The sequence below is a fragment of the Acipenser ruthenus genome, chromosome 4 (genome assembly GCF_902713425.1).
Source record: "Acipenser ruthenus chromosome 4, fAciRut3.2 maternal haplotype, whole genome shotgun sequence".
Taxonomy (NCBI): domain Eukaryota; kingdom Metazoa; phylum Chordata; class Actinopteri; order Acipenseriformes; family Acipenseridae; genus Acipenser; species Acipenser ruthenus.
Genome location: NC_081192.1, coordinates 79,478,326 through 79,538,728, shown reverse-complemented (window position 1 = coordinate 79,538,728; position 60,403 = coordinate 79,478,326). Strand labels below are relative to the sequence as shown.

General features: G+C 39.9%; 1 protein-coding gene across 1 annotated transcript; it reads right to left on the bottom strand.

Moving 5' to 3' along the window:
• Nucleotides 1–3,811: 3,811 nt before the first annotated feature.
• On the bottom strand, nucleotides 3,812–47,376 carry LOC117400383 (TGF-beta receptor type-2-like). The gene is made up of 7 exons (XM_034000259.3): nucleotides 46,934–47,376; nucleotides 29,631–29,784; nucleotides 28,783–28,976; nucleotides 20,675–21,465; nucleotides 13,003–13,144; nucleotides 5,385–5,512; nucleotides 3,812–4,866 (listed from the first exon to the last, which is right to left on the bottom strand). Exons 1-7 carry the CDS (start codon nucleotides 47,007–47,009, stop codon nucleotides 4,687–4,689), a joined length of 1,665 nt encoding a protein of 554 aa, XP_033856150.1. The 5' UTR covers nucleotides 47,010–47,376; the 3' UTR covers nucleotides 3,812–4,686.
• Nucleotides 47,377–60,403: the final 13,027 nt, after the last annotated feature.

Here is a 60,403-nt window from a genome sequence, read left to right as displayed (position 1 = left end):
TTCTTAAACTTTGCACACTGAGTATACTGTATGTTAAAGAACAACTTGGTTCGGGTGTACAATGTCATCACATCCTGGTGACATTGTAAACTATTCATTTAAATCACCCCTGTTCTTGGCCTCAGTACTCAATACCTCTCAAACACGTCTTCGTGTACAGCTAGTATACCAGAAATACGTCAGTAATAAATACCACATAGAGCGAATATGCTACTGCTTACATCCGCTGTCGTTTGTGGGGGTGGGGGTTTCAGTTTAATACTCAGTTACACTCTGGTGTACCAGCCTTTGCTGGAGAATTGACAAGTTTTAGAGCTATATTGAGACCATAGGTTTGGGGTGCACAACATACGGCCCGGAGGTCAGATACAGCCCGCTGCCTCCTTTTACCAGCCCGTAATCATTTAAAAATAATGTATTAAAAGCTTATATTATTCATACCTGGGCCTCAATCAAACTTTGGACTGAATGCACAGATGGAAAATGTCCTATCTCGCTGCCATTCTACTGAACCACTGAACTCCCTTTCTGCTGCTCAAACATATTCTCCTGTGAATTCAGTAGCCCTGGCTCCGAGTGCTGTTTCTATAATAGAAAATAAAAAATGAAAGGCTTGCTTACAGAGTCAACGAAGTTTATTAGTGCACTGGTGAAAGCGGCTAATGATCGTTTCAACTGACTGGGGCAAAATAAATCTTTTGGCTGAGGGTCTGAGGTTGTACATGCTCTCAGATGCATGCTGGGCCATTTTCGACCACATTCAGAAGCAAATTTGAAATTGACTTTGTAGAAAAAGAAATTCAGAAATTACTTAACTTACAACTTGCCATTTTACCAGATGAATCGACCTGATAAATCACACATAAGGCTAGTTAACAAACATAGTTTTTGAAATGTTACTCATCAAACCTTTTAAATGTATGCCCAATTCACATAATATAAATTTTATAAAACCTCAGCTGCAAAAAATCACATACAATCTTTGCTTAACTTAATCAGATGTCGTAAATACAGGGTTCATACAGTTTATCTGATACAAATTTCAGGTACTTTTCAAGGAACTTCAAGGACCATTTTGACAGTTTTCAAAGATCTAATTTAAGGAGTTTGACATCATTTTCAATGTTAATAACCAACTGTAAAAATAATCCTTTGCATTAAGTTTATTTAACTGTATAATAATAAATCTAACTTATAACACTGAGTCAGTTTTGGTACCTATAAGTGTGTGTTTTATTCTAAAAGCAGTACAACAATTCAGTGTTTTAAACTATGTCAGAAGTAATAGTCCAATAATGTTGTGTCTCAATCATAGGCATCTAACTTTGTTAAAAAGTGGGGGCAAACTGAAGGACTAACTGCCGAGCATAGAGATGCAAATTATGATTTAATTGTTTTTACGATTAAGAAGATCTACGAAACCGAGCAAACCTTACTGTTGTGAAATTACGGCTTCAGTAATTGCAAACCGACAAAATTGGGCAGATTTTTACTGAAGCACCAAAGCCTGAAGCAACATATTATTATACACTAATAGACCTGCAAATATAAGTACTGTATCTCCAAAGTCTGCACTAGAATGACTGAATCTCACATTTCTGCCGATGTCAGCTGGAACACTTAAATTATGTTACCAGTTTATTCTGAAAAGCAGACAGACAGGATTGTTCTCGACCCCAAAACCCTTCTCATTTCCAACCTTTAAAATATAATGTAGTGAGAGATAGTACGTGGTTTCAAATACACAGAGCTGCCCTGAGGTTTCCTGATTTGTCTTCATTAACCTTTAACAAAACACCTTGTGGAAGATAATAACAACAACAAATTGTTTGGAAGTTTAAGGGCTTTGAAAAAATGAACTGAACACATGGATACATCAAACTCCAGGCTGCGAAACAAATAATCACAAGATAAATGCTCAGGACCTTGATATTTTAGTTGATGTTGAGATTGTAATTAGATACATCATCTCAGGATTTCCACAGTTCGATGTATGTTGAGATTATGAGATACATTATCTAAGGACAGATCAACTATCGGCATTTTGTTGTCGGAATCCTGATATAATTACAGTGGCTCTCAAAAGTATTCACCCCCCTTGGACTTTTCCACATTTTACTGTGTTACAACATGCAATCAAAATGGATTTAATTAGGAGTTTTTGCCACTGATCAACACAAAAAAAGTATTCACCCCCTTGAGTCAATATTTGGTAGAGGCACCTTTGGCAGCAATTACAGCCATGAGTCTATTTGGATAAGTCTCTACCAGCTTTGCACATCTGGACACTGCAATTTTTGCCCATTCTTCTTTGCAAAATTGCTCAAGCTCCGTCAAGTTGGATGGGGACCTTTGGTGAACAGCAATTTTCAACTCTTTCCACATATTCTCAATTGGATTGAGGTCCGGGCTTTGACTGGGCCACTCCAGGACATTGACCTTTTTGTTTTTAAGCCACTCCAGTGTGGCTCTGGCTGTATGTTTGGGGTCATTCATAGTCCCAGGTCTCTTGCAGACTTCAGCAGGTTTTCCTCCAGGATTTCTCTGTACTTTGCTGCATTCATTTTGCCCTCTATCTTCACAAGCTTTCCAGGCCCTGACGCAGAGAAGCATCCACATAGCATGATGCTGTCACCACCATGCTTCACGGTAGGGATGGTGTTCTCAGGATGATGTGCGGTGTTAGACTTGCGCCAAACATAGTGCTTAGCGTTGAGGCCATAAAGCTCTATTTTGGTCTCATCAGACCATAGAATCTTCTTCCACTTAGTCTCAGAGTCTCACACATGCCTTCTGACAAACTCTAGCTGAGATTTGATGTGTGTTTTTTTCAACAATGGCTTTTTTTTTGCCACTCTCCCATAAAGGCCAGTTTTGTGAAGCACCCAAGCTATTGTTGCCGTATGCAGTGTCTCCCAGCTCAGCCGTGGAAGACTGCTACTCCTTTAGAGTTGCCATAGGCCTCTTGGTGGCCTCCCTGACTAGTGCCCTTCTCGCCCGGATACTCAGTTTTTGAGGATGGCCTGTTCTAGACAGATTCACAGTTGTGCCATATTCTCTCCATTTCTTAATAATGAACTTTATTGTGCTCTGGCAATGCCTTGGAAATGGTCTTATGAACCTTGAAGAACCTTATTCCGGATTTGCTTTGAATGTTCCTTCGTCTTCATGATGTAGTTTTTGTTAGGAAATGTACTAACCAACTGTGGGACCTCCCAGAGACAGGTGTATTTAACCTGAAATCATGTGAAACACCTTAATTGCACACAGATGGACTCCATTCAACTAATTATGTGACTTCTAAAGACAGTTGGTTGCACCAGAGCTTATTTAGGTGTGTCATAGCAAAGGGGGTTAATACTTATGCAATCAATTATTTTCTGTTTTATATTTGTAATTAATTTAGAACAATTTGTAGATTTTATTTTTCACTTTGACATTATGGACCTTTATGTGTTGATCAGTGGCAAAAACTCCTAATTAAATCCATTTTGATTCCGTGTTGTAACACAATAAAATGTGGAAAAGTCCAAGGGGGGGTGAATACTTTTGAGAGCCACTGTACCTTGTGCTCTTTGTTTTATTTTGTCTTCTATCAGCCGTTCTTATTGGTGAATGGTGTTATCAGGGCTATAGGGGAAGAAGGTGCCTCCATAAACTGCACCTCAGACCCTATTAAAAACTGTTAAAGTTGGGGGTTCATTCCCAGGAATTTCTGGGAAAATCATGTTGCATGGCTTAGCACAGTCTGCAGTGAAATACACCTTTTATTAAGATTTAGAAAATAAACAAAATAGACCACTGGAAAATGTTTGGAGTAAATACTGAAAGCATTTATTACCAGTTCATTAGTAAAAAATAACATTTATCTTTATTGTAGACACACGATAATAAAAGAGGCAAGTGTTTTTTTTTTTTTTTTTCTTCTTTCTCAATGGCACATACAGAACAAAATGCAGACAGACGCTAACATGGACACATCCAGAGTGGAGACATGTGCCCTTATTCTGACCCAATCTGTGATACACTGCAGTAGATGACTCCCCGAGGTGAAATAACAGTGCGGTAACACAGAAGAGGGACACCTCTCCTCATTAGTCACTTTTCAGAACATGGCTTGTTTCTTATCTTCCACAGGATAGCATTTTCTGAATCTTAAAACATGTTCGGCTTATGTTTAAATGTAGACTAACCTTGAAGCATATCATTTAAAATGGCCAACCCCCATCCCTTTTTACACCCTAAAAAAAATAGGTATTTTTATTTTTAAATACCACCTTCTTAAAAATTTATGGATTGTGTCTGTCATCACAGTCTATATTTCCTTGTTATTTGCTGAGAAGGCAGAGTATAATTTTTTAGCATGAATACAAAATAATCTGATGCATATACTTATAAAGTGCAAATGTCAATGGTTACAACAAAAGCTTATTTCCTTTAGCCCTGCAGATTCCGCGTCTTCCTTTATGCTGAGGTTATGCATACAGAAACACAATTCCCCCATCCTGTGCTTCCCTCCTTTCCTTCCCCACAGAGTAACCGGAGAGGAAGAGGGTGGATTGTCCCAGGAAGAGATGCACAAAGTCCAAGCAGAGTTGCTAGAAGATCACCTCATTGTTTTTTTTTTCCGTTTCCTCAGTTTTTTTTGGTTTTGTTTGGCCCTCTGGCGTTTGTCAGCTTTGTTTCCTACTTGCCATCGCTCACAGAACAGTCCTCTGGGATCTTCTCCTCCGAACTGCTTTTCTCAGACAGCTTGTCCATCTGCTCCATCTCGTTGAAGCGCTCGGCTACACACTGGGCAGTCAGGCGGGCCTCGGGGTCGTGATCCCAGCACTCATCGATGATGGCACACACCAGCTGCAAGCCCTGCAGTGGAGAATATCAAACAGCTTGTTAAAGTGGTTGTAGCTAAAAAATTAGTTCCATATATATATATATATATATATATATATATATATATATAAAACCTGTTGTGCACTTTTATTTGTTACATACATGTTTGCTATAGCATGTGTTTCTTTCAAAACTGCACATTTGAAACCTGCATATAGTTGATGGAAGTGCACTGCACTGGAGAATGTCAAATGACTTGTTGTTATTAATAGATTTTAAAATCAAATATCTTTCATATTGTTATTCATTCAGGATCATAGAGGAGAGCAATCTATTTCATTTTGCTTCAGGAAATATCCAACCAATCACAATTTAGCATTTGTCAAAACCCCAGTACAGATGTTACCTCAGGCAGAACCCAAACTGCACAAGATGACATCTGTTACACCTGCAAATCAAGTGCTTACCACCACTCGTGTGCAAAAGGGTCCCTGAGTGATTGTCTCCATGAAATCTTGGACACTTGGTATTGATGGATTGAGTCTGCTTACCTGGTGATTAAGCCAGCTGCTGGGGATCTCGGGACGCCCTCTGTCTCTCAGGACATTGTCCTTCATACTTTCTATGCAGGGGTGCTCTCGTACTTTAGTGCCGAACGGAGGCTCATAGTCTTTCACATCTGTTAATAAGAAATAACATTTAGGATGTGTAATGATAAGCCTGCCATTACAGGCAACTACACATAATGTACAAAGAAAGGCAGAATAAAAAAGGACATTTCTAATTCAGAACAATTAAGGTGTTTTTTGAATAGATTTTTAAAAATTCAAATAAAATCCAACTCTATATTAAATCATAGTTATGCTTATTAATAACTTTGGCATTACTTTTGATGTTTCCTCCAACAAGATAATTAGTTTTTGTTGTAATACACTTTGAATTAGAGGTACAAATACTATACTTATATCATGGTAGTTATGTATACAGTACTTAATTTCCAGATTCAGGTAAATCCATTCAGTACCCATATTTAAAATATCTATAATTTTGTAACACGAAGTAAACAAACCGCTCTTTAACAGTTGCAAGCAACTGCAACTGAAATAATTAATTTCAATCATGTATAGCAGCCGACAGACTCCGACTGAGCAAGCTGTGGCTTCAGAAGATGGCTTTTTTACTAAAAGTAGAGCATGCCAGCAACTGTGGGACCCAGCAACAATATATAATTTCCTTTTTTTATTTTTACAACCACATTTCCTCTAACTGATAATCTTAAGCATTTTCAAGCATATTAAAACTACGAGAGAAATCTGAGCTGTGACAAAGCTGACGACAGAACAAAAATACTACATATAAAAGAAGATAATTAGCATAAGCGGAAAATTGTGACCCAACGGGCAAACCTCTAGTTATTTCTGGGTTGGAAGTATTAGAGTAGGCACTGTCCTCATGTAAAGAATGTTGCAGTTTCTCTGGGAACAGATGCACAATTCATTTTAGTTTGAGACTGACAGTATAGGTTCTCATAATCAAAGGGTAGATTAACTGTTTAGGTCGGTGGCTTGCTGTGAGTTTTATTTAAAGGAGAAGCTTCATGAGCCATCCAGTCTGAACCTACAACTTCCATGAATTGGAGACAGACTTAGGACAGAGTATTGGAGAAACTTCTTTATACAAATAGTGGTGAGGCTATGGAATGGTTCTTGATATTGATTCAATTGGATCTTTTTTGAGTAACTGGATTACTATACTTTATTTTTGTTCTTATGAATAAGTATACACAAGAAGATGTTGGCAGAATAGCAGAACCATGCCCATTGAGTATGTCTGTCTACTTGAACCCCCTCCCCCCCCTCCCCCCCAATGTCTCCACCCCCTCTGCTCACTGTGAGCCTGGAAAAACAAAGCCAACCGCTTCCGAGACCCAAGACTCTTCACTGCACCTCGGCCAGAGCCCAGTGAAAATAATCTGTTATCTGTTTTCGGCTTTGCTCCCAGATGCTTTTGGTTTTCCGAGAGAAAGCTGTCAAAAGAATTACACTTGTTTTGCACTATGTATTTGGCGTCACACAGATTGTTAAAGCTTTGATTGACAAACAGCTTTCATGCCAGGGCTCACATCTGAAGCGCAGCTGTCGAGAGCACTCAGTCAGTGAACTCTGAAACAGACTGGTGGTTAGGACAGTGAGAAGTTTTGCTGAAAGCCGGCAAGCCCGTTTCTAATTCGGGATGCCCTAAATTATATGGGATATGATTCACTGGTGGCGGAACCGCAGGGGCTAGGCGGAGGGGGCGGGGTGAAAACCCCAAATCTCTCTTTAAGGCATGTAACAGGTATATCTGTAGATGTTAAAAGTATCCAGCCTGTTGACTGTTACAGGGGAGTGAAATCGTTGTAAAAGGCATCTACAGCTCACACCCTGCTACATATACATACAGTTACCACAATGCAACCTTTTCAGCAAATGTCTGTAACCTACGAATGCAGCAGCAGCGGTAGAGACCTACCTATTGCATTAAGGATTTTGTTTTAAACCGGGTATGGTACTTTGCTTTCAATGCCTAAAAAATTTAAATAGTTTATCAGCGACTAGCTGTGGAGAAGGCGAATTAGATTTGCAAACAAATGCAAATACATTGTGCTTATATCATTGTAAAAACTACATTTCAGTCAGCCCATGTATTCAATATTACCCCAAAAGTGCACAAAATAACTTAATTTAGAAAGCAACAGTGTAGTCTTTGCTAGCAAAGCAGCCAGAAATCACACTCACCACTACACTGATGAGTGATCCTTACTGATGTGCCTCCCACTTTTGCAAAGGGCGGTTCAACAGCGAGCCAGAGTACACTGCTGCTTTTTAACACTAAATCCACCATGGGGGTCAATTTGACCCATTTTGGAATAAAATGTTACTCTTCCGTTGTAAATCTTATGTGTATGTCTGTTTTGACTTTTCCTAAATATATGAATTAAATATCATGACAGCGTCTGACAGCGTTTTAAAGTTATAAACAGTTCTACCTAGAACTGCCATGTGGATCAATTTGACCCAGGCATTACAATACATTTTTTTTTAAATCTTTTTTTTTCTAAATACAGCAAACAAGATACTCCCCCTCCTCAAGCCTTTCTTTGTTTGTAGACTGACTACGAGACTGCTATAAGAAGAACATAAGAACATAAGAAAGTGTACAAACGAGAGGAGGCCATTCGGCCCATCTACACGTAACGCATTTCTCTCAGAATTGTGGGATTGTGGGAGGGGCTTTCGAACTGAGAGCGGTGTGTTTTGAATAGTGCAGGTCTGTTTTTTACAGTCTTGGTCTTACTATTTTTACACGATTAATTTATTTTAAAAACTTTATCTACAGCCTTTTATATTTTGTTTTGTATATTTATTTATTTATTTATTTATTTATTTATTTATTGGCCTTGCCCATCGGGAGGCTAAGTTAGTGTGTGTAGTCCCGAGATGGGCTTGCACTCTGGCGGGATGGAGGGACTAACATGGAGATAAGGGTTCAGGTGTGTGCCTGACAGTGGAGTCTCCATGGAGGATGTTCTATTATTGGTCAGTAGGATCATTGGTTTTAATAACATTAAATCTGCTTCACGTATGAATAAGGCCATTGTTGTGCTTTTAAGTCAAAAAACCTTTTGTAAATAAGATTGTTTTCTGTCAATGGTGCTTTTATTGCTGCTTTACCTCTTTCAACTCCTCTAAGGAAAGTGGTTTTATCAAATGTTCCCCCTTTTATTCCGAATGTAGTGATCGAAAGAGAATTGGCAAGATACGGTAAAATAAAAGATGATTCCGTTAGGCTGTAAGAATCCCGAGGTGAAACATGTGTTGTCTTTTCATAGACAAGTCTTTGTATTGCTGCATAACCTCGGACACATTGAAATGCTTTCATTAAGGCGAGGAGGGGCACATGAAGAAAGCCTGCCCTAAGCTCAGATCGGTGGCTGTGGCGGAGGGCAGCCCCGAAGGGCCGGGGGCCAGTCAGGCTGAGGGTGTTCGGGGAGCACAGGTTTTTGTCTCTGAGTTTAGAGGAGTTTGACAGGAAAAAGAGGTTTTGTTTGAAAAAGTTTGTAAGCACTGCTTGAAAAATGGTTGAGCAATCAGAAGGTTTTTAATGGATCAATTCCATTTTAAAGCTTTTACCCTTGTTTATTGTATTTATTTATTGTCATTTTATCTTTCTTCCTCCATGGATAAGTTTCTATTGAGTTCTTTAAATGGTTGCCATCATGATTTTAAGACAGCCCAATTATTTAATTTTATTTTATTGCAGGAAACCTACTCTGACAGCAGTAATGAAGTGCACGGGCTATCAGAGTGGAAGGGGAAGGCGATTTTAAGTCACGGCTCTAATGTTAGTGCAGGGCTGGCAGTTTTATTCTTTCCGGGGCTGGGAGTAGGCGTGGTGTCTGTAGAGGAGGTTGTACAAGGGAGGTTTTTAAAATTTGAATTAAAATGAAATACTGTTTTTATTGATCTTTTTATCTATGCTCCTAATTTGGGCAAAGAATGAAGGATTTTATTTTTTAAAAAGCTCAGCCAGATTTTAGAGAAGTGCGATCCAGAGCATTTTATTTTGGTGGGAGGGGATTTTAACTGTACGCTGGATTTTAATCAAGACAGCAATCATGATGAACCCTGTTCCTAAATCTACGAGAGAGCTGGCTGGCGTGCTGACAAAATTTGTCTATAATGGTAATAATGGTCAATTCTCTGGAGCACGATTAGAGCATGGTTTTATACCCGAAAGCACCACCTTAATGGAATTATTAGTAGCAGTATTCATCCCACATCTCTATCCAATCATCACCTCATCACAGTTGTTTTGTGTTTACCCACTGAACAGTACTCCAAATCCTATTGGCACTTTAACATTAAATTATTACAAGACACACATTTTAAAGAAATCTTCAAACTATTTTGGAATAACTGGAGAAAAGAAAAGGGACGCTATTCTAATTTGAGACAGTGGTGGGATGTGGGGAAAATTCAACAGAATGCCACTAGTGAGTTGAATGCAGTGGCCAGCCAGCTAGGGAATGAGATTTTAGAGATTGAGAGAGAGCTGGGCACTCAGAGCACAGAGAGGGCTTATGACAGCCTGCTAGACAGGAAACAGCGCCTGGCAGCCTGCTGGAGGAGAAGGTCAAGGGGTCCCTGGTAAGAGCAAGATTTGTGGAATTAAGAGACATGGACGCCCCCACAACCTTCTTCTCGAGCTTGGAGAAGAAAGAAGCTGAAAGAAAACAAATGCTTACACTGAGGCTGCCCAGGGGAGAGAGGTCTCCAGCCCTGCGGAGCTTTGTCAGGCCACAGTATAACACACTTTTTAACCCTTTGCGGTCCTATGTCGGACGTGGTCCGACATTGCAATTTTCCCTTTCCGGTCCAATGTCAACATCATCAAAAAGACGTAAAAAACAGGTCTCTAGTAGTTTTTTCTCTGGAAAAAGCTGAGAAAACCATTCAATGGCCGAGTGAGACCGATAGGAGCCGAGAGAAGCCGAAAAAAAAAATGGGCGTATCTCATGAATACAGATAGCCCCGACACCACATAGATTACACGGGCATAAACAAACAAGATAGCTGCTTCTGCATCCAGCGCTCAGAGAATATCACAGACATTTGCAGAGCTTTTTTTAGATGTTATAGTAATAAAATAATGACTTGGATCGGATTATTGAGGAGTTTGGAGATAAAACGAGTGATCAGGAGATGACTTATCGGTATGTACTATTATTAAGACGTATGTGAAAAATATAGCAAACAAGGGGTGGGGCGGGACTGGAGATGCAGTACTGAGTGTCCTGTTGATATGCAGTGCCTTTTAAACCTGTTTTACTGTGAAAAAAATACTTTTAAACAGCGCGTCTCAAATAAACTGCGTGTGTGAAAATAAATTGGACCTGATGCGCCTGAGACGCGCTGAATAAACGAACCGCAAAGGGTTAAGGCATAAGGCATTTATTTCAAAAGAATCAACATTCTGTGCTCTTCCTCAGACAAGAGGAGGCCTGCCACATGACCGCAAGATGCACTGCTATCAAAACATGAGTGTGGGAAGGTTATTACTTCATATCAAAACACACAACTTCTACCAAGAAACAATACTTCCCTTTGTGGAGATGTTTCAGAACTGAATTTGCTTCTTTTAGTGGAGTTCACACTAGTGTTTGTTTGCAATAGCTAGCTAGCTAGATAGCTTTTTAAAATAGATATTTATATAAATATTTCATAAACTAATTTCTGGGTTTCTGAATTTAGTGATTAGTGATTGATATTGTTTTACAAAATGTGGCAAATACTGTAATTGCAATGTGTGTGGTCACTTTATTAGGAAAGTGTGTTGTTAGGAGGCCACACCCTAAGATTACTGTGCTTATCAAATAATACTTTTAAGATATCACATTCCCCTGCAGCCCTCATCTTCTCACATATGTTACCAGTAGCATCTGACCACATGCAAACCATGGACAGTGGCTGGAGTTAAAACACAAAAACACAAGTAAATATATGAATGAAAGGAGGTCATTTAACCCACCAGTGCTGGTCTGGTTCCCAGTTGCTGACTGATCTCAAAACTTTGTCACATTCTTTAAATATGCATGACAAACTGGTTTCCAAGTTGCAATCTGGGTAACACGACTACAGGTGCTACAGTATGACTATAGTCAGGTACTCACTATGATGCCCCCTTCAAACTCTGATACATCTTTGCTTCTGCTTATTTTATTGGCTTATACTGTAACTAACAGAAGACTGCTGTAGGCCTATTACACTGGCCTTATATACTCTACAGTGGCTCAAATGGCAACTCACGTCTCCTTGCCTAACTCTACCTCTCCTAACAAGTTCAAACCCTTGCTCAGCAAACACTTAATACCTGTCTATGTACACCCTGTAAATATCAATGGGTGCCTTGTTTAAAACCAGTCCAAATGCCTGGTCACGTCAAACCTCTAAGTATAGTACCTCCAGGACCAGACAGGAGAAGTGGTTCTAACACTGAGGGCTGTGTGAGCCCACAGATGGAGGAAGGGTATTGAAATTCCTAGCTTGTGGTTGTCTTGAGTAGGTACAGTCTGAAAACATGGCTAAATGCTCTCTCTTATTGTAAATAAATTTGATGGGCAGCTTTTAATTTTTTTTTTAACCTATCCAGTCTGAATGGGGGCTCAAATGTGTATTGCTGTGGAGCTATTTCATGAATCCTGCAGAAAAAAAGGAAACTAAGCTGCCAAAATCTGAAGGGTTGATACAGTACCGCACACTCAAAACAGCAGCTTGCCGAGAGATATCTCTCAGTTAACAGCTAGAAGTATTGTAAACTAAACAGGGGTGTTTTTGTGAACAAAAGCAAAACATTTCTGGGGCCAGGGTGTAAGGGGAATGTCACCTCTGATAGAATGGTTTGTAAGTACAATTGATATGTGGGAAAAAGCAGTGGTTATATGTATATAGAAGTACAGCATTTATCATTAACGATTTCTGAAATATGGCAAGTAGTTAAAACGGGTAATTTCTTAAAATAAGATAATGGCCTTTATGGAACTTCAAATCAACAGAATAATAGAATGTTGATGTGTACCAAATGCAAAGACATAGGGCCATACTAAAATAGTTGTGTCTCTATCAGGCAGACACCTGAAAAGTCACATGACCTTAATATGGCAACCGTATTGGGTCAGATGCTAATGTCAAGGTCACTGACACATTTATCTTGTGTAACCAGTGACCACACAAACTGAAAAAAGCAGGCTTGTTTATCTCAAACAGTCTCTGTACCTCAAATATGAGGCTTTGACAGTGTGCTATCAGCTGTTTTGCAAAATTGCTGCCAGAAAGGGTTACTATTTGGTGGCCTCATCATCCAGAACCACATGACCACAAGCTATATTGACAGCTATGATGGAAATGATGGAAATGTTTCTTGGTTGGTGTTTTTTTGTTTTACGTCAAAGGAAATAACTTATTATTTATTTAACTTCAGCCCAACTACCATCTTTTCACACTTTGGTGTACTCAATACAGTTACATACAGATTCTCATCACAAATGGTTCACATCTAATTAACAAAGTAAAGGTCCAAATCAAGAACACCTGTCATGACACAGATGATGGCATTAGTCTTGTAACCTACCTCCATGGGCACTGCAGCGCGAGGTCATTTCCCAAAGAACCAGGGCCATGGAGTAGACATCAGTCTGCTTAAACGACTCAGTGTTTTCTAAATTCATTCTGGATTCCAGAATTTCAGGGGCCATGTATCTGGCTGTGCCAACCTGCCACACAAACAGAAGAAGAACTTGTTAGTGTTTCCACTTTCTTTTTAAAGACCATCTGTGACAGAGACAGAAGGATTCTTGGTGATAAATCTCCCTCCTGACCTTTGAGGGCGCTGTGTAAAGGGAACAGAGTGCCCTGGACTGGATGGCCAGACAACTGATTCACAGGGTTAGGCGGAAGTCGGCCATCAAGAAAGGGGGCGGAGCTACAGTACACTAAATCATCGACCCGGAAGGGAAACGATGTCGCAGCCGCGGATTGGAGGAGCGGATGCAATCATTAACCAAGGGGGCGTGATTGACGGTACATAAGGGAACATAGTGAGGTGATCTGTTCCTTTGTTATGGTTAACACTAACCCGGAAGGAGAACTGTATTGTGTATCTTGAGAGTTTTGTTTGTTTTTGTCGTGTCTAATTATACTTATTTGTTGTTATTAGATGGCTAACACGATCCGAAGCTGTCGCTACAGGCCAGCACAAAACCCGGACAAAACTGCACTTGTTTCACGATAACTTGTATTTGCACCAAGAGCACTACAGCACTTTGGACTGGTGACCGTATATTGTATATTTGTATATTGTGGTTGTATTAACACTAGAAACCCTGCGGCAGTCATTTTGGTGGTTTTTGGTTTTAAAATGTAATTTTCTCCAGTCGTGTAATATGGGGCTGCGCGTTCATGTACCTCTCTGTCCGTATGTATTAAATATTCTCACAAAGCATGAAACGCGGAAGTGCAGAAATAAAGGAGATATATTACATTATACCTAAAAGCCCCGGGAGCAGTCACATTGACGGCCATACAGAAAACAATTGTATTGTGATTATACAAAACGGTATTCTACTTTATTATTTTTATTTACCAGTCCGCAATGTGTTTAGCTGTAATTAGATTAGTCTCTACTCTCTGCCAGAGTGAATGACTGATAGTCTATTGTTTTTCAATCAGCCTTTTCATAGGCTGGCGCCTGCTTGCCAGCTGTGCTGTTTTGGTCAGTCAATTAGCATCGGGACTAGTGATAATAAATACCAGAGACCGTGGAGTTTTACAATGCAAGAAAATATGGAGTTGATGTTTTGGATCAGATGGCACAGAAGTATTCCGTGAAAGCTGGCTCCTGACGGTGGTCTTTTCAGATGTTTTACAATGTACTGGACCTAGCAGCCATCAACTCCTGGGCACTTTACAAAGAATGCATGGAGAAGAACTTACCAAGGAGAGAATATATTTTACAGTTATCACAGGAACTTTGCAAGAACCATTTGGAACAGAAGGAGACTGTTAAGCGTGTACCCACAGCTGAAGCTGGCAACCCTGCTGAGAGCCGCAAGAGATGCCAATGCCAGGTTGGCAAGTGCAATAAAAATAAAACTTCGGACAGCTGTGCCCTGTGCAGAAAGGCGACGTGGAGAAGCACATTATCTGTATTGATTGTGAACAGCCTTAGACTCATGGTAAAGGAATAACATTTTGTCGAAAAAAAAGAAAAATATTTTTTTTATAACTTCTTGTGCTGTGCACTTCTGTAAAATGTTTTTTTCTAAGTTTATTTATCTACGTTGTTCAGTTGCTTTTGCTCATCTGATAAAAAAACGATTACTGTTGAAAAGTTAAAAATCTATTGCTATCGTTTCAGTTTTATAAATAGGTATGTTGCAAACTGATGTCTGTTCAGATGTTTATTTATTTACATGTTGTTGTTTTGATTTGTAAAATGTTATATATATATATATATATATATATATATATATATATATATATATATATATATATATATATATATATATATAACATGCTTCGGTCGGTCAGATGTTTATGTGACGTACTCAATAAAAAAAAACAAAAGCTAATTACATTTGACTGTTTCTCCTTTCGTTATACTATTTACAGTGTTTTGAATACAGCCGTCAGAAAGACTGCTGCGGGATTATTTACATTATCATATTTGTTTATGTATCCAACAATCCTCGCTCATCAATAAACCAGGGAACTGCACCCAAAGCAATTTCACAACCCATGCCTTCATATGCCTGTGTACTTCAGTGTTAATGCACATCAATCTAACACTAAGATGAAAGTTCATTGGTGGGGTTATGTAATTACTTTGTGATCAAACCCTGTAGTTGATTAATGACCTGTGGACCAAAAAAACAAAGAGATTACATAATACATTAATAATACATAATACATAGTATATCATTTTCTTTATTATCCTGGTTTAAGAAAATATCCTTGTACTGTGGTTACATATATATGTGAAACATGCCATTAGTTACCTTGGTGTCAGCATAATACCTACCAAACTGTAAAACATACCTTTAAATGCACATTTTACAGAAAGCAAAATATAAAATAAAATAAAAAGTTGTGAACTGTGTGTTTTCCAAGTGGGTACAACTGTCTATGTGTGATTAGCAGCTTGATCACAGAACCGTGGGCTGGCTTTGCTCAAGCACCTTTTCAAATAACAAATAAGTAGTGTCTGACGATGCAGACTTAGTGATGTCATGAGGTCTGAGTCAGCTTGTAAAGCAAAAGCAGTTTCACAGCACCTGATTTCAATCAGAAGAAAGAAGGGACCATCCCAACCAACAGAGCGCTTTCAGCGGTGACAGTGTTGTGTGAATGTGTGTGGGAGTAAAAGATCCTCCATGAGATACTGTGTTATACTTTAGTAAGTGAAAACAGCAATACCACCCTTTATAAACCTGTGCCATGGTATATAAGGTAATGTTGCAATTTCTCACACAAATCTAAGTTTTCATAATATAACAGGCACCCTTGTACTAATTTGTGTGTGTTATATATGGGTCATGTATATTTACAATACTCTCTGGTATACCAGCTGTAATTAGAGCTAAGACATATTTGTATAAGGCCACATGGGTGTTTTAAACGTTAGGTTATTATCATAACCCTGGTTTCCTGAAATAGGGATATTAACCATTACAAAATGGGTGTTCCCCTTTAAGACACCCAAACTGAAAACTCTATACCAAAGACACTCGTCAGAGGAGGGTGATGTAAGGCTGCTCTACCCTTGCAAATAAAAAGAAAAGGACCGCTGTCAGCCGCGGATCACGGCAAAGAAATAATAATAATAAAATAACCGTGTATTCTCAGTCTCTTACTTGCTCTCCACTTCACAGCGCTGTTTCAAAATGATTATGCCAGAGAATACGTTCTTGTGTGAGTATATATTTATATTAAACATGTTCCTTCATATAAAGCTACAGATTTTTTATTTTCTTTTTTCAAAATAGGCAGTGTTAATCACAGGTATGTCAAACTGTATAACAGAGCAAGTGTAGTAATAAAATAGGTCTTTAAAAAAATAGTCGTTAGTTTAGACTTGACTGTAGAAAGCGTTCAATAACTCCTAGTTATCGACAGCATTTTGCTGTCGTTCACTCTTATGAATAGCAGGTTGACGCTCAGGACCGATGAAAACTTGATGCTAATGAGTAATCGTTAACCTTTCTCTCAATTCATTAAAAACATGCCTTTGTAGACGAAAATCGTTGGGGCTTAACGACGCATCTGAATTATCTCTTATGAATCGCAACTGCAGTTAAATAGGCAGCTGTGGACGAAATCCATTTATGTACTCCTGTTTTCTCATTTCGACAGGCTTTAACCCTTTATGAATAGACCCCAAAATCCTTCACTGGTGGCCTAAGCCACCGGGTGCCTTTAAAAAATTGCCCCGCCAGGAAATGAGCTCCTGTGGAGACTGAATCAGTTTGTATATGGCACACTGAAATGGCTGACAAATAGACCTTTAGAGTAGAGGGAGATTTCCCCTCATCAAAAAGGTCCTGTAAAAATTGCAGTATAACTGCCAAAGGGCATGTAGTGGGTTTGAACCCACGAGCCAGACACCATGTCTGAAACACACCCCACTTGTAACCATACTGGGAACGGGGAGAGGCTGCCTGGAGTTTTGTAGGGTGTTAATCACTCTGTTTGATAACCCCAGACGGCTCAAATGCAGCCGTTCAGGGGCCAAACCAGAGCTGTAGGCTCGATGGGTTGGGGTGCCACAGGGTACCCTGCGCCTGATTGGGCAGGTCGCGGTGCATGGGCAGCTCCCATGGCTGGCTGCTCAGGAGCTGCATCAGAGGGGAAAACCAAACTCCTGGGCCAGAATGGAGCTATTAAGAGCACTCTGGCCCGGTCCTGTCTGACCTTCTCCAAATACAGTGGTAGCAGCACCAGTGGTTGGAAACGCATACAGTAGACACGCTGGCCACGGGTATGCCAGTGCTTCTATCCCTAGAGGTCCTCCTTCTCCTTTTATGGAGAACCACAGAGGACAATGTGTCGACTCCTGAGGCAAAAAGGTCTACCGCTCTCCCGAATCGCTCCCAAATGAGGCTCATGACCTCTGGATGAAGTCTCCACTCCATGCTGCTGGGGACGCCCCTCAAGAGGAGATCCGCAAGGCGCAGTTGGTCACTCCCGGCAGGTGAACTGCCCAAAGTGAGGGGAGGTTCACACCCTGTATGCCTCGGCCATTCCACACTCCGCCCCAACCCATTCTTGCTGGGGGGGTCTACTATGCAAATGGCCCATTTTTGCAGCAGAGCTACTATCTCCTGAGCCACCTGAGCGGCGTCTTGCGGGTCTGTGACAGTTGGAGGGGGTGGTGTTGGAACTGGAGAGAGTAACCAGTTTGCACTCTATTGAGCACCCAGGGATCTGTGGTGCACTGTTTCCAGTAGTCCAAATGGCTTCTGGAAAATGAGCTCTGGGCTTGTGGCAGCAATGTTCTAGGGCTGCTGCTTTGCCTGAGGTGCAGCCTGTGCTAGTTGCCTAGGCAATGGGCGCTTGAAAGGATGCTTGCCTCCGCGGAATGCGGTTGCAGGCTGCCTCATGGTGGTACCACCTGAGGTGGGAGCACCCTGTTGTACCGGGTTTCCTCTGAAACTGGGGCTTAGGATGCCACTGAGCTGCAGGTGGACTCCCTTGCATGGTGAGATTGCTGTAGCATCTCATCTACCGCTGGACCAAATGTATGGCCTGGTGTGACTGGAGCGTCCAGCAGTGCTGTCTTGTCTGCATCAAGCACACGTGCTTGGTAGAGCCAGAGCTGTCTGTGCGCAGCCACCAATGCTGCCAGGTTTCTGTCTATTGCTTGTCCGCTAAGCTTGGACAGCCGTAGCAGGTTCCTGGAAATTAGGCACAGCTCGTCCATTTGCTGAGACAAGGGCCTATGGTTCTCAGAGAGGGACCCTATAAGTTGCGTATGCTTTCTTTAAAATGACTTCCGTCACTCTGCACTGCTTATTCGGGCATGACATATCTTGGCTAGCAAAGACAGGGTGGTAGGCGAACAAGCACAGCAATGGGGGCCTCTACTGGTGGAAAGTTGGTAAGACCAAACTTGTCCTATTGTAAGTGACTCTGCATATAATGCACAGTTCACAGCCTACCTCTGTAAAGCACTTTGTGATGGTGGTCTATGAAAGGCGCTATATAAAAATAAAGATTAGATAATTAAAAAATAATATATTTTCAGTAATATTGTAAATATATACATTTCAGCTGAACAAGTTATGGACTTGGTGCGCTAAGATCGGGGGAGGGATGGCAGCAGAGACGCAGGTTTCCCACGGCACACAAGGCCGCAGTGGGACTTAACCGGCGCTAGCTGAAAACAGAATATACAGAAAATACACAAAAACACGCTACAAATAATAAAAATAATTATTATAGCGATTCCGTAATAAAAGCAATTGCTAAAAGGAGCATGTAATCAGGCAGATTTATTTCTCAACTCTCTGATGTTAACAGGTTAGGCTGAAAGGGAAAATGGCGACACTGTCAAGGTGACAGCATTTTGTAATGGTTAATATTCCCTACTTGAAAGGGAACCAGGATGTGATGACTGAAACAGAAAACAAAAGCAAATCTAAACAATAAGAACAATACATCACAGCTCTTTAACCCAATATACCGTATTCCTTCAAATTTAAGATGCCCTCGAATTTAAGACGTTGATTTTAATACACACATCACTATACTCGAATTTAAGACGCAGGCCATTTTTTAGAAGAAGAAAATTGGTTTAAAAAGTGCGTCTTGCATTCAAAGGAATACAGTATATAAAGTTTAATGTAAACCTGAACAAGATTGTGGGACACAGTAGCAACACCTAGTAAAATACATGCGTTACAATAAGGTCAGGAAAAACCTTCTAGACGTCAAATCTTTAATGCGTCACATGTTGGTAAATGACAGATCAGTACAAAACACCTAACAAAAAAAGTACAAAACAAAAAAAATAACCTACAGGTCAACTCCACTCCCCTCTGAATGAGGTATTCTGTATACCTAAGCTAAACAAAGCTAAGCATCATATCACTGTTGTGTGGTTTACAAGTTAGTCACCAAGTCTAGTATGTGTGCATGCGTGGACCCCAGAACTAATGTCAAGAGTTGATAGATGAGTGTAGATAATAGCTCTGCTTTTTCTAATACCTCTGAGTCACTTTCTGAAGAGGTGGGTGCAGCACATGCTGTAACAAAGCAATATTAATACCACATGCAGTGTTAAGTTGAATGCTGTGCCTGAACAAATGTATTTTTTTAATTTAAATCACTGCTAGCAAGAACACTACAGCAAACATGCTGTCTCAAACACAATCGTATCTGTACCAAAAAACACACAGCCTAACCCACGTAAAACAGTTGTTTTCTTTATCTGCTTGTTAACTCATGGTTTGTGTTCTTAATGACTCTATTCATGTTTCAGCACTCATGGATATTCGGCCTGTTTAAAAAAGTCGCCAGGACATTTTACCTTTGTGGGGTCTCTGAGCAAGATGACTATCTTTAAACGTTTGTTATCTTAAAATCCTCACATGATGTAATCTTGATTCTGTTCATCGACATTAGTTTGGAAAGGAAACAACAACTACTATGATTCTAAAACTAATATTTTCAAACAGCTTAGGACCTATATTAGTCGTATTGGTACTTTACTTAAATCTACTGGCTGCATCTTCTTTTTTTTAAATGAGCAAATAGAGATTTTAAGTAAAAAAAAACTCTGATCTAGCCCGCACCCAGTTCTCCCAAGGCCTTGCACAACAGTAGACATACAGAGCCATGTAGGACCACTGAAGTATATGCAGGCTTGGGTACAGAAGCTCCTACCCACCGAGCACCTACTATAAGCCCTCTATTAAAGTATATAAGTTCTGAACCTGTGTCCAATTTAGAGATGCAACTGTAATTTATTACAGAATGCATGCCAGGGATGCAGGGATTGCATGATAAACAAAGCACTCATGTGGGGATCAGCTCATAGTGTGAATTGCATATGGCAGGTGGTTCTAATGTGAACATCATCCAAACTCCTACCATCCCTTTGTGGCTTATTAATGTGCTTATATCTCTGAGTAATTAAACTAGATTAAATGGGTTCCGCAGATGCAGTTATCCCTGGATAACACATGGCACTGAGATGCTACTTGATGGCACATGCTACAAAAAAAGTCTCCATATTGACGACTCACCTGTCCGCTGTTGGCTAGATCATCCACCGAAAGCAGAGGGTCGAGTCTGAGTCCCAGGCCGAAGTCACACAGGCAGCAGGTCAGGTCATTCTTCACCAGGATGTTGGAGCTCTTCAGGTCCCGATGGACGATGGCGACCTTGGGCCGTCCACAGGGGGTATGATCGCTGTGCAGGTGAGCCAACCCTTCGGCAAGGGACCCTCCCAGCAGCCAGAGGTCCTCCCAGCTGATGATGTGCTTGGTAAGGTACTCCTGGAGGTTGCCCTGAGAGTGGTAGGCGGTGATGAGCCAGTACTGCTTTTCTGCTTTGCGCTCCTCTGCAGTGAGGAAGTGCAGCACATTCTCGTGCTTGAGGTTGATGTCTGAGAAGATGTCTTTCTCGTTCTTCCAGGAGGCGTATTCCTCATCCGGGAAGATCTTGACGGCCACTGTCTCAAACTGCTCCGAGGTGCTCTGCTTCAGCTTGGCCTTGTAGACCTCAGCGAAGCGGCCCTTGCCCACCTGCATGTCCAGCTCGATGGGCAGCAGCTCCATGTTGTGGTTGATGTTGTTGGCGCAGGTGGAGCTGATGTCGGAGCGGTCGTCATCGATAATTGCGCAGGCGTCGCTGCAGTCCAGCTGCCCGTGCTTCCTCTTCTTCTTCTTCTTCTCCCACTCCTCACTCAGCCTCTTCTGACGCTGGACCCGGTAGAAGTAGAAGGTGATGACCACAGAGATGGCGATCAACAGGGGTGGCATGAGGCATATCAGCATGACCTGTGGAATCACAGGGACCTCTGGTGCCCTGTCCACTGTGTTAAAAAAGGTGAACAAGACATTAATTTTACCATAATTTTAATATAATTAGGAAACATAGTATTTACAGTAATGATCTTTCTAGGGAGGCTATATATTATCAATAATATTCTTTCCTATATTTGAATTAATAATGCTTCTTTATTTTAATTACTAAAACTCTGATATCCTTTGATACAGTGTGGTTTTATCACGTCCTGCCTGGAAGGGTCAAATGTCTCAGTACAATATGAATTGTCATGAAGATATTCACAAAAGAAATAAACTGCTCCTAACTAAATCTAAGTTTATCCTTCCTAGGTTTTATAATATTGTTTCAGAAAATACCAGCTGGGTTGAAAATGTTACCCTCATACACAGGGGTTTCTCAAGCTATCTGACACGCCCATTAAAAAGTAAACGAAAAAGCATGCTGAACGTCTGCCGTTCTTCTTACAGTGACTTCAAGTCTGAACAAGAACTTCTGCTTGTAAAGGAACTTCGGGATTGTTTTAACATTAGAAGCGGCTTTGGCAGAAAAAAATCCTGTCTCTGTTTGGATACAAAGTTTTGTTAAAGCTCTTTTAGTGTATGGAATCTGAAACGTCCTAGTATTGAAAGTGTTAGAAATTACGAAAGCTTTAAGAGTGAACAAAGTCCTATCAGCAGCATCTGAAAATGCCATTCATCAGACTGCATGTGTCTGCATTGCCATCTGGTCTGGCCCAGGTTATACTGTCTCATTTAGCTTCCCTGGAGTTCATAGTGAATGTAGGGTGATGTTACCTGGGGTATCTTGTTTCATCTTAACATACTGGTTTATTTTTGCTTAGAAGATGACTCAGGGTAATTCACGATCATATTAAAATAACCTTAATTGGGTCAACAACAGAGGTTACACACAGGCTCAGTCAGCTATTGCTTATCACCTCTCTTAGTACACCAGCCTCCAGTTCCAATTGATATTGGAATATCAATTCTGGATTGTGGTGCTAGGGGCTGGAGCATTCGTTTCCTGTTTTACCTCCTTTGCATAGTAATTATTCGTGAATAGATAATCATCCCTCTTAAAAACAGGCAAAACATATTTTAATAAACAAGGCCCACAAACAATTGTTTCTGCAATGGTGACTGCCAATATTAGTTACAATAATTTCCTTTGCATAAAATCTCATCTTATTAATTTATGGTAGGCCTATGTATAGTATTGTGTCACAGAATCACATGACATTGTGGAATGAGGTAATAAAATACTGGCCAGCCCCTTTACAGCCAGCAGTGTATTTAAACGAAAAGCTTAAAAAAGTTAATTACCATACAGGGAAAACATTATTAAATCTCAAAAGACACCAGAACAATGCCAAACATTATAGAAAGGTACACATAACCCCATTAAGTTGGCATTTCAATTATTACTTTGGCTTTTTTTCCAGAATTCACATAGTTAATGACTTCTTAAATGCTATGCTAAATTGATACTTGTGTGCACAGATTAAAACCGAGTAATGCCTTGAATAGATATAACCTATTATTTTCAATGTCTCATCTTCTAAAATTAGTCTAGTGGGAGTTTCTTTTCAAAATGGAATATATTTTCAGACATAAATGTAAATAAACATAACTATGAACCTACACTAAGCCTATATGGTGTACATGGTATAAAAACACAACAGCATATCCTTTAGTAAAGGAGACATTTTTGCTCTTAAATACAGTATTGTAGTTTCCGCACCAAAATGAAACATAAGGAGACATGAGTCATGTCTCCTCAAACACATAACAAACTCATCTCCCAATTACTACTCATTAAAGAAATCCTGAACCTATTGTTTTGATCCCCGTAACCTTGGTTTCTTAGGGCGTCTGCTAAGAAATAAATAATACTAAATAGACAGTGCTCCCTGTGTCGGTTGCTATATACATACTGCAGATTATCCTTGTTAATAAAGATATGCTTTTAATTAACAGAGCAGCAGTGGAACTATTTTCAATCTCCATGACTATTACCCCTGTTTACACTGGCTACCTTTAGGATGACACCTCTTTGGACTTTGTTTTTTTATTTAGGTAGTGTAAATTCAGCCTTCAGACTGTTCGAAAGTCGCCCTACCTCGACAGAAGGCTTAAAGCCACTTTAGCCCCGTCTTTGCTCTACTGTAAATACAAACCGTACCATTATGATTCATTTTAGTGATTAGCTGTTACGTAACAGGGCCCCAGCAATTCATTCCGTGTTCTGTTAGCAAGCAACGATGCCAAGGAAAGCATCACAGAGAAAGTCTTCTTCAGTTACACTAAATACTGGCAAAAACATCACTTAAAAAACAAACAAACAGCACAAACAAAAACAAATATCTGAACCGATAATCCTAAATCAGCAAAAGTCCTAACTAAATAGCACATTTAGTTAGTTCTTTTTCTTTTTTTCTTTCTTTCTTTCTTTCTTTCTTTCTTTCGTGCTCCCCCTTTATAATGCTGTAGTTGGGAGCCGACCGTGCTATTGTGTTCCGCCATAACCCTAGCCCTAACCTTTTCTGCAGTATAAAGGGCCGCCTTATAAAGGGGAGCACTGTATTATGCACCTTTACATGTTGCATTATAGTACAGAACATTCAGTTCATCTCAGCATCTGATTACAGCTAAAATATGTGACACATCAGAATGCAAAGAACTGTACAGCCTGCATAAACAAACACATGAAAGTCCACACAGTTAAGGTTACAATTCTCTTAAATCAGAGGGAGCTGCAGATTTGTGTTACAAGGTTGTAGGGTAGGTCATGCAGTCCATATATGGGATGTGCTTATTTATGCATGTAGACAATGTGCAACATGTTGGTTAAAGCTAATAAGGAACTTGAGACCTTTCATCCACCAATCAGGCAGCTCTATTGCAGGGCACTACCACACAGTAGGAACGGTAGGAACATTAGATCATCCATAAATATGAAACACTCAACAGCGTTAAATTTAGAAATTCAAAAAGAAACTTAATGAATTCAACGACAAACATTTCGACTAGAAGTATTTTTCTGACAGAACTTACAGCTTTCACTAGCTACAGTAGCAACAGGGTCTCGCAGGTGCTGTTTTGAAAGATGCACAGGTTACAGTAAACATATAAAAAAATAATATCTGGTTCCATACTAGGTTACAGAGACCTCTCAGTTTGCAAGCGTTGCTTTCAGGTAGTTTATTTTTTCTTAGGTCATTTTCATCTTAGCAATGTCTTCAGGGTCAAAGCATGTCACTGGCTGCAAAGTATGTATGTCAGCAGTGTGGAGTAGTGGTTAATGTTTTAAAATATGCAGATTTTTTATTGCTCATAGAAAATGTAAGTACATATCAAATGTGCGTGTGTCACTTACTTTACTATGTTTGACTGGCACACATGGGCTTAAATGGTTAATGGAAATGTTATTTATATCATTTTATATTATATAATTTATTTATGTTTTATTGTATCAAATAGTATATATATATATATATATATATATATATATATATATATATATATATATATATTTTTTTTTTTTTTTTCAGCAATTTCACAGGTAAAAATAGCAATTACAATTATTCCAAAATCTGGTACCTGTCATGCACATTCATTTTTACATCTGGAATTGAAGTGGTTACCAGTTTACTGATTAGGTGTTCGGAATAAGCAGAGCATTCCACCTCCATTTAATACATTATTGGTCATGATACCCATAATCACCTTGTTTGCCTGAAGTAACAATATAACATTTTACTGAAACTGCTGTCTAAAGCCCCTTTCACACTTGCACTCCTACCCGGGTCCGGACCTGGGTTCTGGCTACCTGGGTCACAATCCTGCATAGTGTGAAACCACGTACCTGGGTTGTACCTGGGTTAACCCGGGTCCCAGTGACCCACCTCAGGATGTGGGTCAACACGCTTTGAACCGGGTTGAGCGCGACAAAATGCATGATGGTGGAAGAAATAACAAACAGCTACGTCTGCGTGAAGGTTTTTGTTTAGTCTGTTTAGCCATATATTTGTTGCTTGAGACACACCATGAGTCAGATTGCAGCAGGGATCAAGACACGTTTGCTGTAATCAACATTTGAGCCAACGGTTCAATCCGGAGAAGCTTGGATGGAAGCATCTGTAACAAGTTGCTTCCAGGCCATTGATACGCGCATTGTGTACTTGTGTCTGTCACCCAGGTCAACCCTGCTTTATCAAAAGCAGTGTGAAACCGCGCAGCCGACCTCCACGACACCGGGTCCTGACCTGGGTAGGTTTCGAACAGGGTAAAGCATGCCAGCGTGAAAGGGGCTTAAGTGTTTAATACCCATGTGTGGGTTGGAAAATAAATACCTGTGTAAAATGCAAGAGTTTGGCTTTGAGTTATGCCACAGTGTTTGCTACTTACTGGATCTAATTAATTAGGCTTTCATTTTCACAATAAAGTACATTTTCACCTAATGAAAGGTCAGGCAGTGTTTGTAAAATCTGCAGCACCGAAGCCCCTCTAAACTCAACAGCCTTCCAACGGTGAAGTAAATGCCCTTGCATGGATATTCAAAACGGTGGTATCAGGTTTAGCTGCTACCACAGGATGTGGTCTGATTGAGATCCCACCTGTTAAGGCACGCAGTGGTTGTGAGTTTACAGTGTGCCGTTCACGTGAAACAGCAGGGGGAACACACCCGATGCACACATGCTCAAGGAGTGAAGGGCCAAAGTAAAAACTTTGTGGAATGAGAGCTGATGCGTAGTAGACTGCTGGAAGTGGAGCCGAGTAAGCTGTGAAGACAGGCGGCCTCATGCCTTCCTTCCTAGACATACAATCCTCTACAGTGTGTCAGATCGTCTCACCCAGAAGGTCTGCAGCGCCACTGACTGGTGAGAAAATGCTGTTTCTCACTTGTGATTCGTGCTCAGGTTGGTATGTTAGCACTCACAAAGGATGACTTCACAGTGCTGTGCATTAATTGATGGATTTATTTAAATATTATATCATATGGAATGTAACAAAAAATTGTACAGTAACAAAACCGCTTCACTGTTTATCTCGTAAGCCATAATAAAGAATTAGGGCAACATTAAACACCATATTGTGCAAGCCACATTTTGAGTATGAAATACCCAACATAAATCTATTTTTACATGACACATCACAGGCAATCTACACAACAGTTCCTGAACACATCCTACCTACCCCATTTTCTGCAAGCCAAACTAACTTCTACACAAACAGTGATTTACACCATATGGTGACAACTAATCAGAATATACATTTTTTCAGATGCATACGTACATTAAGGAGGTATCTGTGATGTGCACAAACCAGCACTCAATCGTGTAAGTGCTATTACATCACTTGTAAACAACGCAACAGGTAGGTAGGATGCAAAGATGGCGACAGTCATGGAACTCAAACAATATTATATTATAATCAAAAAGCCTCAAACCTGACGCAATGTCAACTAAATCTAAGGATGAGGCGTTATTGCAACTGTGACATAAAACACTGGAACCTGATTCCCGAGGTTTTGGTTATGACCCTGGTGCATCATAACCAAGCCCCTGTTACTCATTTTATTTACACAATTCAGTCTTCAGACTCTCCCTTATCTGAATTCTAGTGGCTTGAATCAGTAAATCAGTAATCTGAACAGGGTCTGGTGCAGATTCATGAAACCTGCAGAGAAGGAAGTCCACCTATATAGTAACCTCTGTGAGAATCCCCTGTACAATACTGACCTGCTAAATCCCCTGTACAATACTGACCTGCTAAATCCCCTGTACAATACTGACCTGCAAAATCCTCTGTACAATACTGACCTGCTAAATCCCCTGTACAATACTGACCTGCTAAATCCCCTGTACAATACTGACCTGCTAAATCCCCTGTACAATACTGACCTGCTAAATCCCCTGTACAATACTGACCTGCTAAATCCCCTATACAATACTGACCTGCTAAATCCCCTGTACAATACTGACCTGCAAAATCTCCTGTACAATACTGACCTGCAAAATCCCCTGTACAATACTGACCTGCTAAATCCCCTGTACAATACTGACCTGCTAAATCCCCTGTACAATACTGACCTGCTAAATCTCCTGTACAATACTGACCTGCAAAATCCCCTGTACAATACTGACCTGCTAAATCCCCTGTACAATACTGACCTGCTAAATCTCCTGTACAATACTGACCTGCAAAATCCCCTGTACAATACTGACCTGCTAAATCCCCTGTACAATACTGACCTGCTAAATCCCCTGTACAATACTGACCTGCTAAATCTCCTGTACAATACTGACCTGCTAAATCCCCTGTACAATACTGACCTGCTAAATCTCTTGTACAATACTGCTGGAATTATTTAGATTTAATACAAGTAGCTATTAGCTCACTGTCTGGACGAGCTGCACGCAGCAGTTGGCCATGATGTTCTACTTTAAGTTAAACACAGACAGGAAACCGCATGTCTGAGATCGCAATCACAGCCGTCTTCCAGCATGCTACAGTTTATTGTCACTGCCTTTCCAAGCTGTTTTTATTTAACAACAGATAATGTGTCACAACAAATGATTATGCTATCACGTCTTGTAAAACATGTTCTATTTAAGATAAAAAGTCACACTAACTAGCTATTTTATACTGTTTGTAGTACAAAAGAACAACATATTTTGCAGGTGATAAATATGTATAAACTGTTGGATCGATGAGAATGATGTCTTACAACATTTGTTTCTGTTGTTAAAAAAAGTGTCACTGCTGTACAGTCGACTGCAGTACAAAAAAAAAAAAAAAAAAAAGCTCAGTCCATTTTATGAAAGTTAAATTCCCCCACACTGAAGATTTGTACGAGACGGCTCATCAACGGCTGATATGTTTGAATGGAGTTCTCCGTTATCAAGGCTGAAAGTTCTACAAAAAACTTGGTCAAGTATGAACAACACAGCTATATCTCTGCTCATGACGGAGACAAAGACGTTTTGCTGTAACACATACATGTAGGGGCTCAGAAGAATAAAGCTCAGTGATATGCTGACTACCACTGATCAGTGACATATATCTAGACATGTTTAGTCTGGAATCCAAATGGAAGAACCATTGCTCATGCAGTATATTTTACTTTGAAATAATTGAGATAAAGCAAAAATCCATAATAGTAGATCTTGATACTGATGTGATTGTACCAGATCCAATAGATTATTTGAGATGGAAATGACGTCATATTAAGATCAGCTATATATATATATATATATATATATATATATATATATATATACACACACATACATGTCCTGACAGTCCCCAGTACAATCTATATGGCTTGGAGCCAAACTTACCAACAGAAAAGATGAGCTTGTCATTACACTCCTCTTCCTGTCTGCAGGAGCACATGTACAACAGCATACCCAACACCTTCTTCTTTTTCATCACACATTTTGTGGAGTTGTAGTCATCCAGCATAAAGTTGTACAGTTTCTTTGCCGGGTCGTGGCAGAGCGTTTCTTCAGTCGTGTTTTTGTCATGCCTCCTCCTGAAACAGAGGATGAGAGTTACCTGATTATACAACACCATGTAAATTAAAGAATGCCAATGAGTTCACTAAAATAGCAACCCCTATGAAAACACTTAAGAAAAAAGGTCTCTTGGTATTGCCCAGTTTTCCTTTGTTTTTATTTTGATTGTAATATATGGCCCCTGTTTTGAGTTGTACATTTTCTCTAAGTCTGCCTTTACCTGGCTTTGTGCTTCCTTGAGCTTGTCTGGAGAATCCCAAGTGCCAGCACTGAACAACTTTCCGCCTTCCACTGACGTCATGTGACAGTGTGACCTTTGAACTCAAATTTAAATAGTCGAGAGCAGGTGGAGTTTACAGTTAAAAGGTCACATTGTTGCATGATTTCAATGGATTCTCCAGACCAGTTTAAAGCCAAATAAAGACAGATGCAGAGAAATAATGCAATATTGGAGGAAAAAAAAATTCATATTGCTGGAAAAACAGGTGCATCATCATCTCACTGGAATTCCGGTTGCCGTGATAGATAACAACAAGAAAAAGGGTAAAAGACCAACTTGCTTTGCTTGTCTTTAAATAAAAGGGAAAATAAAAGCAATTTAAAGCAATACAGAGCATAAAAACTGACATTACTAATATATATATATATTTTTTTTAGAGTTGAGGGATTACCAAATGGACACACAGACTTCTTCCGGCTTCTCACAGATAGAGGTTATGTTGCAGTTGCTGTGGCAGATACCATAGTTGTCGCATGTTGTTGACAACACATCACAAAACTTGCAGAGGTTGGGAATTTCATATCTTTGACCAGCATTCTTCCAATCTAATGAAACAAAAAATAAAATAAAAAATAAAAATAAGCAACATTTGTAATAGTATCCAAATCACACTATTGAAATACACATACTGCTAAAGTGAGCATGCACCCTCCAGCAACAATGCTGGTGCTCAGATTTAAATGAGTGGTGTATTATGGGAACAGAAAAACAATCATTGTTGCAGGAGGGAGCCTGATCTGGGTACACGGCAATCTTTACTGGCGAATGCTTCTGGGTAAAAGAGAATAAAAGAAATGCATTCACCGGGTGATTTACGACCCATGTGAATAAAAATATCAAAACTATCTGAATTATGTTTTAGAATACATTGCTGCAATGCAGACATCCTGAAATATAGCAAAGGTAAAGTTATGTGTTTTTTCATGACACTGTAGAAACGGTTTAAAAACTATTGCCTGGATCAGTGACAGTCTGCTCTGACAATACTGCTTTGTACGTCTTTAACCTAAGCCATGTACAGTATAAGCACAACTGAACTTGTAAGATGCCAGCTGCTGACATTCAACAAGCATATTGTAACCATTATAGGAAAAATTACCATCATGACCTACAGCTCTGTCCAAAGGTTTAGCATCACCCTGTCGAATTAACTAATTTTGCACCATAAAGTCGAATGAAACCTTGTCCATAGTTGCACTCCTCCCCTTCATGTACAAATGACATTGACAAACAGGTTCCATCACATATCCCGAGATTCTGATATAACTAGTGCTAAATAACGTCCTAATCTAGTTTCATCACAATCTGATTAGTGAAAATATTTGCAAAGTATACATGAGAGGTATTTTCTGCACTCACCATGGACACGTATTCAATTTTTTAAACTTTAGTCAGCCACTAACATGCCATGTCTACATTTGGATGTGCTAAACCCAAACATATTCCATATTGTTTACTGGGGACTCTAAACAACCAAACTCAAAAATGATGACTTGTCTGAAGCCACAGACCTGGAGGGGCTGAGCTGGTAGAGTCTGTTTCCATAATACACTCCTCCGTGGGGGCCCTGTAGTGGGTTTAGTGCAACATAAGACATCACAGTGACAAACCATAGCCCTAAAGACATCAGCTCAAACAAGGTGTTTTATTGCCATGTAACAAAGGGTTATCCAACTATCCAAAAACTACCAAAACTGCACGTTAGCAAATATAAATAACAATGACACTAGTGTTTTTATCATGAAGGATAACATTTTCAGAATTTTAATTGTTTAGGCATTTCATGCTGGAGGTAGTTAGGGAGACTGCAGTGCACGTACAGTATATACAGTACAGTCAGCACTCACATATCTGACCCTATAACATTTTTTACTTCAGTGACAGTTAAACGCGTGTGATGCAGATCTGATTATTTCATTTTGGCCTGTTCCAACCCTTATCCGTTTTTTCAGGGAACACAAAAAATATACAACGTCAAAAATACATAGCTGAAAGGACTGTGTTTTAAAATAAGTAGGCTTCCATTTAGATGTACTGTAGCTGGTTTTGTTAGTACAGTACTATATTGTCAACAGAAGAAGCATTTTAATTCAGAACGATATGATTCTGAAAATACCACTTGCCAAAAGAGACGGCACGTGGACTGTAATATAGTACATACTTTTAAATCTGGTATGTATTATAGCAGTATGTAAATCTCCCCATTAACGACCCAACAACAAAATTAAATCAGAATGTTACCCATGCACAGAACTGCGTACAAGGTAAAAGGTAATGCAATTTAGCAAAAGATTTAAATAAAGCAAAGCAACAACAGTTTCAAGAACTAAAACAGTATCCAAAGTCGGTATTCAAAATTGCAGAATATAGTGCTCGATAAAGCACTAGTGTCACAGTTCGGAAATCGCGGGTGATGGGTAAGTGCATTAGTTTGTTACATATATATACTGAGGTGTATCTGGGTAACAGATACCCTAGTGCTGACTGTGTAAGAAATGGTGGCAGTACTGAGGGAGGAAGCACAGTAATACATTTCACCATAAATACAATATATATCCAGAATTGAATCATCAACTTGAGATAGTGTGGAAGTAGCATTATTTACTTATTTGAAAATGAACTGGAATACTACTACTTTTATGAATTTGAGCTTCTGTTTGTCTTAGTTCTGTTGCATTTCCTAATTATTATTTTTTAAAAAGTGCTTGAAGTTCAAGATTTTTTTGCTACTACATTTAAAGTAGCAGGAAAAATGTAATAAGGTCATTTAACAAAATGCATAAATAATGAAAAAAACTATATTATTTTTAAACATGCAATCCAATAAAATAAACTTAACGAGCAATTTGGTATAGGCGTGAAATCTCTGACACTTATGTACACTGACAGTTTGTCATTTCCTTTTAGTACTCCTTCCAGGCCTGCTCACCACCGGTTTACTGTTAACACATTAACCATTTACATTTGCCAAATGAATTACAAAAACGTATGGTATGTAGCTATGGACTGATTAATTTGCTAAGTTACCAGCACCTCCGTCACATTTTCTGCACTATATATAAAAGCTCCCGGCTGCTGGTTTCTGTTTCAGAGTTTCAATCATACAGATGTGACAGGACAAGAGGGGCTGATTAAAATACTAGCTAGCAGGTGCTAGGGAGGCAGAGACTAAAAAGTGACGACTTTGTATCATTCTGGGGGAAAGACTATGACAGGAAGTACATTCTCCTGCACATTTGCTTAATGGGAGATATGACTACTCGACAAGATGTAAATATTGCACAATGTTTGTGTAAATGTGTCCTTGGTTTTTTTGTGTTCTGTGTGTTTTCCTGCTCAAGAGAAGGCCCTGTTGTGTATTTGCATCTGTGGTGGGTCTGTATGGAGTCCACAAAAAAAGTGTTCAACATATAACAGCTATAGGGTTATAAGAGTGCTCTGTGGAATTGTGACGGGGTGCCCTGCACCTTCATATGATTATTTTGTATTTGTTTTAGTGTTATGATTTATGTATTCTATGTATGACGGACAGAAACTGGTCAACTATTATTTTGTATTATATGTGATTGTACCATTCGTGAGAATGTGTGGCTGTCAGCGAAGTAATTATTAGTAGCTGACACTCACACAAACTAAATTAAAACTTGGGTAGAATGTGGCTAGGAATTAATCACTTAATTATCAAATTAACTCCTAGTCACAGGATATAAAAAACAAAAACAAAGCACCCCCCCCCCCCCCCCCAAAAAAAAAAAACAGCTCTACCAGAGAGGGTGGAGAGTGTTAGAAATGGACAACCGAGACGTGTCTGTCTGGAGAGAGATAGACTGTAACGATGGCTATCCTACCTGCCTGTTCACCGTTCTGAAGGGTATTCGTTTACAGTTGTTCAGTGTTCTGTCAAAGTGTTTGTTTTGTTTTGGCCCGCATGCCGTTTTGTTTTGTATCTGTTTAAAAGTAGTATTGTACCGCTTAATTTTTGTATTTATTTAATAAAAGACGTGCAGCCACGCCATTTTGCCCCGCACTCCTCTGTTTCCTGAGTACTGAGTACGTCATCCACAAAGCCACCCTGTTACAGGACTGCACAAAAGGACTTGTTTTTAGAATTATTAAGTTATTAATAGGTAAATGACCTAGCAACATGTGTAAAACAAGCAGTGGCTTGGGGTTAGATCACAGTTCGATAGATACCTGGAGATAACTATTGCTAAATCTAAGACTACGTGTGATTCGCCAGAAGTACTTTCCTTTGGTGAGCAGTTTTTACTATAAGCTGCCTATGAGATAACCCCAAACTGTTCATACATGTTTATGACAAGTTAAACAAAGGAACTGATTTCCAAAAAGCATACATTGTGCTGTTTGGTGAATTCAGATAAACAAGCAATGAACGACAGTAACATGACCCTAACAAGGCTGTAAAACAAACAAACAAAAAAAGGGATACAGCATTATGTTTTTATCCTGTGCTTTGATAAATTTCAAAGTTTTATAGATTTTCATTTATTTAAGCATTTGTTCATGTATTGTTATAGATCTTAAATCTGGAATCTGGTATTTATAAAGTTTATAAGACAAGGTGGTGACTTTAGTTATCTAACCACTAGTGGATCTAAATACACAACCCTTTTATTCAATATTAATATAGCAGGTGTTTTCCCATTTTATAAATTGACCTATAAAGTGCTTTGAATAATAATAAAAAAGATCTATAAAAGGTGCTGGGAGGAGCTTAGCCTTAGGCAAGCATACTGAGCCCAGCCCCTTGAAAGCATTATTAATACACTATCTGGAGCTCAGGATGATACCAGTGGACAGACTGACTGCCCCTTGCCAAACGGGACATTTCCCCAGCATTCCACTGCTTTTAAACCAGTTTTACCTCTGAGAACTCAGGTAGATGCTCTCCCATTACACATGGGCTTTCCTATTTATTGTCTCAGTAGGTAGTTTTACATGGAAACAATTTCCACAGTCTCATTCACTCCCTGGAAAGCCTGGTAGTTGACAAACTAAAACAGCTGCTGTTCGTTCTGGTCATATCAGTTCAGTTTGTGTTTCCCAAGGACACATGCTCCTGCTCCAATCACACATGATAAAAGACTGAATAGACCACACTGGTATACAGCTACTGGATGTGGCTGCAGATAAACCTTAAATAATGAACAAATCGCTTACTACCAGTTAAGACCTTACATAAATAGCAGTACTATGCAACTGTAATTACATACTCTTATATAGTTACAATTCAAATTGTTGCCACAGAGATGAGATGGGTCTGGTAGAGCTAAAAATTCACAGACTTTAATGAAATATGGAAGGCTGGTCCCTGGCATTTAAGATTCTCCACACAAGGTCAAAGCCAGGTAAAGGCAGATTTAGAGAAATCATAATAGCCCAATATTGGAGCAACAGAACCCACATCCATTTAGAGTGCTTGCAAAATAACATTTAAAATGACATTTGATGCTGCTTACAGTACTCTTTAACTGTGTCACACTTAATTGTCCCATAGTTTCAATAAGGCAGGATGACACCTCAAGTCATGTGTCCAACAGGAAAGGGACTTTCTCTGCTCAGCAAAGTAAGCAAAGGCAACTTATTGTTGTCAACCAACATGGAATAGAGGACTGCTCTGTTGTGTTGTATCATTAGAGGCTTTTCAAAGTGAAGGAAATGTTTTAGTGAAACTGAAAAATTCAACTGCACAGTAATACCTGTAAGGGTTACGGTTATAAAGGCACTGAAGCTAATCAATGGTATGACAATGGAGTGTGTGCAAACTGTATTAGAAGTCAGAGGAGGCTGTTTTAATGATCTTAAACATTCACCCCTATAAAGATTATTAAAATAGAAACCAGAGAACGTTTTGAATGAGCTCTAACATCTCTTTAGATACAGCCGGGAAAAGTTTTATTATAAATTACAAAATAAACAAGACATTTCATTAAATAAAATAAGACTGATTTCCATTACACGAGAGTAGATGTTAAAACTTCATGCTGATTTGAACTCGGCTCTCGCCAAGATAAGCACCAACTAAGACGTAGCTTTACAGTAAACTAATGTGATCCATATGTGTCTCCATCCATTTACGTTTCCTTCCATATGATGATGTAGATATCCTTCTGTCTGGTGTTAATGGCTGAAGTGTAATGCTGGCTCCAGGGATCAGCTTATTTTGCCTCCCTGGCGCATCAGCACACACAACGGCTGCGATGCTGGCTCCGGGGATCAACCAAAGTGCGGCCTCCCCAGCGCATCAGCATGACAACCGTCTGGATTGAGCTAAGTAGGGTACATCTCTGGGGTTTTCACGTGGGCACCTTCCATCCTCAGTGTTTCGACGACTAGCCCACGACACCTCAAGAGGGCTCGACGGTGATTCTGGCGTCCCAGCATCACCCCCCTCCGTCCCCCACTCAACTCAGCCCAGCTTACTTACCTGTCCCCAGCCAGAATCTTTCCGTCTCAACCACAGCCAGTTGCTGCTCCTCTCTGCTGCTTCAGATAAGTTCTTCACTGTGCGACGTAACTCTTGGCCACTGAATCCGACGTCTCTGAGAAACCGGGTTGTAGAGTGTGCCACAAATCCTCGACAACCCACTTCCACTGGGTAAACCCGAACTCTCCATCCTCGCTGTTCCGCTTCAGTGGCTAGTTGAGCATACCGCAGTTTCTTCCTCTCATACGCCTCATCTACAGCATCCTCCCATGGCACTGTTAACTCTACCAGGTGAACAAGGCGTGCTGATCCAGACCACAAGACAATATCTGGTCGAAGGTTAGTGGTGGCAATCTCAGGTGGAAAAATAAGCCGTTGACCAACATCTGCCAGCATTTTCCAGTCTCTAGCAGCTTCCAGTTGTCCTGGGCGAGGATTGGTTTTAACACCTTTTCTTGGTGGTTGCTCTCCTGGGCGGAGGAATGTTGTCTTTTGTGTGTAATGTTTTGATGGAACAGGTGACAACTTATTGGTCATGTTACGCTTGTCTTCCAATGCTAAGGCCAAACATCGCAGCACCTGGTCATGGCGCCAAGTAAACCGTCCTTGGCTAAGAGCCACCTTACATCCTGTCAAAATGTGCCTTAATGTTGCAGGTGATGAACACAAAGGACATGAGGGATCCTCTCCTACCCAGAGGTTTAGGTTCTGTGGTGATGGGAGAACATCATATGTTGACCTGATGAGGAAACTGATCCTGCTCTGTTCCATTGACCATAGGTCTTGCCAGCCAATCTTGCGTTGTTCCACACTCTCCCATCTCATCCATTCTCCCTGCTTGGCCTGGGAAATGGCCTTTATACACCTCATCCTCTCCTCCTGCTTTTGCACCTCGTTGACTACCAGCTTCCTCCTTTGAGCTGGGGCTGCCTTGTGCCATGTAGGAGGAGTTGAACTGAAACCAAGACCCCCTCTTCCATGCTGAACTTGCCCCATGATATCACCAATTCGAAGGGCAGCCTTTGCATCTTCCACAGCTTTCTTTGCCGCCCACTTTCTTCCAGTTTTCAACACAGGTGCTGCCTCCCTTACGCATTTATCGCGTGACTCTACTAATGTCATTTCCAGTCTGACCTTGGCGCACTTAAACTCCTCGGTTAGAGAAGAGACTGGTAGCTGCAGTATTCCTTTACCATAAAGTCCCACTCTGCTGAGGCAGCGTGGAACTCCCAACCATTTCCTGATGTATGAACTGATTAAAGCTTCCAGCTTCTCTACTGTTGTCAAAGAAACCTCGTACACAGTCAGTGGCCACAGCAACCTCGGCAGTAGACCAAACTGAAAGCACCAGAGTTTTAGTTTACCTGGTAGAGCGCAGCTGTCTATGCTCTTCAACCCTTCCACTGCTTGTTGTCTAACTTCTCCCACACGAACTGTGTCCTTTAGATCCCCGTCGTGCCATCTCCCAAGACTCTTCACTGGCTTCTCAGACACCGTTGGTATTGCCTCACCATTAATGAAGAATGTTTTATCTACTACTTTGCCTTTAATTATAGAGATGCTCCTTGATTTAGTGGGCTTGAATTGCATTCGTGCCCATTCAATGTTATTGGTTAATTTGCCCAATAATCGATTAGTGCAGGCTACTGTTGTAGTCATGGTTGTCATGTCATCCATGTATGCTCGAATTGGTGGTAGTCGCATTCCAGAAGCCAAGCGCTCTCCTCCTACCACCCATTTTGATGCACTAATGATTACTTCCATTGCCATGGTAAAAGCCAGTGGAGAAATGGTGCATCCTGCCATTATTCCAACCTCTAGGCATTGCCATGTAGTGCTGAATTCTGAAGTTGAAAAACTGAATTGCAAATCTCCAAAATAGGCTTTCACTAAATTTGTTATTGTCATCGGTACACTGAAAAAATCAAATGCTGCCCAAAGTAGTTCATGTGGCACTGAACCATATGCATTAGCCAAATCCAGGAATGTCACATGGAGCTCCTTCCTCTCCTTTTTAGCTGATTGAATTTGTTGCCAGATCACATTGATGTGTTCTAAGCAACCTGGGAAACCTGGAATGCCCGCTTTTTGTATTGAAGTGTCAATGAAGCAGTTCTTTAATAGGTAAGCTGACAATCTCTGAGCAATAATGCTGAAGAAAATCTTGCCTTCTACGTTTAATAGGGAAATGGGACGAAACTGACTGATGCTTGTAGAATCTTTTTCTTTAGGTATAAAGACTCCACCTGCTCGGCGCCATGCTCTTGGTACAACCTGTTTTTCCCATGCCACTTTCATCAATTTCCACAGAATTCGTAGAACTCCTGAAGCACTCTTGTACACTCTGTACGGAACTCCATTAGGCCCTGGAGATGATGAAGCCCTTGCTTTTTTCACAGCTTGCTCTATTTCTTTCCACTTAGGTGCACAGTCCTCCATTTGGTATTCTGGTGGATTGATAGGTGGGATGTCTGACGGAACTGACATAGGCTCCTGCCTTTTTGAATCTGTATGTGTTTCCTCCAAATATCTCTCCAGCTCAACCTTAGATGCTTTTAGTGTGCCATTCTTCTCACTGGTGAATAACTTCTTTACAAATTTGAATGGGTCTTTATAAAAGTTATCTCTCGCACGCTCCTTCTTTTTGTAGCGTTTCCGTAGGCGCTCAGCTCTGCGCAATGTTGCAAGCTTATCTTTTATGACCCTTTGTAAGAGATTGAGTCCCTCCTTCTGACTTTGTTCTGCTCTTCTCCATTGGTTCCTCAGCTGTCTCCTTTCTCTAACTAAGCGTTCAATCTCCTGCTGCCGTCTAGACTTTCCAGGAATAGTTTGTACTTTTTCCTTCCTTTTTTCAACTCCAAACCTCTCACTTCCATATGCGTAGATGATGTCCCCAAATTTATCCAGCTTCTTTTCAACTGTTCCACTTAATCTTTCCAATGCAACGCAGAGATCTGTGTTTACTGTGTCCCATGCAGTTTTCTCACAAGCTCTTGGCCATTTAACTCCAGGCTTGTGCCCGTTGAGGTTCTTTTCTCTCTTATGCTGGTTTGTCTGACCGGGTTCACAAGGATCATTAGGTTCATCACTAACTGTGTCCATGCAAGTCCTCCTCACATCTATGACAGGGGTGCTGATATCCTGCGAACTGTGGTTTGCTTCCTGTCGCTGGATTTCATTCGACTGACTTGACTGACTTCGTAAGAAGTACTGATCAATGCGAGGCCCTTGTCCCTTCTCTCTCAAGCATTTCATTCTCCCTTGATGAATCTTCAAACCCCTGACCGTTGTCGCCTTGCTCCAGCCGCAGACACAAACCTGGAGTTCCATGTCTTTGTTAACTGCAGATCTTGAACTAGTCTTTTGTGAAGTACTCTCCATACTCATATCCGTTTCCGTTCCTAAGTCGTTAACCGTGTTGTCCAACGTTGAGTCATCTTCCGCCCCCGCTCTCGCAGACTCTAGGGGTATTTTTCTCTTTAATTTCTTAGAAGCCTTGGGCGGGTGTCTCCAGCATCCTGTAAACACAGAGCTGGATACTGCCGACAAGGGTAGCTAACCCTTACCAGCCCCAATGGGGTCTCTTTCCTCCTGTCAGCTGTCTCTCCAGGCTGTCACAAGGTCTTTCCCTTGTTGCCAGCTGCACTATTCACAGCAGTCACTGGACGTATCCAGATCTTCATGATTTCCATTACACGAGAGTAGATGTTAAAACTTCATGCTGATTTGAACTCGGCTCTCGCCAAGATAAGCACCAACTAAGACGTAGCTTTACAGTAAACTAATGTGATCCATATGTGTCTCCATCCATTTATGTTTCCTTCCATATGATGATGTAGATATCCTTCTGTCTGGTGTTAATGGCTGAAGTGTAATGCTGGCTCCAGGGATCAGCTTATTTTGCCTCCCTGGCGCATCAGCACACACAACGGCTGCGATGCTGGCTCCGGGGATCAACCAAAGTGCGGCCTCCCCAGCGCATCAGCATGACAACCGTCTGGATTGAGCTAAGTAGGGTACATCTCTGGGGTTTTCAAGTGGGCACCTTCCATCCTCAGTGTTTCGTCGACTAGCCCACGACACCTCAAGAGGGCTCGACGGTGATTCTGGCGTCCCAGCATCACCTCCCTCCGTCCCCCACTCAACTCAGCCCAGCTTACTTACCTGTCCCCAGCCAGAATCTTTCCGTCTCAACCACAGCCAGTTGCTGCTCCTCTCTGCTGCTTCAGATAAGTTCTTCACTGTGCGACGTAACTCTTGGCCACTGAATCCGACGTCTCTGAGAAACCGGGTTGTAGAGTGTGCCACAAATCCTCGACAACCCACTTCCACTGGGTAAACCCGAACTCTCCATCCTCGCTGTTCCGCTTCAGTGGCTAGTTGAGCATACCGCAGTTTCTTCCTCTCATACGCCTCATCTACAGCATCCTCCCATGGCACTGTTAACTCTACCAGGTGAACAAGGCGTGCTGATCCAGACCACAAGACAATATCTGGTCGAAGGTTAGTGGTGGCAATCTCAGGTGGAAAAATAAGCCGTTGACCAACATCTGCCAGCATTTTCCAGTCTCTAGCAGCTTCCAGTTGTCCTGGGCGAGGATTGGTTTTAACACCTTTTCTTGGTGGTTGCTCTCCTGGGCGGAGGAATGTTGTCTTTTGTGTGTAAAGGATTAAGCATTTAAACAGGAAGCCTTCTAAAAGTCCCACATACATAAAATGCATACAGTAGTATTTTACTAAAGATTTAACCAAAAATGTACTTTTGATCATTTATAGTTTCTTGACATATTGCAAACCACTGTAATTAAATAGTGTATGTTAAAACCAATGGCAAATTTGAAATAAATACAAATACAAAAGTAAAATATAAATGATATATTTTTTTTTTGAAAATGCGTTTAAATGGTAAACGACACAGCAGAATGTTTAAACGTTTCATTAATTAAATGTGGATTAACAGCCTTACAGCCCTAAAAGGCGTGACTTAAACAGGCTTCTTTGTAACATTTTCTTGATATTTAATGCCTTACTTGTTTGTACCCTATTAGTGTGATTCTCTTTTCAGAAACACATGTTGCAGGGAATAGTTTAAGCATGGCAAACAATTATCTAAGCAGAAACAATAATAGTGATTAATGCACGCATACACGTGTAACATTTTGTAAACAGGGCTCATAATGTCTCTTTCCACCTGGTTTAGCATGTAATGAAAAATCTTGCAAAAGTTCCCCTCCCCAAGCTGTCATTTTGGTAACTACAGTACTTCTCCACAATAGTGAGCTTCTAAATATTTATTTTATTAACATATTGTTTTTTACACCATTACATACAGAACATTCACTCTAATATTGTATTGACAAGGCCCTGTGAATCTTACTGATAGCACAGGACTTTCCAAAACAAAAGTGGGAAGTGGGCATTTCAAACGTCACCTGTCTTTATACCCTTCAAGGTTCATCTCAAATTAGGAAGAATATCATTGTTTTTCACTCACTAAATCTTTTAACAGGTGGCAAAAACAAAACAAAACAAAAACAAAAAAAACAGATTACTGAAATCTATAACCTACAAGAACACAAAACAGATGGATTAGTGAAAAAATCTATAACCTACAAGAAAACAAAACAGATGGATTAGTGAAAAATCTATAACCTACAAGAAAACAAAACAGATGGATTAGTGAAAAATCTATAACCTACAAGAAAACAAAACAGATGGATTAGTGAAAAATCTATAACCTACAAGAAAACAAAACAGATGGATTAGTGAAAAATCTATAACCTACAAGAAAACAGATTTTAGAATCTAAAGTGGACAATATTTAATACAAACCAAGTGTGTTTTCAGTATTAAGTACAGTAATGCTTTGTTTTATTGCTTTATTTAATTTAATTATTTCTTAGCAGACACCCTAATCCAGGGCGACTTACAATTGTTACAAGATATCACATTATTTTTACATACAATTACCCATTTATACAGTTGGGTTTTTACTGGAGCAATCTAGGTAAAGTACCTTGCTCAAGGGTACAGCACCAGTGTCCTCCACCTGGGATTGAACCCACTGTAACTAAAATGTGGTTTCCTTTAGAATTCATATAAACAAACATTATCAATGATGCATTTGCAATTTAATCGTATGCGTCAGTGAAGCTGTGCTATTTTAAGTTTACGGATACTGAGTGTGTAATGTATCATGACTTGATGTTTACATCATTAAATTGAATTCAATGTGAAATTGTCCATATACTTTACATTTCAATTACTGGCACCATACATTCTGAGAAAGTACAGTACATTACATAGCAGCATTCTGAAAATTAAAAAAAAAAGACCATTATAAGCTGTGTGAGAGCGGTGTGCAACAACATCGGAAAGCAAAAGGATCTCAGGGACTCCACAGCAGCTCCTCAAAACAGAAGTTAAAGGCTAAAGAGTTCAAAATGTACAGTAGCTGCCTGTATAAGTACTTGCCTGTATAATTTTGCACCCTATACCACTCTTGCAAAAGCTCTATTTATATATCTCCAAGGCCTGTGTTTACTTTAGGTAATCATGACTACTAGTGTAAAGTACTGTAGTTTAGACAATCTGCTACAACCTAAAATAACCTAAAATCAGGGATAATGTGGGGTTGGCTAACCTATATTTGCAGCTTGGTTAATGAGCAGGTAATGAAATAGAAGACAACGATTCCCCTGACGCTCAGGAGGCAGCCTGTCTGTACTTGAACTGTTGTAGCAGGCGTTTCTAGATGCAGAGGTTCACAGGACCTGTCTGGAAGGCTGCCGGGTTTCGTGCTCATATCAGTGGGATCAATATATGATCTGCTCATGCTTGTTCTAACCTCCCTTTAGAAAGGCTGTCCTGTCTGCAGTGTCTGCCTGCTATCTGCTTGAATGTTTTATGAAGTGTGTCTGGCCCCTTTTCAAACTGTGTACTGTAACAGGAAACAGCCAACGGTTAAACATTTCCCTGCCATAACATACCTTAAGAGGGCCAAAGGTAACAGCACGGAAACCATTTTGAAAATAAAAAAAACTGCAAACATTACTGTGTGTGAACTACAGCTAAATAATAATGGAAGTATTATTTTTGTTTAATTCATTTTTTTGTAAGATCCTATTATGTGGGTTATGTGCGATTTTCTTTCGTTGTTTCTGCTAGAGTAGTTAGCCATGCTTATTGAAAAGACTCCTCCTTTTAGTGCTCACTGGTACTCATGGAAATTAGAAACCCATGATGTCATGATGTCAGCTATGACTGTCCACAACAGAACACATTAGGAATTGGTGCAGGATTGTATACTTTTTTTCAATTAGAAACAGAAAACAAACATCCTGCATAGTGGACATAGTCAATGGGCTGGGTCTTATGCAGTTAGCACTGAACTGGCTTCAACTACAGGCTTCAGTGCCCTGCACAATGCTAACTACCAAACGCAATCAGCCTTGAAGAGTTTTAGGAGCATTCCTTTGCATGAATAGTTATTAAATATTTACTAAACAGGTAAGAAATTAAATGTTAGAAAATAAAGATGATATACAGTAAAGTGCTGCTTTTTAGGGCTTTTTTTAACATACTAGTCCTAGGATTACAATTTCATAAAAAAAACAAACATATTTACATGCTCAGGACAAGACAAGGAACAATAAAAAAAATCCCTGAAATCGAAACTGTGGCAGATCGCAATACTGTCATCCTTTAACCATTATTTCTGATTACGTTCCACCTCAGGTATGATTTATTGACAACCACTTAATACAATAAAAATACATTTGAAGGACGATTAACTGCAGGTAAAACAAAAGCTCTATACAGTAACAGCATGTGAAAACCTGTCTGCCACTTTTGTATTGTGGTTTTACCATTTGGGGAAGTGTGTGGTCACTTGTTAAACTAACTTCAAAAACAACAGTTCTGCTACAAACAAATGTTTTTTTTGGGTTTTTTTTAACCACTTGTATATTACAGGTCATTCTACTGACCCTTCCTTTGAAGGTTAGTTCTGAGTGAGTAGCCAGCAAAGCAACAACAAAGAAACGCAACAACAGCAGTAATGGGACTCATAAACAGAAATTCTAGGATCTGAGGTTAGAAAATCCAGAGGTGGAATGATTGTGTAGTGACTCTGCTCATTTTATATGAAGATTCCTACTTTGTAACTGGTGCATTTTGCATGAATTCGACACACTAGGGTGCAATTTTATTTGGTCGAATTCGTATAAATTTCCTTTACAGATAACCCTAATGTGATTTCCAAGAGATTTTCATTAATAACTTTTCTTTTTTTAAAACTGAATTGCATAATTATTTGCATTTTGACTTGTTTTCACTTAGGGTGTTTGCAATCATTCAATTTAAATACTGCAAATGTTTTCAACAGTCATTGGATTTGTACTCAGTCAGCATAAATATAATAATAGCAAGACCATGGATTGCAATACACAAAACCATGGTTCTCAAAAGCATGCACACTAGACAGCTGGTGGCAAATGCAATTTTACACCATTTACATTCAGATACGGTTTCACAAGAAAAAATACTGCCAATAAACAACAACAAAAAAATTAAAACAAAGAGCTACAGGTACATCATAACGCAATGCATACCAGATCAATCCATTCCCATACTGCTTAACAGTCTTTACAATGAGATATTGCAACTTGTAATGATCCCCCTCCTAGCAGCTGGTGGGTTTATAACGCTACCATCAGCATATCCGTGGTCTTTGCATAGTGTAAGCTATATCATGTATGCTGGCTTGCCAGACATGTGATTCTGTCTGATGTTTCCGCTCGAGGACGAGCATAGGTTAAGCAGGGGAAGTATGTAATGATCCCCCCTCCTCTCGACTAGAGAGCTTGCTCTTTAGCTGACTGGTTTAACTGCATGGTCGCATGTTCGCCTCCTGGTCCTGCTGTTCCATGCAGTTCAATAAAGTGTAAAATCCAAGCGTTACAAACTGCAACTCTGTAAATCTTTTTTTCTCTTTAAATCGTTGATAGGTGAAACAGTAACCCTATCAGTCCAGAGATGATAGACTAAATAAACAATAATTCACAACTTTCAAGACCACTCTCAAGGTCTCTTCTTCAGGTGAAAGTATAATTGAGAGATTGACGTTTACATTCAAATATGTCATCAGAACATAAACAAAAATAACCCATTTTGAATCAATATAATTCTAATAGTGTAAGGAAAAATGCTGTGTTGAAAAAAAAACAGGAGGTGTGGCGACACAATAAACAATAACATAAAAAATAAAAAAAAAGTTTGGGACTTACATAGGAGAAACCAAACAACGTCTTCAGACCAGGATGAATCTACACAGGCACACCATCAGCAACAAAATTACCAGCACTCCTATTGGCAAAATTTCAATACGCCTAACCATTCTCCGCGTGATTTGATATTATATATATAATATACATATATATATATATATATATATATATATATATATACACACACACACACAGAATAATAGATGGGTTTCAGTGAGTTACAGGAAAATAATTACATCTTGGGTTTTTGTGACGTCATTAATGAACATTTCTGTACTGTGGGTGTTGTCGAGTGATTAAAACGAGACACTGTGTTTCAATTGAAAGTGATGGTCTTGAGGAGTCGAATGGGTCAAAGTTTAAAAGTATATTTTCCTCTAGAGCAATTATCACTTTTTGACATCACTACTGTGGTATTATGCCTTTTTTTCGAATGGTTCAGGATGCAAATATAGCCTTCATATAGTAGCGATCTTGGTTCCCGCAGGCAGACACACCACACAGGCCGAGGCAATCTACACACAGGCGGAGGACGGGCGTGAACCCGGGACCTCTCGCACCAAAGCATAGCGCCGATACTGCTGTACAAAACAGCCGGCTCCCTTGCAAGGAGCGGATATCGGGCTTATGTCTTTATGTGTGATTACGTCACCTAGTAGCCCTGCTGTTGCCTACCCCAGTGCACGCTATACTCTCCCTGCCAGACTCAAATCCGCCCCGGACTTGCTAACCAGGCTACAGTCCGACGAGTGCGTACCGGGGTAACTGTGTCCACTTCTGACACCAATGTAGCAATCTTGGTTCCCGCAGGCAGGCGCATCACACAGGGCGAGGCAATCCACACAGGTGGAGGGCGGGCGCGAACCCGGGACCTCTCGTACTAAAGCATAACACTAATACTGCTGAACAAGAGCCGGTACAGCAGTATCGGCGCTATGCTTTAGTGTGAGAGGTCCCGGGTTCGCGCCCGCCCTCCGCATGTGTGTGGATTGCCTCGCCCTGTGTGCTGCGCCTGCCTGCGGGAACCAAGATCGCTACAATATATATATATATATATATATATATATATATATATATATAATTTTTAAAACTTATTTCTTTCCCTATATAAGTACGTACTGTTACAATGTTTTTTTTTTTGGGGGAATTTAATCATATAATTTATTTATTTATTTAGTCTGTTATTGTCATTGTTTATTGTGTAGACACAGCGTTTTCCCTTACAGTACTGGATTAGAATTGTAGTGATTCAAAATGGGTTATTTTTGTTAAAGTTCAGACACGTAAAACATCTGCTCAAACTGAGTTTTCTGCACAGTACAGTTGGCACTTTGTCATGTCTAGGTTAGTAATGGAATGCGTGTTGCCTCCTAGAGTTCTGGCTTTTATCCCCGAACCTACATGTTTACAGTCTGAGTGGGATTAGTGTGCAGTCCAGATATCTAGAATTCTTCCATAATCACTTACACAGCATCTATCTAAAGGTAACAACTACTGTAAGTACAGTGAACAAATAAAACGTATCCGTTTTGCAGACGTACATTGGTATCAGTCTGAAGTATGAAAACTTTAAATAAAGACATTAAGAACACTACGACTGTTGCTTTCAGTAATCGCTAAAGACTATATTTTAATAACAGTTACTTTTAAAGAAAACCTGGCCTAAGCAACATACTTTAAATCACCATTTTCAACTTCAAGCACTTAAATCGGAAGTTAGACGAGTACCAAAACATTTTTTCTTACCTGCTGTGCACTTAGTTATAGGGCACTCTGATACATTCCTATGAATGGTTATGACATTTGAGAAATAAAGAAAAACCTTTAGACATGAGAATCATATTCTGTTTTTTGTTATCATTGTTTTAATGTTAACCTGTAAACACTCTAGCCACAGCCTCGCTTGTCTCGAAAAAAATATGTTTAAAAAAATATAAAAAAGCAGAAGTTAAAACTTACCCATGCCATGTAGCAAAGCCGGGCAAGCGAAAACTGTCAAACTCCACAAGACAACGTTAAACCAAAATGGACTCATTGAAAATCCGGTAATTCCTCCACTTGATATTCATTAAGAATGTGATGAAAATAGATTTTAAAAAGTTAACCAAATTGTGTGTGTAAGTTAGTCAGTTTGACTTTCTGGCAACAAGTAAAATGCCTGCACAGAATCTTCAGTCTCTTACTCCTTGCTGCCGCCGTGCAGCTTTCGAAATATGCTAAACCCTGGGTTAATATGAGTCAGACCGTTGCGTTCTTCAGCGAAACAGGAAATCTTTCAGAAAAGGGCTGGACAATGTTCTTTGTACCTCTCCCTCATTCGCAAACCCGTGCTCTGCTTGTGAAGCCCAAGCAAGCTCGTAATGATAGCCTTTCTTTAAAGTTCAAACACTACAAATCATATGTTTCTTTTCAGAGACTATGCGCTCACTTCAAACAAAGTTAGTGCAGTGACCATACAGAGTTTTTATTTTAAGGCTGCATGTGGGACTGGCATTTCTTGTCCCACAGTCTTGAAGAGTTGGAACAATCTTGACGCTTCTTTTTTGTTAGAATAATAATAATAATGTGAAATATTTACAATTTACCAACTATACATATTATAAAGAGTAAAATTTAGAAATAAAGTAATTGTCAAAATATATGATTTTATTTACGTTGCTGTAATTCTGTATTATTTTTTTTTTTTTTTGCTGCATTATTCAAAACTGAACTTAACGCTGTTTAAGACCTTGGAATATAAACTAGAACATCTAAACAACATACCATACTGTAGTTTATTACTTTTTTTATTATTATTTTAACCATGCCTAATACTATGCGTTTACCATGGGGGTGGTAACATTTTTTTATTTTTTTTTTACTTCCTAGGTGGTAAAAACAAAACAAAACAAAATAAACTGGGTGGGGTAGCGATTATAAATGGGACTCTCCACTGTCAAGGAACTAAAAGAACTAAAGGCTTAGGAGGCTGTGTGGTCCAGTGGTTAAAGAAAAAGGCTTCTAACCAGAAGGTCCCTAGTTCAAATCCCACACTCAGCCACTGATTCATTGTGTGACCCTGAGCAAGTCGCTTAACCTCCTTCTGCTCCGTCTTTCGAGTGAGACCTAATTGTAAGTGACTCTGCAGCTGATGCATAGTTCACACACCCTAGTCTCTGTAAGTCGCCTTGGATAAAGGCGTCAGCTAAATAAACAAATAAATTATTTTAATTACCCATAAGAAAAGTCACATTCTACCATTAGTACCATTATGATACTGGTAATCACTAATGAAACCTCTTTATGAGAAGACTATGCCTTCAGGACTGACCAAATACCTTGATATTTCCCTTAGCCACTCACTTACAGGATAGAGAAATGTTAATTGTTTAGTTCCCTATTCAGTTTCCTTTCACACTGGACCTGTCATACTCACATGTGGGCACTACTGCCAGACACAAACTCTCCTGTATTTGTATGATCTTATTTAACAACAGTCAGTTCAAGTATCACTCACACCAACCTTCTTCTCACATCAAGGCCTGAAGCATGTATTGTATTTTGAAGTTTGCATGACAAGTTTGCCTGTATAAACTGAGTGTTTTTGTTTTTCATTGCCACAGATATGCATTAAATATAAAGCTGTATTAAATGAGCAATGGTGCAAAACCCACAAATAGTACGATATTTTAATTATATGCAAAAAAGAAACACATTTGTAAACATCTGAGGACATTTTCTAGGATGGTGCACATTATGAGTACAACACAGATACTTTGAAAAAGAAAAACTAAATAAGCAGGACATGCATTTAAAAAATATGTGACCTGCTCTGAGAAAACCCAGCCCAGAAGTGTTACTAATATAATCGGGTGCCAGTAATCAGGCCTGTGCTGATCTGGATCTTTTCTGAACCATTGAGTAATCAATTGAAGAACTACAGACCTATCAAGGGCTGAAAAACACCTGGTTGGAATAAGGCTCTGGACTGCTCAATTAAGTTAAGGACAAGGGCCCTTTGGTCTCCTACAGCTGGCAGCAGCTGTTATTTTAAAGACAAGAGGGTTAAAAAAAATGGGCTTTTATAACAACTGTTTGTACCTGCTGTGAGAACGGACCACATCTGGTTTAACTTCAAAGTAAAACCTATCTTCACTATGACATCATAGGTCAAACTATGACACATGTTATGTTTAGAGTGTTGCATGTTCGATGCTACAGGGGTGACGTAATTGGGGACTGCGTAAATCTGGTGACGGTTGTTGTTCCTGTGGAGACAGCATGGGCTAGGAACAGTCAGGCAGTCTACTATAAAGATATGTGTTAGTGAGTGTTTGTTCTTACATTTAATAAACAACAATGTTTATAAGTACAAAAGTCTTGCGTCCTACCTGACACAACATTTGACGATGAGGATGGCTGATTGTTCGTTATCTCCACCTGCATCATTCCTGTCTGTCCCAGACAAGCCCACAGTCTCATGGTGCCAATGATATAAATCCTTCCGAACTTACTTAATAGCATTGGGTTTACAAGATGTGGCGGACGCACAGAAGAGAGCTATTCTTTTACACTGCTTGGGGGTGGAAGGCCAGCACATTTTTTCTACTTTGGAACCGGCGGACGACACATTTAAAGCAGCTGTTGATGCCCTGTCACATATTTCGGCCCCTGGCAGAGTGGTCTTCTCAACCACACCCCTGCCCCTTCAATTTTCTACATAATTGCTACAGATGCCAATTTGATGGTGCTGGACTTATTTCACTGCCTACACTTTCGGCTGTCTAATTCCTGTGGTACAGACATCCTGCATGTCACAGCCACCTGGCACCACACGTTCCCTGCATTGCTTACAGGCCTGGGGTGCATCACTGACTTTGTACACCAGCCCACAGTAACCCGGCTGTAACCCTAGTCATCCAACCCCTGTGGAGAGTGCCTCTGTTATTATTATTATTTATTTCTTAGCAGACTCCCTTATCCAGGGCGACTTACAATTGTTACAAGATATCACATTATTTTTACATACAATTACATTATTTTTTACACATTATTTTTACATACAATTACCCATTTATACAGTTAGGTTTTTACTGGAGCAATCTAGGTAAAGTACCTTGCTCAAGGGTACAGCAGCAGTGTCCCCCACCTGGTATTGAACTCACAACCCTCCAGTCAAGAGTCCAGAGCCCTAACCACTACTCCACACTGCTGCTCTGTCCCTCCGAGATCAGGTCACAACAGAACTACAGCGCCTCCTCGACTCCGACATCATCGAATCCATCAACGCCTCCCCTTGGTTTCGAACCTGGTCATTGCACAAAAAAAATCTGGAGAACTGCATCTATGTGTGGACCTCCATGCAGTCAACAAAGCCATAATTCCAGATAACCGAAGAAGAACTCACAACACATTTCCATGGCTCCACTCTTTTCGGCAAACTGGATTTTAATCAGGGCTACCTTCAAGTGCCCCTGGCACCTGCCAGCCGAGACCTCACGGCCTTTGTCACACATATGGGGGTTTTCCGATATAAACTCATGCCCTTTGGCCTCATCTCCGCCCACAGCTGCTTCCAGAAGATAATGTCCCTTCTTCTAGTTGGCATACCTTGGGTGTCCATCTACTTGGATGATATTGTAGTTCATGGAGCCACCCAGTCTCAACATGATGCCTGTCTACTTCAGGTTTTCCGTCAGCACTCTGCCCATCATGTCACACTCAACACTGAGAAGTGCCTCCTCAGTGTTCTCAGGGCAAGGCATCACTACTTCTCACATGTGGACGCCATCCAGACCCTCCTTGACCCAAAGTCAGTATCCCAACTGGTATCTTTTCTGGGTATGGCTAGGTATTACCTCCATTTCCTCCCACAATTTGCCTCCACTACGGCTCCACTATGCCACCTCCTCAAAAAAGACATACCATGGGAGTGGACCACAGCTTGTCGCCATGCCGTGCAGACTATTAAGCATCATCTCACTTCGGCCCCTACGCTGGCACACTTCTCTTGCAGCACCCACAGTTGTTACCTGTGACGCTTCTGCAGTGGTACTGGGTGCTGTACTGTCACAGCTTCATGACGCTGTAGAGAAACCGGTGGCTTTTGCTTCCCGCTCCCTCAAGCCAGCTGAACAAAAGTACTCTGTGGGTGAGAGGAAGCGTTGGCCTGTATTTGGGCACGTGGGCACTGGCATCTTGTTGGGGCCTACCAGACATCATTACCACAGACAACGGGCCCCAATTCACATCAACCAACTCTACCACTTACCTGGCAGAAAAAGCTATCAAACACATCAGGACAGCTGTATACCTCCCCCAGGCTAACGGAGGCGTGGAGCACCTCAACCAGATGCTAAAGAATGGCATTCATGCTTACCTAACTGAGGGCTGGCAGTCTGAAGCAGCTCTCCTGCAAACCCTCCTACACTACCGTGCCTCTAAGCACACAACTACAGGGGTGTCTCTAGCGTTGCTGATCGATCGCCTTCGTTTTGCAAAGAGTAATCCTGCACCGTCAGCTACACGTTTCAAGGTAGAGGCTCAGCAGCAGTGTATGAAGCTGAGGTTTGACTAGTCCAGAAGAGCCAAACCACCTACATTGCAGGAGCTGGGTTGGGTGTGTGTCTGGCTTCCCCAGCATTACAGCAAGCTACAGCCTCGATGGTCAGAACCGTCACAGATCATGAAAAAGCTGGGTCCAGCCACTTACCGTCTACCGGATGGGTCACGATGGCATGCAGATCGCCTGAGGAAGGTTCCTGTGCCAACAGAAGCACAAGGAGGGGGGAGCACTCATCCACTTCTTTCCTGGCAGCCCCCAGCTGTGATTGTCAATGAGCCTGCAGCCCCACCTGCACCTCCCAGGGTTCCTCAAGTTGTTCGGCGACCTCAGAGGGCCAAACAACAGCCTACATGGAGACAGTGTGGGCTAGGAACATAGAGTCAGGCAGTCTAATATAAAGCTACGTGTTAGTGAGTGTTTGTTCTTACATTTAATAAACAACAACGTTTATTAGTACTACCTGACAAAACAACATCTGAGTCACTGCTACTCCTAAACTCTTTGGGCCATATTTGTAAAGTGTTTATACCAGTTTTTTCATGAACCCTTATTTTTTTGGTTTGGTTTTTTAAATGGGTGGGACACACACTGCTTTAATGCTGTCAAACAAACAATGCTTATGTGTTTAAACTCCGACCTGAACTGGCTTAGGTTCGATCAGATTAAAAGATTTGTATCATTTGAACCACCCGTTCACACTAAGCACAGACCTAGGCTGCCTCTGGCTCCGTATGCGCGTACATATAGCATCTGAATTGTCGTGCATGCCCAATGAAGTCATATCGACCCCTGCTTGAATGAAGACATTTTCCCTCTGCAAAACACAGAAGCTGAAGTATTTAAATCAACAAGAAGCCTGTCATTTATGTCACTTGTGTGTTTTAAATCCCTATAGCTGTTTAACATTCAAACAGAGATTAGCCTAGAGGGTTCGGCCATGGGGCATACATGCATTTCACCTGGGTTCAAATCTGGCTCCTTACATTTTTTATATATAATTTAGCCCACTGTACACCATTCAGAACAACTGTCATTTCTGACTTCAGACAGTAGTTGTTTTTTACTATCGAGCAGTCTTTTTTATTCATTATTTATTGCAGTGTGACTCCTGCAGCAGACACATGCATGATCAGTAGCATGCCCTTGATCACGTCCCAAGCCCTCCAAGCATTTTTCACGTGCTGAATTTTACACAACCACTAATAATGACTCCTTGAGTAAAGTGTTATGTAGACATTGGCTCTTACTGTGTCATGATTAAAAATAACATTGCTGTATAGTTTTACAGCTAGCTTAAACAGTATACAATTGTTCAAATATTACCAGCTGGTGATGTAACGCTCTATAAATCATACAAGTGTTTTTCATTTACAAATAAGTGTGAACAGCAATAAAGAGATTGCAACGTTTCCTTGCTAGCACAGTTTAAAAGTTGTATGATAATTGTTTAAATGCACATACAGTAATTAAATGGAAGCTGGATCCCAATATATCTTCCCCAATGCTTATTTAATTTGTAGTTCCTACGAATTATCTGTAACTGAAGTAATGATTGCTTCATTTAAATCAGCTTTTGTTCCTCTGACCTTAATTCAGAGCTTACTTGCACCACCTTCCTTGCCAGTGTAAGTATATGCAAATACATTTGATGTCCCTCTCATGTCTGTGACAAGATGAACCATATTCAGTTGCATATTTACAGTGATAATGCGACTGGAAGGGAGGCCCTGATTCATTTGGTAAAGGAATCCACCTGCTAGTGTAACAGGGCGGAGGCTGGACGTGAACCAGTGAACTTGCACAGATGCCAGCAAGCGCCATAACCACTATGCAAAAAAGTTTGTCTGCATTAGTGGTTAAAGATCTTACCAACAGGGGACAGAGGCGTTTTTTTTTGCATCTCAGAGGTGCAGAGTCAGTGGTTTTAGGCTGTATAAACAGTAGCTTGTTCAGTATTGAGATTTATGCTACCACAGTCAACTGTTTAGTGTCGTGTGTTATGGTAAGACATAAGCTATGTCAGGTGAAGCTTTGCCTCCTCTTTTTAAATGGCCAGGAGAAACTCTAATTGGCTAAGATTATTCCAACCTATTTTTGAATCTCCTTGACTCATCACACAAATATTTATTTTTATTTATTTTATTGGGCATTTTACTAGAACAATAACACTTTAAAAACTGCCTCCCTGTGCTGAGAGTCACAAATGACTTTTGTCACTCCCGATTTTGTATTTTCAAAAGTTGACAGGTATGTGTATGACTTAATTATTTTCAGTATTAACTCATGAATTGTATTTTGGTGGGAACACTAAAAATAGCACCGAAGAATTCTATTGAGTAATGTTAATCCAGAGTAGCCTATGGAATCCATTGGTGCAACACACAGAAGTGCTTACCAGGTGTGGCATGATGGGTATAGAAGCTTAAATGATGAAGGCACAGCTGTGTTATTCTGGCCATGTTGTTCGCATGCCAGATGACAGAATTCCCGAGCAGATATTTTTTGGCCACTTGCTGGAAGTGAAACGTCATCACGAGGCCCCATGCAAGGACTACAAAGGCGAATTGAAAACAGTGCAATATAGACCACAAGAACGATGCCTTGGCTTTGAACAGCCTTTATTGTTGTCACCTATGCCATCAGGGTTTGGCTGAGTTTGAGGAGAAGAGAATCGCTGACCTCACTGAAAAGTGCAGACAAAGGAAGGCTGGTCCTGCTGCAAGTCTTTCTAACCTTACTTACTTGTGTCCAGTCTGTGATGCCCATGTGCCTCTCGAGGTGGGCTCTGTATTACATGTACACAATCATCGGTAATACATGATTATCCTACAGTAAATTAAAGTCTAATTAAAATGCAATTAATGCCACTGACAAAGAATTAAATTAAGGTACTCGCTGATCAGATATGGTCATAGTTCAATTATACACAAATTACCTCAAATAGACTTCTTGTTAGGATAATAACATACAAAAAAACATCTGTGGAAAAAACAGGCCTTTAATGAATAGGTCAAAATGCTTGAGCCAAGCACAATAATACAGAAAGAACTGTTGCTGGGTGGGATAGATATTTTTTCAGCATAATGAGAACAGGAAACTCCAGGTCACTATGAGACAGAAGTTGTACAATGCATATACACTAGTGCCTTTTTTCCCCTTAGAAATGCCAACTGTGGCCCAAAGAAAGGTTTTATTTACATTAATTATTTGTTAAATACAATTAGACATGTTTCAAGCTGAATATACAGTAAGACCATAACACATGTTTGGGAGCTAGTGTTCCTGTTGATTTAGATGTTGCTACTTCACCTGATTGTTGAAAAAGTTTAGAATCTTCCTGGATTAACTTTATCTATACCATTTAGGATTTTATTAACTTCATTTTAATCCCCTCTTTCTTGTTTGTCGTAAGTTAAATTAAGCATACTTATTACAAAAGGAGAAAAAAAAATAATGTTGCGAAAAAGCCAGTCCAAAAAAACCTTTCATATACTGTAGATGGGTAATTTCATGTCATTAAATTTTTTCCATTATCCAGAAACAAAAAAATATATTTTTGAAGAAAAGAGCAACATGTCTTCTCTTATTGGTGTACCATAGATATGAATGTATTTACAGTACCAGGAATTGCATAGTTATCTAGGTTGGAGGTCTGACTGGGCCTACTCAGTCAAGCTGGTAACCAGGGAAACTTGGTTTGTGTGGCTTTATTCGTTTTTCTTGTACTAGGTTGAATTATTGCATTACATTATGAGCATTTTTAAAATTTTGTTAGCTTTTGACATCTTTTTAATATTTGTTTTTTGTGATTTATTCTTTATTTCCTTTTTACTATTACAATAAAAACACCAACAAGTCAAAACTCACACATAACAGAAACAATACAAATAAAAACAAGCAGAAAAAATTGGGAAGGAGCATCATCAAAATAAAATAGCATACATATCCAATACCCATTTGTATAGGTACATCCATGATCAGTACATATTTCACTGTAGGCCTTTGGGAAGAGCATAATACATTTTTGTAATTACTTTTATTCTACTGCCCTCCCTCCAGTAAAGTCATACAGGGACCCCATATCTGCAAGAATATATGTCTGTTGTTGATTTTGTAAATCGCTTGTTCAGAAGCAGCTATTTTAGTTAACAAGTCTACCCACTCCCTAAACGGAGTGAGGGGCCTTGATTTCCAGTTCCTAAGTACAACCCTACATCCTGTCATTAGTGCGAGTTGACACCAGGTGATTTGTTGATAATTTAATTCTATATCCTCAGGTATAATCCCTAAAATACAGAATGCTGGGCTCTGGGGAAACATGGTCCCAAATACCTTGCTCAGAAAGCAAATATTTTTGACCACAGAACCTGTACCATTTGACATTCATAAAGTATATGTAACAATGTGCCCTTCTGTTTGCAGCATCGTCGACTGTGGTTTTTAGTTTTAGTTTGGACATTCTACTAGACATAATTTTATAGTTTTATTTTAATTTTATAATTAGATGGGACTGTATTTCTCTGGAGGAGCCATGCCTTGACCCAATCACCTTTTTCCAGTCCTCTGCGATAATTGTTCAAAGGTCCCTTTCCCATGTTATCTTATGACCTTCTAATTTAGGAGCTTCAGCCTGCTTTAAGAGACTGTACAATTTAGATGCTCCTCCTGTAGATTGCCATACTTGTTGGAACAGCTCCCGAATTCCTGACACTGGGATAAGAGGCCATGAAGTGGTCATGGCAGTGATACAGTGTCTTAGCTGGAGGAATTTCCAAAAATCTATTTTTGAAATGTTATATATGCCCATCATTTGTTCAAACGACAGCATGATTTCGTCTTCATAAATATCTTCCAAATAAAAGATTCCTGCCTTTACCCAGGACTCCCAGCAGAATGGCTTTTTATCAATAAGTAGTAATTTGTTATACCAGATAGAAGTTTTTTTTTGTAAAGCGAGGGTCTGATTTTGTAATCTGGTGAGCCATTCTCCAGGTTTCTCTAGCAAAAGCCAATACAGGATCTTTTAATGGGACTGGCCTGCCTGTTTGTGTAATAAAGACCTGGATTGGAAAAGGGTCTGTAAGCTCTTTTTCTATATTAACCCATGCAGGTGCTTGTTCAGCTGTAAGATGAGTTTTGGATAACTGGGAGTGTGAGAAGGCACAATGATACCAATCTACTTTTGGAAGACCTAGACCACTGTCCATAAGGGAAGCAAACAATTTTACTTTATTAAAATATGTTTTTTTTTTTTACCTGCCCAAAGTAACATACTAACAGCTCTGCTATATCTAGGGCTTCTGGTTTTTGGTTTTTATTAATTGTATTTTTCAGTGCTTATTTTTAGCTATTTTCGAGTTTTATGTAAATCGTTTTTTTCGGGGCTTTCGTTTTTGATATACTGTATGAAATTAATGTTTTCAGTTACTTTCCAAAATGCTTGAGCGTTTTTCTTTTCTGTCAAAATATGTATCGTAATAACTCGACCTTACTTGCATACTTAAGTTGTACCTTCTTTCCTTTGCTGTCTTCCACAACGAAATCCCTATGGTCACGGGCACATTCTTTTGGGGTTTTTGTGTGAACGCATTTTTGTACATTTCACCACAATTCTGTTTTAAATCCACTGTATCTTAACTGTAATACAGCTTTAAATCCCACTAACAAGCCTCCATTCCCGATTGTAATCCTGTTTTAAATCTTACAAGCGGAGTCTCCAATAGAAATGTAGGAATGTGCTGTCACTCAGTAGTTGGGGCAGGTTAAAAGTATTCAGAACGAATCAATGATAGATACAAGTCAGGAAGGCGGGACATTTCCCAGTGCTGCTGTAGTAGGTTTTATTTTTTTAAATGTGAAAAGGGTAAAGTCAACGTGAATTGATTAACCATTTACACAGTTTTTCCTGTGTTTTCCAGTGTTTATTGGCTATCCACCGATTTCATTTTTTTTGTATCGGTGGTGTTTAATCGGGTTTTATTGGTTAAATCCGATTGAGAATCTTTGGTTTGTGTTGAAGAATGGTCAAAAATCACTAAAGAATTATGCCAAAAGTTAATTGACAAATATCATAATTGTTTAAAAGAGGTTATTATTGCTAAAGGTGCCTCAACTAGCTATTAATTTCATTTTCCTTGTCAGGGTATGAATACTTTTGAATTAGCATGTTTGGAGTTTTGCAAAAAATTTGCTGAAATAAATAATTGTAGACATCAATTTCTTGTAACTTTTTCTTCCCCCACAAAAGCAAAACTACAGCATGCCCCCCAATTCCCTATACTAGTGATTCATGCAATATGTCTACAGTAAATAGAGTACCAGTGTTGTTCAAACTGTAAACAACTTCTCAGTCTAACTTTCGTATCTGAACTGAAGAAAAGCGGCACTGGCACTTTATAACGCAGACATCTTATTCAGCATTCATTTTACAACTAAACAAATATTAGGGTTATTGCGTGGTTGTCTTTCCTAATGTATTTGCTTTTTTGCTGTGAGAGGAGCTGCAGCTTTCTCCCAGAGACGAGATGTTTCAGCTTCGCTTCATCCCCGCATGGGCAGTCGAACCTGGGGCAAGCCCATTCCCTCTTCCCCTTGCCCGACCCGCTCTCCTTCGCACACTTGCTTTGTTTGCTTGTCTGTCACATCAAACTGAACTCCCCTCCGCCATTTAGCCAGGTTATTTATAGTTTAAAAACTGCTAATTAAAATGATCCATGAGTGGGAATGTTACCCCTTTTTTTTTGGTAAAAAATATAGCGTTGATTACATGTTGCTTTATGCATGGTTAATTCATGGAAAGATTCATTTTTGCTTCACTATATGTGCATTATAGAGGGAGTTATTTTATTTTGTATTTTAGTCAGATGTTTGTTGTTATGTGTCCTGCTGCGCCCCCCCACCACCTCCCCTGTTTATATAGCTTTTTGGTTATAACGCTCATATTGTGTGTCCCCCGAGACCCGCATTATTTTATATATATATATATATATATATATATATATATATATATATATAGTAAAACGACTCACCCACTTGGGTTCGTTGCCCCTTTAAAAACACGACCCAGGACACTCAAATGGATTTTTTTCAGCGCGGTTGCGCTATTTTTTAATAAACACAAATGTAAAACAAAGCACACAAAATAAACACCTAGCTCTTTCTGAGCACTAACTACACACGCAGGAACCTAACTATCACAGGACGGCTAAGCCGTTTCCCTGTTCCACAAAACTTAACCACACAGGTTTGCACTGTACCTTTTTCCTCGGGACTGCCAGGAAGCAGAGCACTCCTTTCTGCCTCCTTCTCTTTAGCAGCCCCGAGCAGACTGCCTGCTCTCCTTTTAAACCCCGCACCTGGGCCTAATTTCCAATAGCGCCCAGGTGCGGATGATAATTAATAATAAAACAATTAAACAATTAAACAAAACAATAACACAATTAACAAAACTGATTAACTGAAAAGGCAGAAACAATCAAACAAAAAGGTGCATTTCTTTCGCAGGGAGGTTTTAACCCCCTCCCTGCTGTCTCTCACAACCCTCTATCTCACAATATATAATGTTGATGTTTTGTAATATAATGTATGTTGTTTTGTGTTTAGTGTGCTTGCATTGTACAATTAATGTTATAATTGTACTTTTCTCAGATTTAATATGCTTACATTCTATGATGATTTTTAGAAACTTTTGAAGTATTATTTACCATTAAAGTTACCTTTGACTGATACGTGCCAGAATCAACTTAAAGTAACAGTTGCACAATATCTTCTTTTTATCCTGAAGGAATAGGGGCTTTACAGACATCCTCTTTTGAGAATTTAACAATAGCTTATTGACACCCACTCACTGGAGGGTACTAGAGATGCCTGAACAGTGCTGCCTACGGTGGGGGCCGGGGGACGGGGGACAGCGAAGTGCTAAAAAACAAGGAATGCAAATGATATTCCAACTCACAGCAGGCATTATTCCAGTAACACTTTCCATCACTCAGTTGGCAAGCGTTCTATTAGACCTGGAGGCCTGAAGGACCAGGTTCGTTGACGCTATTGCAGCAGGTTGCCAGCAGAGAAGGATGTAAACAACTTGAAGGACTATTATCTTTATTTTAATCTGAGGAAACACATGCACAATGTCAAATGGATATTACAGGGTTACAAATTTGAATATACAGACTCCTTTGTTTGTAGGATTACAGTATGTAAAAGACCACAGTTTAAAAGTAATTCATTTTTTCATTCATGGTGCTACAAAAATGTGGGGCTACGTTTACCCGAATTGTGTCTTGTTTAACATGGCTACTTTTACATTATTACATCTTTACAGGGTGATTATTTTTGTATATAACCTGACCCCTTTTGTAGATATCACATCTTTACATGGCTGGGACCTTTAGGCTAATTTGTTTTACTGTTAATGTATGTAGCTTAAAGTACAGAATATTATATTCTTCTTTTAATCATTGTGCAGTTGTTTTTTTCTAGTAAAAGAGCATTTTAAAATACCTGCTCTGTATAATGCAACCACGCAAATAGGAATCCATGAAATCCATTTTCATACAGTAAATATTAGTGAAAAATGCCAGTAACAGAGGCATCCGTAAGGTTTAAATATGCACTGTGGGAAAGACCTTTACAACTCTTCTCAGCTGACCTGTGATATTTTATTCATATCCCAGAACTTTTAATGTATTATAACAATAGGCAAAGACATCAGATAAAGGTTGAACCCAACACCCCATTGGCAACAGTGCAGCAGAATACACAAACTGGCAGTTACACTGCAGCGCTGTGGGAATTCTAATCAGTTCATGGAAAATACATATATATATATATATATATATATATATATATATATATATATTTTATTACACTGGAATTACTATTTT

Bases quoted from the DNA above. Each gene is read 5' to 3' on its own strand.
- LOC117400383 (XM_034000259.3), bottom strand. From the start codon at position 47,009: ATGAGTCCATTTTGGTTTAACGTTGTCTTGTGGAGTTTGACAGTTTTC. The intron at 21,466-28,782 runs GTAAGTTTGGCT...TTTTTAACACAG, and splicing joins CAAGCTCATCTTTTCTGTTG to TGGACAGGGCACCAGAGGTC. The intron at 5,513-13,002 runs GTAGGTTACAAG...TCTTATTAACAG, and splicing joins GCGCTGCAGTGCCCATGGAG to ATGTGAAAGACTATGAGCCT.